Source organism: Mustela nivalis (genome assembly GCF_964662115.1).
Source record: "Mustela nivalis genome assembly, contig: HAP1_SCAFFOLD_712, whole genome shotgun sequence".
In the NCBI taxonomy this organism is placed as follows: domain Eukaryota; kingdom Metazoa; phylum Chordata; class Mammalia; order Carnivora; family Mustelidae; genus Mustela; species Mustela nivalis.
The window spans coordinates 307,150-379,238 of record NW_028135951.1 but is presented as its reverse complement, the minus strand read 5'-3'; the positions used below and the strand labels follow the sequence as shown (position 1 = coordinate 379,238).

The 72,089-nt window shown below is 38.8% G+C and overlaps 1 protein-coding gene across 1 annotated transcript; it reads right to left on the bottom strand.

Moving 5' to 3' along the window:
- Positions 1-33,895: 33,895 nt before the first annotated feature.
- On the bottom strand, positions 33,896-68,710 carry LOC309857440 (uncharacterized protein). The gene is made up of 11 exons (XM_082750144.1): positions 68,149-68,710; positions 65,541-65,646; positions 61,122-61,169; positions 48,144-48,197; positions 47,450-47,503; positions 44,973-45,026; positions 44,017-44,070; positions 38,206-38,259; positions 37,274-37,327; positions 34,928-34,981; positions 33,896-33,976 (listed from the first exon to the last, which is right to left on the bottom strand). The coding sequence occupies exons 2-11, from the start codon at positions 65,594-65,596 to the stop codon at positions 33,916-33,918; spliced, it is 543 nt and encodes a 180-aa protein (XP_082606270.1). The 5' UTR covers positions 65,597-65,646; positions 68,149-68,710; the 3' UTR covers positions 33,896-33,915.
- Positions 68,711-72,089: the final 3,379 nt, after the last annotated feature.

The following is a 72,089-nucleotide window of genomic DNA, read 5'->3' as shown; positions in this document are numbered from 1 at the left end:
AGGAGATGAGTATATACATAAATATATATGCAATATGTATTTATAAATAGAATATACTACATATAATTTACATGTAATTGTAAATTACATATAAATTACATACTACATAATATATGATACATATTTAAACATGTACTACTCTAAGAGGGAAATATATTATCCTATTATAGTAATATCAAATTATATATTTATGACTATTAGTTAATATATAATATATTATTGTACACTGTATATTTATGTATAATATACATTTATATCATTATAAATTATAAAATTATGTATAATATACATTTATATCATTATATACATGTTATTCCATGGGGAAAAATGTTTTATTTTTCTGTTTGTCTAAGAGATGAATAAAATCGATACTTTTTTTTCAATTGATAATCACTGAGTTCATCTCTCTCAAGGCAGTTTCTTTCTGACTACATATATTCCTTGACTTGTGATGGGGTTAGTTCCCAATAAACCCTTTTTGATTGAAGATATTAAAAGTAAAAAATACATTTAATACACGAAACCTACCCAACATCATAACTTAGCCTAGCCTACCTTTTCTTTTTTATGTTATGTTAGTCACCATACAGTACATCATTATTTTTTGATGTAGTGTTCTGTGGTTCATTGTTTGTGTATAACGCAGTGCTCGGTGCAATACATTCCCTCCTTAATACCCATCACCAGTCTAAGCCATTCCCCCACCCGCCCTCCCCTCTGAAACCCTCAGTTTGTTTCCTGGAGTCTAGACTCTCATGGTTCATCTCCCCCTCTGATTTCCCCCACTTCATTTTTCCCTTCCTTCTCCTAATGTCCTCCACACTATTCCTTATGTTCCATATATAAGTGAAACCATATGATAATTGTCTTTCTCTGCTTGACTTATTTCACTTAGTGTAATCCCCTCCAGTTTCAACCATGTTGATGCAAATGATGGGTATTCATCCTTTTTGATGGCCGAGTAATTTTACATTGTATATTTGAGCCACATCTTCTTTATCCACTCATCTGTTGAAGGGCATCTCAGCTCCTTATAGGTTGGCTATTGTGGACATTGCTGCTATGAACACTGGGGTGCATGTACCCATTCTTTTCACTACATCAGTATTTTTGGAGTAAATGCCCAGTAGTACAACTGCTGGGTCATAGGGTAGCTCTATTTTTAATAAAGGAACCTCCATACTGTTTTCCAATGTGGCTGTACCAACTTACATTCCGACCAACAGTGTTAGAGGGTTCCCCTTTCTCTGTTGTTGTTTCCTGCCTTGTCAATTTTTGCCATTCTATCTGGTGTAAGGAGGTATCTCAATGTGGTTTTAAGTTGAATTTCCTTGATGGCTAATGATATTGAACTTTTTTTCATGTGTCTGTTAGACATTCGTATGTCTTCTTTGGAGAAGCATCTGTTCATGTCTTCTGCCCATTTTTTGACTTAATTGGTTTTTTGGGGGTTGAGGTTAAGAAGTTCTTCATACATCTTGGATACCAGTCCTTTATCTATAATGTCATTTACAAATATCTTCTGACGTCAAACTCTCTCTCTTCATAGATGACATGAAAAACCCAAAAGTCTCTACTCCAAAATTACTAGAATTCATACAGAAATTCAGTAATATGGAAGGATACAAAATCAATGTGCAGAAATCCGTTGCTTTCTTCTACACTAACAATGAAAATATAGAAAGGGAAATAAGAGAATCAATTCCATTTACTATAGCACCAACAACCATATGATACCTGCGAATAAACCTAACCAAAGAGGTAAAGGATCTGTACTCAAGGAACTACAGAACACTCATGAAAGAAATTGAAGAAGACACAAAAGATGGAAAAACATTCCATGCTCATGGATTGGAAGAATAAACATTGTTAAAATATCTAGGCTGCCCAGAACAATCTATACCTCCAATGCCAAAATGCCAAAGGTATTTTTCAAAGTACTGGGACAAACAATCCTAAAATTTGTATGGAACCAGAGAAGATCTCGAACCACCAAGGAAATGTTGAAAAAGAAAAATGAAGCTAGGGGCATCACATAGCCTGATTTCAAGCTTTATTACAAAGCTGTGATCACCAACACAGCATGGGACTGGCACAAAAACAGACACATAGAACAACAGAACAGAGTAGAGAGCCCAGATATGGACCCTCAACTCTATGGTCAACTAATCTTCAACAAAGCAGGAAAAAATATCCGTGGAAAAAAAGACAGTCTCTTCAATAAATGGTGCTGGGAAACTTGGACAGCTATGTACAGAAGAATGAAACTTAACCATTGTCTTATACCATACACAAAGATAAACTCTAAATGGATGAAAGACTTCAACATGGGCAGGGATCCATCAAAATCCTAGAGAAGAATACAGGCAGTGTAACCCTCTTCGACATCATCCATAGCAACTTCTTTCAAGACACATCTCCAAAGTCAAGGGAAACAAAAGCAAAAATGAACTTTTGGGACTCATCAAGATAAAAGTCTCCTGCACAGCAAAGGAAACTGTCAACAAAACAAAGCAGCCTAGTCTACACCTTAATTGTGCTCAAAAACACATTATCCTATAGTTGGACAAAATCATCTGATCGGAAGTCTATTTTGTAGTAAAGTGTTGAATGTCTCATGTAATATATTGAATACTGCACTGAGTAGAAAAAACAAACATGGCTATACAGACACACAATTGTTGTCAGGGTATCAACTGTACACGCTCATGATCACATAGCTGCTGGGAACTGCAGCTGATGAAAATAATTGCACAGCAGATCATTAGCCTGGGAAAAGATCAAACTTCAAATTTCAAAGTGTGAGGTCTACTGAATGCTTATCACTTTCACACTGTTGTAAAGTCGAGCATTTTTTATTTTTATTTTTTATTTAAATTCAAGTTAGTTAACATATAGTGTAGTACTGGTTTCAGGAGTAGAATTCAGTGATTCATCACTTTTATTTATTTATTTAATTTAAGATTTTATTTTTTTTTAAGATTTTATTTATTTATTTGACAGAGAGAGATCACAAGTAGGCAGAGAGGCAGGCAGAGAGAGAGAGAGGAGGAAACAGGCTCCCTGCTGAGCAGATAGCCCGATGTGGAACTCGATTCCAGGACCCTGAGATCATGACCTGAGCCGAAGGCAGCGGCTTAACCCACTGAGTCACCCAGGCGCCCAGATTTTATTTATTTGACAGACAGAGATCACAAGTAGGCAGAGAAACAGGCAGAGAGGGAGGAGGAAGCAGGCTCCCTGCTGAGCAGAGAGCCTGATGCAGGGCTCGATCCCAGGACCCTGGGATCATGACCCAAGTTGAAGGCAGAGACTTTAACCCACTGAGCCACCCAGGCACTCCTATTACTTATATTTAACACCCCATGCTTATCCCCACAAGTGCCTTCTTTAATGCCCATCACCCATTTAACCCATCCCCTACTCCACATCCCCTCCAGCAACCCTGAGTTTGTTCTTTGAACCACAGAGTCTCTCATAGTTTACCTCCCCATTTTTTAAAAGATTTTATTTATTTATTTGACAGAGCGAGATCACAAGTAGGCAGAGAGAGAGAAGAGGAAACAGGCTCCCTGACAAGCAGAGAGTCCAACACAGGACTTGATCCCAGTACCCTGAGATCATGACCTGAGCTGAAAGCAGAGGCTTAACCCACTGAGCCACCCAGGCACCCCTGTTTTTTTTAATCTTATTTTTCCTCCCTTTCCTCTCTGTTCATGCTTTGTTTCTTAAATTCCACACAAAATTGAAATCATATATTTGTCTTTCTCTAACATTTCATTTAGCATAATACACTCTGGTTTCATCCACATTGTTGTAAATGGCAAGATTTCATCATTTTTGATGGCTGAGTAATATTCCATTATATATCTATAGCACACACCTTCTTTATCCATCATCAGTCAATGGTCAACAGCCAAATCATGGAAAAAGCCCAACAGCCAAAACTTTTTGATTGGAGTCTGTCTGTAATTCAAGATCTGGTCCTTCTGAAATCTTGGAAACTAAGCTAAAGTTCCAGGTTAAGCACAGTCCAAGAGATCTGTTCAAACTAAAATTCTTCTATCTCCTTTTGTGGTGCTTGATAAAAAGACTTCATGATTTTTGAGAAAATATTTTTTGTCTTGGCAATTATTCAAACATTAGCTTATTATTTTATAGAATGAATACTTATTAAGCTGACATGAGACCATCTCAGAAGCACTAGGCAGGTTCACTGCACTGCTTGTTTTTCAGAATATTTGTGAATATTACACATTTTTTTCTAAAATATTCTAGAGTATGCAATGGTCAATAGAATGAAATATGCCATTGTACTGGAAGAATTAATGTATCACTTTAGTGATATAATTGAACTAGATGACTAAAGGTTTAGGGGTGCATATAAACCACAATAATTTGTACAACATTTTGAAGTGCATTAAATATTTTTTAACATGATTCTTTAACAGCCAGTGTTCTTTTTTTATTTCAACACAAAGCATAATGACTACCCCAAATGCATGATTTTTAATTCACATATTTAAAAGTCATGTGACTTGTACAACTTCCCTATAAAAATTACTAGCCCCCAAATTTATACCTGTTTCTTCAGCTGTATCTTTTGATTTTTTAAAAATTTCTGTAAAGTAGATGTTATAGAATGTAACACCTTCACTGTCTTCATGAAGTGGTGTATAATTGTATGATCCCTGTATGTAAATAGAAAGCTTGTTTGTAAACAGGGCTTTTTAAAAAATAATAATAAATATTTTATTTACCTATTTGAGAGAGACAGAGAGAGAGGGAGAGCATGTAAGCATGAGCAGAGGGAGAAGAAGGCTCCCTACTGAACATGGAGCACAACACAGTGCTTGATCCCAGGACTCCAAGATCTTGACCTGAGCTGATAGCAGCTGCTTAACCAACAGAACCATCCAGGTACCCCTAAATACTAGGGCTTTTAATATAGAATTTTAGATAGCAGTAAATACTAAAGTTATCACAAGTAATAAATATGTAAATGTTGTTAAACTGATAAGAACAGATACAGACCTGTACCCCTGGGGATAAAAATATATGTTTATAAAAAATAAAAAATTTAAAAAAAATATGTAAATGTTGTAAGAACTGTACAACAATATTGAAGGAATCTCAGATTTGGGGAATTAAAATGTCAGTCAAAAAAGATGTATTATAGGGACGCCTGAGTGGCTCAGTTGGTTAAGCAGCTGCCTTCGGCTCAGGTCATGATCCCAGCGTCCTGGGATCGAGTCCCACATCGGGCTCCTTGCTCAGCAGGGAGCCTGCTTCTCCCTCTGCCTCTGCCTGCCATTCTGTCTGCCTGTGCTCGCTCTCTCCCCATCTCTCTCTCTGATAAATAAATAAAATCTTTAAAAAAAAAAAAGATGTATTATATGATTCCACTTATGTGAAATTCAAGAAAAAGTAGAACTAATTTTTACTTTTTACTAATTTTAATTTTTACTTTTACTAATAATTACCTCCAGTGTGTTGGGATATTGACTAAGAAAGAGCAAGAAATGTTCCATATATTGATAGGGATGTTGGTTAAATGCATATATAACCTATATATAATTTCATCAAGAGCCACTTAAGATTAGAGCAATTTATAGTATTTGTTATGCCCCAACAAAAGCATAATAATATATGCATGTTTATGTGTAGACTTATATGCAGACATATACATAATTATATCATATTGATATAATAATATAAATTATACTAATATATAGCATATGCAAACTTCTTAAATGATGGCTTTTAACTGGAATTTCATATTAAACATCATTTTATGTTTGAATTAATAATTTATTAGTTATGGTAAAAGAAATTAGATTTAGCCAGCTAGACTCAGTTTAGATGATCTCAATTTTGTCGGCAACATCCAAAGTATCACAGTCAGGAGCCCATGAAATACATGCCTTCTTCTATCAGGCTTGATAAGGGTGTTGACCTTGGCCACATCAATGTCCTAGAGCTTCTTCACAGCCTGTTTGATCTCGTGCTTGTTGGCTTTGACTCCACAGTGAACACAAGTGTGTTATTGTTTTCTATTTTCTTCATGGCTGACTCCATAATCAGGGGAAATTGATGATGGCACAGTGGTCAAGTTTGTTTCTCCTTGGGGGGGGGTGTTCTTTTTTTTTAAATTTTTTATTTTATATATTTTTTTTAATATAATTTTTTATTTTTTATAAACATATATTTTTATACCCAGGGGTACAGGTCTGTGAATCGCCAGGTTTACACACTTCACAGCTCTCACCATAACACATACCCTCCCCAATGTCCATAACCCCACCTTCTGGGGGTGTTCTTTTGAGGATATTTGGGCTGCCTTCAGATATACAACATCAGAATGTAGGTGATCTGCCGATTGTTTTTGATGACCGTGGATGACTTTCAAGAAAGCAGCACTTTCTTGATCTTCTAAGCCTTTGACTTGGCTTTGGGCTTAAAAGGGGCAGTGGCTTCCTCGTCTTTGTTGTCATCTTCATGGAAGGGTGAAATAACTTAATCCACAGAATCTAAGGCAGTATGCTTCCACTATAACTTAAAACCTAAGAACATTTATTTTATTTAAAGAATTCTCATCCTTTTCTCTTATGATAAGACTATAAAAATGACCATAATTTATTGCAATTCCTGCCATCAAGAGATGCAGTCTGTTCTACTCCTTGAGTCTGGACTGAATTGTAAATTTTCTTTGTACCACAGAATGACATAGAAGCCACATTATACTAGTTTGAACCTGGGCTGTCAAGGCCTCTGTATTCTTTTGCTTGCTGTTTGTGGGACCTTTGCCACTGCTACCACATGAACAAGCCTGAACTAGTCTGTTGGAGCATGAGACATCACATGGAGACATCCAACCATCCCATTTATTTATTTATTTATTGGTTTGTTTGTTTTTAAGATTTTACTTATTTATTTAAAGTACATGAGTGTGAGTGAGCAGGGAGAGGGGCAAAGGAAGAGGGAAAATAACCTCAAGCAGAATTTGTGCTGAGCGTGTGGAGCCCAACACTGGGCTCAATCTCATGACCCTAAGATCATGACTTGAACCAAAATCAAGAGTTGGATCCTTAAGTAACTGTGCCACCCAGGTACTTCTCCAACCACACCATTTTAGAATAGCCAATCCTCAGATGCCAAGTAGCTACCTGCAGATGTATGCATCAGCCTGGCTGTGATTAGTCAAATTTGTCCCTGATCAGCAGAACCACCCAGTCAAGCCCAACCTAAATTCAAAAGCCACATTATCATAAACGAAGTAAATGGTTGGTGTTATAAGCCCCTAATTTTTTGGGTGGTCCATTACACAGCAAAAACTAATTGTTCTCAGTCCATTATAATTCTTTACCGGAAAGAGTAAATTTTTGGAACACTGCCATCTCTGGGCCAATATTAAACTTATGACTCCACAGTCTATGTTTACTGAGAATTATGAGCACTTGTTAAATACACTTACCTCAATGGGATTCCTATAGAAAGACTCCTTTCCTGAAGATGGGAATGACATGCCAATGATACGCTCTGTAAGCCAAAATAGTCACTACTATGAATGTCATTATAAAGTGAAACAATATATGAGAACTTAACTTATATACAATTGGACTCCTTTTACATAAAAAAGAACTTTCTGGATTAAGAATGATGGAGAAAAAAGCTACTTCTCAGTATAATCAAGAAAACATATTAAATTATCTGCTATAATGACCGTTAAACTCACACAGTGTTCTTTTTATTTTTTTATTTAAATTTTTTTTTTTATTTGACAGAGAAAGATCACAAGTAGGCAGAGAGGCAGGCAGAGAGAGAGAGAGAGAGAGGAGGAAGCAGGCTCCCTGCTGAGCAGAGAGCCCGATGTGGGACTCGATCCCAGGACCCTGAGATCATGACCTGAGCCGAAGGCAGCGGCTTAACCCACTGAGCCACCCAGGCGCCCCCTCACACAGTGTTCTTAAGACTCAGCTGGTTCCCACCATATGGGACAGATTTGTGTTGACCAGTGGTGAGAATTTATTTCCTAAGTAGATAACAAAAAAAAAAAAAATGAGAAATCTGGGTTCCAGCAATGGTGGGAACTCTCAGGGTGCCTTCCAGAGTTCCTGACTCAGAAAACTGAGATCTCTTATTCTCCACAGTTTCTGGAATGGAACAGGTCTTTCTGAAATCCTTGTACCCCAGAAAAATACTAGAACTCAAATTCCAAACCAAACAAACGGAGCTAACTGGAAATCCATTCAATTTCCTGGAAGGTAACCAAGCAGCCCTGATTTGAGAGGACAATGCAGGTTTTCCATTGTCAGGGATAAACTACAAATATGTTGTGCCACCATAGTGGCTCATGTCTTCATGAATAAAGAATGCTTTGAAAGAACATGGCTCAGACAAAGCAAGAACAAGATGAACATATTTACTCACACACCAGAAATATTTGATGTTAATACAAGTAAATCAACAGTTAAACTTTACAAACCGGTAATATAAGTGAGGTCTAGGTCAAATCCATCCTTCCTGAACCACCGTTTGTTTCCTGAAACCTGAGAGTTGAAAACAATCATTAACTTATGAGATGAAAAATCATCATAAAAATAAAGATTATTATATAGTTATCTAAAACTCTTGTCAGTATTTCCTGAAGCAAACATATTCTGAATCATAAACATATTTTGTTTGCTTACCATCCTTCTGGCCAGCTGTTCAAGATGTCTCTTCTGATGAGCCAGATGAAAAACTCTTACAAGAATGACAAGTCGTAGAGGTCGAAAGAAAATAGTCAATCTAACAGTAAAGAGATTCATTTTTGCTTTAGAAATAGGATTTTGTCAATATGGATCAAGCCTAGAGCTGTAGTTCTTAACCAGGGGTGATTTTGCACACACACCCCCTAACCAAGTCTCCTAACCACCCCCCTATAGGATACTTGGCCATGTCTGGGGATATTTTTGGTTGTCACACTGTATGAGGGCATGCTACTTGTAGGTAGTGGGTAGAAGCCAGGAATGCTACTAAACACCAATGCACAGGACAGCCCTTATAACAAAAGAACTCTGGTCCAAAGTACCCGTAGTGCAGAGGTTGAGAAACTCTGGGGGAGAAAAATAGTTATATGATAGACTTAGAATTTGCGGATTGAACTTTTGTGATTTAAGATGAGTATTTCCCCATCATTTTCACATCAAAACTTTCTTCTGTCAAAATGGTTCTTGTTCACCTGTGTATTTCCCATCAGTAATGAGGCTCACTACAGCTGCTAACCCATTATCAGGCAGGCAGCAGATCAAGATATTTCCCAAGTGTGCTAGCTGGTGGCTCTCCTACCACCAGAAAAAAACATGATGGCAGAGAACTGGATGGTTTGAATATGTCTTCTTTAACTTGAGTGTGCATATGATTCAGTAGGTCTGGAGTAGGACCTGAGATGGTTTTCCTCTTGCATTTATAGCAAGTTCTTTGGTGATACTGAGGTTGCCAGTCAGAGGACCATACTGGATCTAGTTATTTTAAAACAACTCCAAAAGCCTATGATAGACATCACATTTTACTGGGACATGAATTGAATCCTAAGCTGTTGGGCTACAGAAAGGATCAAGATGTTGGGACTAATGAGTGAGCCACCCTACATCTATAGCTCAATATACATGTTCCTTTTCTTCATTTCTACTGTAGCAAGAGGAAAAGCAGGGGAGAGGGGGACATTTTCAGTCTCTCATACACATTTTAGTTCCCTGATACCTAAACAGTTCTAATGTTGCCTCGGCTTTCTTCATTTTAGCTTTACTGCAAAATTCCACTACCATGATTTTACCGATGTCACCTTGCTTTCTGTTCCATTTGTTCTTTCTGAGAGAAATCTTGGGAGTCACCCAAATTTTGGATATGTTCAAACTAGTGCTCTCTTGGTTACAGGAAAAACCCAGGGATTTCATGTGTAAGGAACTTGTAATTGAAGCTCAATGGGAATTCAGTGGGAATTTCTTTTTTAAATTTAAGTTCAACTAGCCAAGATATAATACATCATTAGTTTTTGATGCAATGTTCAAGGATTCATTAGTTGCCTAAAATACCCAGTGCTCATCACATCACATGCCCTCCTTAATGCCCATTGGGAGTATCACAATGCCTGGCTTCAAGCTGTATTACAAAGTTGTGATCATCAAGACAGCATGGTACTAACACAAAAATAGACACATAGATCAATGGAATAGAAAGCCCAAAAATGGACCCTTAAGGGCTCAGTGGGTTAAGCTGCTGCCTTTGGCTCAGGTCATGATCTCAGGGTCCTGGGACTGAGTCCCGCATCTGGCTCTCTGCTCAGCAGGGAGCCTGCTTCCTCCCCCCCCCTCTCTGCCTGCCACTCTGTCTACTTGTGATCTTTGTCTGTCAAATAAATAAATAAAATCTTTTTATTAATGGACCCTTAACTCTAGGATCAACCAATTTTTGAAAAAGCAGGAAAGAATCTCCAATGGGAAAGAAACATCTTTTTAATAAATGGTACTAGGAAAGTTGGACAGCCACATGCAGAATGAAACTGGATCATTTCCTTACACCATACACAAAGATAAACTCAAAATGGATGAAAGACATAAATGTGAGATAGGAATTCATCAAAATCCTAGAGGAGAACAAAGGCAATAACCTCTTAAACCTCAGTGGGAATTTCAAAATGTAGAGAAGCTCAAGTGAGTACAAGAGGCAAAGTCCCAACTTTCTTCTTTGGAGGCTCCATGTTCTTTATTCAGCTAAAGGTACTTAATCTGTATACCCTTCACTCTTCCCTAAATACAACTATCTTTTAGTGTCTAAGTATGTGGAAATTTGTCTAAATATTCACTTTTGGTAGCTTATTTGGTTCAGGATCAGCACATTCAGACTTCAAAAGATTATACAAAAGGAAAAATACAGAAAAAGACCCCAGCCCCCCAAAAAGAAAAGAAATTAAACTTTAAGAGAAATAAACATAAATATCTTACCTGGGGGTAGTTTGAAGAGACTTAAAGTCAAAAAACATATAAATAATATCAATCAATAGAGTCATTACAATAATGACAGCATCCAAAAAGTTAAGTGCATCAGAAAAATAGTATTTTATCCTGTAGTATAAAACAGAAAATATTAATGTGTGATGTCCCAAAGAAATAAAGATATTTTAAAAACAAATTATTTGACTTATTCCATTAACAATTCTAGTTTAATGGATTCTTTAAAATGCATACTAGACTAGATTAAGGAGGAAAACATCCAAATTGTATCTTATTTTATAAATACAAGTGACAAAAGCATTAATATGGCAACTTAAGTATGGTAAGAGATAGAACCAAACCATTGAATAAGAGGCAAGCAATACCTTCATGCATTGGGTGAGAAAGGTGGGCTGTTTGGCAATATTACTGAGCAACAGAAGCTAAATGTGTCACAGCCTTAGAGCAAGTGGGCTGTGAGGATTGTGCAGTCCAGTAATTTGGTTTGCAAACTCTGGCTTTGTGCCTACAGTAGAATCCCTGTAGGCTGGGATTTCCCCTGTAAAAGTTGAACTTCTAACCACTTTGCCTTTCTCCCCAACACTGGCTCCTTTAGCCAGGAGCACTGGTGCTCCAAGGAACTCTTCTTTGAATTCAGGGGTAGCTCCTCTAAGGCTCTGAATAACCTAGGGGTAAAAACTGTCCTTGGTTCTGAAGTAGGAGGATAGAAGTTCAGCAGAAAAGGAGACAAGTAGCCTTCTGAAATGCTCTACATGAAATGAGACTGGGGAATTAGTCCCTGACTCTCACTGTTGACATCTTCCAGGGCTTGGCCCGCTTCGTTCACCTTTTCATAAATCCAGCAAGCAAAGAAAATCAGCTGCTGCCTGACCACCAAGCTTTACTGATGGGATGAGCATGCCACAGATCTCTTAATGTACTTCAACATAAATATTCTTTCAACCCGAGGTAGGTGATTGTTCATGACCTATTATCTAGTATTGATACACTGTCAGATTTTATTTAGATTCAACTCTTGTTGAGATTTATATTCATAGCTCACACACATTTTCCTCTTAATAATGTGCACACAGAGACACAATAGTTGCCTGGACCCACTTTGCAATCTCTTTAATCTTTACCTGTTGAAGGATCTACAACATATTGTTGGAAACTAGAGTGCCAGCTGCAACAATAATACTAAAACCCAATCCAAAAGAAATTAGAATTTGGATTGTTTTCTTGTTGACCATTCCTCCAAGGGGAATAGTTTTTCTTTTATTTTTACATTTCTTTTTCTTAGTTATTGATCTAGTGTTCCATGGTTCATTATTTGCATATAACATCCAGTGTTCATTGCAATATATGCCCTCCTTAATACCCATCATCAGACTAAAACAACCCTAACCTCCTCCCTCTGAAACCCTCAGTTTGTTTCCCAGAGTCCATAGTCTTTCATTGCTTGTCTCCTGCTCTGATTCCACCCCCTTCATTTTTCCTTCCTTCTCCTAATGTCCTCCATGCTATTCCTTATGTTCCACATATAAGGAAAACTATATCATAATTGTCTTTCTCTGCTCGACTTATTTCACTTAGCATAATCCGTTCCAGTTCCATCCATGTCAATCCATGTATACAATGGAATATTACTCGGCCATAAGAAAGGATTAATACCCATCATTTGCATTGAGGAGAAATACTTTGATAAAGAGGGACACATTTGTTGGGTTTCCTTGGTAATTATTTTGGGATGTTGCTCATAGCAGTACAAAATAGCTTCACATGCTTTTAAACAATTAATCAAACTTACCCTTCTACATATGCTCAAAGAAGAACATCCATCAAAAAAAAATAAAGCAATAGCTAAAGAAATTGAATGATATTCCAAAGGAATATATGTTGTGCTATTAGCGACAATCAGGTCTGTAATGATGAGAGACAGATCCACAAAGACGAGCATAATTCCAAATATTCTACAACAGAGAAACAGAATAAAGATAAAGTGTTTTTTACTCTTAAACTTAGACTACATTTAGGCCAATGATATATACCAAAATGTCACTTGGGATTAAATTGTCCACTGGTACAGAATACTGTGTTGCCTTAGAATCTCAAAACAATTACTAAGTTTTTACCCAATGGAAGCAATTGTTAGAGAATTAAAATTCCCATACCAACATTTCATGTTATCATGCCCTTTTACAAAGGACACATCAGATTAATGCTTCAAGATAGCACAGGCAACCTGAATTAAAATTACATGTCTCAACGTGTAAAGTCAGCTTAAATGCGAAATTTTTTTAAGGGGCTTCTACCAATATCTCATAATAGATAGAATCTCATTTGTATTGCTAACTTTCACAAATTTAGCAATAAAAACCAAGTGAGAGCATGACTAACATGCCCTTAAAAGTCCACTTTGACTAGTAAGAGATTTTATCAGTGAGATTATATATTAATAGATGCTTCTAGCACAGTGCTGGGCACATGGGAAGGAATTCAGTTCCATAAATACATACATGATTGAACTCTAAAGTACTTCCTAAATCTTGCTTTCATATATTCTAAACACATTCTTCATAAGCTGATTACACTACTTGTATAATCTATGAAGATAAATGTATTAGTCCTCAAAATACTTTTTTATAATTCCAATGCAAATTGAAATATTATAAATTTTTAATAATTTTTGTACTATATGGTGACTAACTGAACATAATAAAAATTAAAAATAAATTTTAATTTTAAATACATTTAAAAGAAAGCAAGTATTTTGCGTGACTCTATATAGTGGCCGGAAATCTTACAGTCACATAGAGAAGTCCAAGTAGAATGTTTCCAGGATTAGGAGTACTTCTAGACAAATAAAGTGTTTAATACAAACACTTGGATTTTAAAAAGCATCCTTCATTAATTTACTTTTACAGGTAGAAAAAATATACTAATATGTTATTATCAGGCTTAAATACCATTTCTTTGCAATTCTTAATGTTCAGCTTAAACTAAAATTTCAAGACAAATTACATTAAATGAGGCACAAGGACTTTTTAGCAACATATTGACAGTGAAAATGTGCCCCCCTGAGGTACTTTATTATTAAAAATATTTAATGCTAAGTCAAGCAGAGAGAGTCAATTATCCTATGGTTTCACTTATTTGCGGAGCATAACAAATAACATGGAGGACATGGGGAGATGGAGAGGAGAAGGGAGTTGAGGGAAATTGGAAGGGGCGGTGAACCATGAGAGACTATGGACTCTGAAAAAGCAACCTGAGGGTTTTGAAGGGGCAGGGGGTGGGAGGTTGGGGGAGCCTGGTGGCAGGTATTAAGGAGGGCACGTATTGCATGGAGCACTGGGTGTGATGCAAAACAGTGAATATTGTTATGCTGAAAAGAAATTAAAAAACAAATTTAACGATATGTGTAATTATCTCCTTTTCTAGGGTTTCACATACCTGAACGTGAGTGATGATACCAGTGAGTACAAAATTCTACTAATAATGCTGCTGCAAAAAGAAGTAGAAATTAAATTCCAGAGTTTCAAGTATATCACAGATTTCTTCTAATACATAATATAAATTTACCCAATAACAAAGGACAATATAGTTTGAAAGTTCTTCCAAAGTTTCACAACAAAATGTTCTTTACCAAGATTTTCAATGTTCTGCTTCATGATTTTAAAACTTTCATATGTAGAATAAATGCAAATAAAACTCAAAACTATGTTTAGTAATATTTCCATTGCCTGTAAAGCCCCAGTCCCAAGTTTATGGTATTATTAAATTTGGGTTCATTAACTAAAGCAAGATAACATGGAGACAGAAAGGCAGGGTAGAAGAGATCAATGTTCCAACTCTCCCATTAATAAACTGTGGGATCCTGTGCAAGTCGTCAAACCTTGGCCAAACCTGTTTCCATAGCAGTAAAACAAAGCCCTTCAGTAAATGATACTCTTGTCTTATAACATTAATCTCTTGAAAAAAAGACACACAGGAACACAATACTTAATCATTAATGAGAAACACATTGGAGTGGCAAGTGCACTTTGGAGATACAGAACTTTAGGAAGATACATTTCTTTTTTCTTATTTTTTTAACAATTTTATTTTTTTTATTTACATGACAGAGAGAGGGAGATCACAAGTAGGCAGAGAGGCAGGCAGAGAGAGGGGGAAGCAGTTTCCCTGCTGAGCAGAGAGCCTGATGTGGGGCTCGATCCCAGGACCCTGAGATCATGACCTGAGCTGAAGGCAGAGGCTTAACACACTGATCCACTCAGGTGCCCCTGTAAGATACATTTTCAAGGAGAAACACCCTAGAGACTGGGATCCTTCCATTAACAGGAGGAGGAGAAGTCTGTTTGATGGAGCCTCCAGCTATGCCTGGAGACAAGGTGAGCAAGTTATTGCCCTGCTGAAGTCTACAACACAGGACCCAAATTTTACCCCAAGTAGTATTAATGTGAAAGCAGCTCTTACAGCCTGCACCCAAGATTAGACTGGCCAATGGAGTGAACAGATGAATAGAACTGGGTCCTGCTAAAATTCAGTACTGATGAATGCTATTAGGCTAACCTGAGATATAAGAGCTCCCCACTGCCTGAAAATTCTCCCTCCCCCCACTGCGGTCACCACCTCTGCCCAGGCTTAGGAAACTGAAGCTAATGTGGACACAAAACTGATTGGTCAAAAGAGGGTAATTGCCCTGAGGCTGCCATTTTCTTAAAACACACCCTTCTGATCACACACTGAGTGGATCTCTGGGTAGTGAGGAAATGTAACAATATTTCAGAATTTACTTGACAAAGTGACAATACAGAACCCATGCCTGACAGAATCACAAGGCATGAAAGGGAGGCTTTAATTTCCCTATTTTTTTCTGGGAAGGTGATGGAGTAAGAGGATCCTAAGTTTCCCTTGGACATTCCAATATAGTAGCCGTGTCAGTGTAACTAACCCAGAAAATGACCTGAAGACTGACAGAAGAGACCTTCCACAGGTCATCATAGAGAGGAGGCCACACTGAAAAGTGGAGGTGGGGTGGAGATACAGTGGGAAACAAAACTTCTGCTAAGACTAACTGCAAATAAGAGGGACCCCACAAACATGGAAAAGAGAGAAAAGGAGACTCCAGAGAAGTTACCCCAGACTTGGGGTACATGCAATGAGAATACAAGCCCCATAACATTTGGCTTTGAAAGCCAGTAGGCTTTAACTTTGTGAGTTTGTGCAACCAGCAGGACTTAATTCGGGGTACTTTAAAAATCAGTGGGCTTAGTTCTAAGAGAGCCAGAGGGCAATAGGAAACTGAGTCCCTGCCCTTAAGGAGCAAGAAAAACAAGCAATCCCACTGAGATAAGCATAGAAGCAGCAGTTTGAAAAGTATCTGGGGTATAGTGAAGGAGATTTATTTATTAATCTCAGAGTATGTGCTGGAGAGCAGTGATCTTTAGACTTCCCCAAGAACAAAAGAGCTGGTGGGGCCATTTGCCCCCTCCCTAGCCTAGATAGCCTGGCACTTATAGGAACCAGTGAAAATACTTTACAGCTACCCTGCCAACAGCATGTCCCCTACCCTTGTATTCTCCTGTGGATCTGCCACATCCAACATGCCCAACTTAGAGGGGCTGCCTTCAAAATGACACCTGCCCTAAGGATGGAAGGTAAAGGGAAGATAACTACACACACTAGTTCTACTGTAGGCCCAACAGCTGAACCTTATAATTGGCAGTGCAGGGTGCCCTGTCAATCAATGCGTGTGCCACCCAAACAGATAGATAAGGGCAGGCATCTGCTCAGATTGCCAGACCCATCTGTCAACAAGAACCTGCCAGGGGGCAGCACAGGGAGATAAAACAACAGTTTGGGGTCACTGTAGTTCTGGTAGATGGGTTGGAGGCTGATATCTCGTTAGTCTTCAGGTCTCACCTACCAACCAAAGCCTCTCAGCAGCACAGGGAGAGTGCCCTGAGTTCAGTGTGACTGCAGCCCCAGCAAATGAGTTAAGGGCAGGCATCTTGTCTGACTGCTGATACCACCCAACTGCAAGTCCATGGCAGTCCCAGACTGGCCCCTTGACAGCAGAGTGACCTAAGCCAGCCTACAACAGGCAAATTGTAGCCAACAGGCCATTGTAGCCAACTGGACTGAAGGAAAGTGAGGCTTAACCTACAGCAGTAGAGTACATGGAATCCACATAGGAGAAACCCCTGAAGCACCTGTTTCTGGTAAACAGGCACCACAGAACCTCTTCATAAGGTTCCTACTTTCAAAGTCAGGAGACATAACTGACTTTCCTAATACATAGAAACAAACACAGGAAGTTAGTTAAAGTGAGGAAACAGAAAAATGTGTCCTAAATGAAAGGACAGGAAAAAACAAGAGCAAAAGAGCTAAAATGAGACAGAGATAAGCAATATGCTTGATTTAAAAGAAAAAAAAACTCAAATTAATGGTCATAAAGATAATTTCTGAACTTAAAAAAAGAGTGGGGGACCTCAGGGAGACCTTCAAAAAAGAGCTATAAAATATAAGAAAGAACCAGAGGTAAAGAACTCAATAACCAAAATTAAAAATATGCTAGAGGGAATAAATAGAGCATAGGAGGCAGAAGAATCAATCAGCAAGATGGAACATAGAGTAACAGAAAGCAATCAAGCTAAACAACAATACAAAAGAATCAAAATATGAATAGGATAGGAACTCAGCAAAATCATCAAACATAATAACTTAACATTCACATTATAGAAATCCCAAAAGGGGAACAGAAAGAAAAGGGGGCAAAATTTGAAGAAATTGCAGATGAAAACTTCCCAAATTTGGGGATGGAAACAGACATCTAGATCCAGGAGACACAGAGAGCCCCCAATAAAGTCAATACATAGATGTCCACACCAAGATACATAACAATTAAAAAGGTAGAAGGTAGTGGTAAAGAGATTTTAACTTAAAGCAGCAAGTGAAAAATAAAGCAGTTACATAAAAGGGAAACCCCATAAGTCTATCAGCTGATTTTTCAGCTGAAACTCTGAGGCCAGAAGTGGCATAATATATTCAAAGTGCTGAGAAGAAAAAAACCTGCCCTTAAGAGCACTATACTCAGCAAGGCTCTCTTTCAGGATAGAAGGAGAAATGAATAGTTCTTCAAAAAAAAAAAAAGTGAAAGGAGTTCATTGCTACTATACCAGTCTTACAAGAAACATTAAAGGAAATTCTTTTTGTGGAAAGAAAAGGCCATTATCAAGACATTGGGGAGGGTATGTGCTTTGGTGAGTGCTGTGAAGTGTGTAAACCTGGTGATTCACAGACCTGTACCCCTGGGGATAAAAATATATGTTTATAAAAAATAAAAAATTAAAAAAAAAGAATTAGAAAATCATGAAAGGAAAATATTTCACATATAAATACAAACATAATAAGTAGTAAATTAGTTATAAAGCCAGTATAGAGGTAAAGCAAAATGCTGTAAAATCAATTGCACCTATAAAAATCAGTCAAGGGATTCATAAAATAAAAGGATATAAAGTCTGACATCACATACATAACATGTGGTGGGAGGTGTAAAAATATAGTGCTTTTAGAAAGGGTTCAAATTTAAGCTACCATCAATTTAATATAGACTGCCATATGCAAAAGATGTTAGACATGAACCTAATGATAACCACAAATCAAAAACCTGTAATTATGCAAAAAAATAAAGAGAAAGGAATCCAAGCATATCACTTTATGAACCATTAAGCCACAACTGAAGAAAACAAGAGAAGAGCTACAAAAATAACTACAAAGCAAGTAACAAAGGGGCACCTGGGTGTTTCAGTCAGTTAAGCATCTGCCTTCTGCTCGGGTCATGATCTCAGGGTCCTGAGATCAAGCCCCACATCTGGCTCTCTGCTCAGATGGGAGTCTGCTTATCCCTCTCCCCTGGCACTGCTCATGCTCTCTCTCACTTCCTCTCTCTCTCTCTCTCTCTCTCTCTCTCTCAAATAAATAAAATCTAAAAAAAAATAAAAAATAAAACAAGTAACAAAATGGCAGTAAGTACATGCCTATTTATAATTACTTAGAAGGCAAACGGACTACCTGCTCTAATAAAAAGACACAGGGTGACTGAATGGATAAGCACAAGACCTATCTGTAAATGGTGCCTACAAGAGACTCATTTCAGATCTAAAGACATGTAGATTAAAAGTGAGAGGATGGAAAAACATTTACTATGCAAATGGAAGCAAAAGTCCAGGATAGCAATACTTAGATCAGAAAAACAGATTTTAAACAAAGACTGTAACAAGAGACAGAGACATAAACATAAAGGGAACAAACCAACAAGAAGGCATAATTGTATGCATCCAAATATAACCAATTAGGTGCTCAACCTAGGAGCACCTAAATCCATAAAGCAACTATTAACAGACATAAAGTAAGAATTTGAGAGTAATAACATAATAGTAGGGGACTTTAACATCCCACTTACATCAATGGATAGATCATCCAGACAGAAAATTAACAAGGTAACAGTAGTTTTAAATCACACATTGGACTAGAGGGACCTAACACATAGATTCAGAACATTCCATCCTAGAACAGCAGCATACATATTATTTTTGGAACATTCGCCAGAATAGATCACCTGTTAGGCCAGAAATCAAATCTCAAAGGATTCAAAAGGATTGAAATCATATCATGCATCTTTTCCAACCACATAGTACAAAACCAGAAATCAATCACAAGAAAAAAATTTCTTTTAATTTTTTAATTTAAAACCCCAATGTTTATAGCAGCAATGGCCATGGATGCCAAACTGTGGAAAGAACCAAGATGCCCTTCAATGGACGAATGGATAAGGAAGATGTGGTCCATATACACTATGGAGTATTATGCCTCCATCAGAAAGGCTGAATACCCAACTTTTTGTAGCAACATGGATGGGACGCGAAGAGATTATGCTGAGTGAAATAAGTCAAGCAGAGAGAGTCAATTATCATATGGTTTCACTTATTTGTGGAGCATAACAAATAGCATGGAGGACATGGGGAGTTAGAGAGAAGAAGGGAGTTGGGGGAAATTGGAAGGGGAGGTGAACCATGAGAGACTATGGACTCTAAAAAACAATCTGAGGGGTTTGAATTGGCGGGTGGGTGAGAGGTTGGGGTACCAGGTGGTGGGTATTATAGAGGGCACGGATTGCATGGAGCACTAGGTGTGGTGAAAAAATAATGAATACCATTATGCCGAAAATAAATAAAAAATATGCTGAGTGAAATAAGTCAAGCAGAGAGAGTCAATTATCATATGGTTTCACTTATTTGTGGAGCATAACAAATATCATGGAGGACAAGGGGTGTTAGGAGAAGGGAGTTGGGGTAAATTGGAAGGGGAGGTGAATCACGAGAGACTATGGACTCTGAAAAACAATCTGAGGGGTTTGAAGTGGCGGGGGGGGGGGTGGGAGGTTAGGGTACCAGGTGGTGGGTATTATAGAGGGCATGGATTGCATGGAGCACTGGGTGTGGTGAAAAAATAATGAATACTGTTTTTCTGAAAATAAATAAATTGAAAAAAATTTTTAAAAAGTAAATTAAAAATTAAAAAAAAATTTAATCAAATTTTAAAATTTAAAACTAAATAACTTCCTACTAAACAATGAATGAGTCAACCAAGAAATCAAAGAGGAATTAAAAAATACATGAAGACAAATGAAAATGAAACACAATGGTCCAAAATATTTGGGATGCATCAAAAGCTGTTCTAAGATGAAAGATTTTATCAATACAGGCCTACCTCAATTAGCAAGAAATACCTCAGATAAACAACCTAACCTTACACCTAAAGGAGCTGGACAAAGGACAAAACCAAAGCCAGCAGAAGGAAGGAAACAATAAAGGTTAGAGTAGAAATAAGTGAAATGGAGACTTAAAAACAATAGAACAGATTAATGAAACCAGGAGCTTGTTCTTTGAAAGGATCAAGAAGATTGATGAGCCTTTAGCCAAACTCAAAAAGAAAGAGCTAGAGTGAGAGTGAAAGAGGACATGGCAGTGAGTACACACAAATAAATACATTCAGAAATGAAGGAAGGGAGATACAACTCCACAAAATTACAAATGTTTATAAGAAAATCTCATGAAAAATGATATGTGAACAAATTGGACAACGTAGAAGAAATGGATAAATCCTAGAAATAGAACCTCCCAAAACTGAATCAGGAAGACATAGAAAATTTGAACAGGCCAATTACTAGCATGAAATTGATTAAGTCATTGAAAATACTCCTGATAAAACTCCAGGACCAGGTGGATTCACAGATGAATTCCATTAAACATTTAAAGAACAGTTAATAACTATTCTTCCCAAGTTATTCCAAAAATAGAAGAGGAAGAAAAGCTTCCAAATTCCTTCTATGCAGCCACCATTACCCTGATACCAAAACCAGATAGACACTACAAAAAAGAATTACTGGCCAATATCACTGAAGACCATAGATCCAAAATCCTCAATATGCTAACAGACCAAATCCAACAATAGATTAAAAAGAACTTGCCATCAAAACCAAGCAGGCTTTATTTCAAGGATGCAAGAGTGATTCAATATTTCAAGTCAATCAGTGTGATACAACACATCAACCAGGGAAAGGATGATACATATATGATCATTTCAATCAATGCAGAAAAGACACTCGACAAATATAGCATCCATTCATGATAAAAACTCAACAAAACAGGTTTAGATGAAATATCCCTCCATATAATAAAGGCCATATATGCAAACCCACAACTAATACTATATTTAATGGTGAAAGACTGGGAGAATGTCCCCTGTCAGGAACAAGAAAAGGATGTCTATTCTCACCACTTTTATTCACCATAGTGCTCAAAGTCCTAGCCATAGCAATCAGACAAGAAAAAGAAATAAAAGCCATCTAAATTGGTAAGGAGAAAGTTAGTCTCTATTTGCAGGTAATCCAATATTATATATAGAAAGCCTTAAAGACTATACCAAAAACTCCTAGAACTGATAAATGAAGTCATTAAAGTCCCAGAATACCAAATTAACATATAGAAATTTGTTGCATGTCTAAGCACTAATAAAGTAGCAGGAAAGTTAAGAAAACAATCCCATTTACAACTGCACCAAAAGGAGTAAAATACCTAGGAATAAGCTTAACCAAGGAGAAGGAAGAATATACTCTGAAAACTTTCAAACATTGATTAAAGTAGTTGAAGATGACACAAACAAAGGGAAAGATATTCCATGCTTGTGGTTTGGGAAAACAAATATTATTAAAATAGACATACTACCCAAAGCAATCTATACATTTAATGCAATCCCTATCAAAATATCAAAAGCATTTTTCATAGAATTAGAACAAAGCATCCTAAACTGTTGTATGGAACCACAAGAGAACTCAAATGACTTAAGCAATCTTGCAAAGAACAGCAAAGTGGAACATATTACAATCCCAGATTTCAAGATATACTACAAAGTTATAGTAATCACAACAGTATAGTACTGGCACAAAAACAGAGATATAGACAAAAGGAACATATTAGAGAGCCCAGAAATAAACCCAGGCTTTTGTGGTCAACTAATCTACAGCAAAGGAGACTAGAATATACAATGGGGAAAAAGATTGTCTCTTTAACAAATGATGTTGGGAAAACTGGACAGCTACATGAAAAGGAGGGAAACTGGGTCACTTTCTTACACCATACACACAAATAAACTTGCAGTAGATTAAAGACGTAAATGTGAGACCTCAACCATAAAAGCTATAGAAGAAAATATAGGCAGTAATTTCTTTGCCCTCAACCATAGCAACATTTTCCAGGATATATCTCCTAAGGTAAGGGAAACAAAAGCAAAATTAAATTATTGGGACGATAACAGAATAAAAAGCTTTTGCAAAATGAAGGAAGTAAACAAACAAAAAGACAATCTGCTAACTGTGAGAGGTTATTTGCAAATGACATATCTGTTAAAGGATTATCCAAAATATGTAAAAACAAATACAACTCAACATTAAAAACCAAAAAAACATCCAATTTGAAAATGAGCAGATGAACAGACATTTCTCCAAAAAAGACCTACAGATGGCCAACAGACACAGGAAAATATCCTCAACATCAGACATTATTAGGGAAATGTAAATCAAAACTACAATGGGATATCTTCTCACATCTGTCAGAATTGCTAAAATCAACAACACAAGAAATGACAGTTGTTAGCGAGGGTGGGGAGAAAAAGGAACCCTGAACACGATCGGTGACAATACCAACTGGTACAGTCGCTGTGGAAAACAGATGGAAGTTCTTCAAAAAATTAAAAATAGAATTACCATATGTACCAGTAATTTCACAACTGGGTATTTGAAAAACATGAATTCCAATGATATATGCATTGCTATGTTCATTAAAGCATTATTCGCAGTAGCCAATTTATGAAAGCAGCCCAAGTGTTCATTGATAAATGGATGGCTAAAGAAGAGGTGGTATATATACATACAATGGAATATTATTCAGACATAAAAAATGAAATTTTGCCATTTGCAACAACATATACAGATCTAGAGAATATAATGTTGAGTAAAATAAGTCAGAGAAAGACAAATACTGTATGAGATCATTCATTTGTGGATGTTAAGAAGCAAAACAAACAGATAAGGAAATAAAAAGACAAAAATCAGACTCTTAGATATAGAAAACTAATTGACGGTTACCATAGGAGAAGTAGGTGGGCATAGGTAAAATAGGTGAAGAGGATTAAAGAGTACATTTAACATAATAAGCTCTGAGTAATGTATAAAATTGCTGAATCACTGTATTGTACACCTGAAACTATTAAACACTGCACGTTAATTATACTAGAATTTTTTTAAAAGAAGTTGTTCCTATAGCAGTTATTGATAAGATACAAGGATATCCACATCTCACCACACCATAACAGCTGCAAACTTTCCTAGGTTCCTTAAGCTCTTGGTATCCATTTATCCTTTGCATGGCTCAAGAGCTTCAGCACCTTTATAGATTTGTAAGAACAGAAGCCCATTGGGATTGGTCTTCAAAGGAAAGAGAAGCATTTGAAGAAGCCAAGGTGGCTGTCACACAGATCCAAGACTTAAGCGTTCATGTACAGGGGCAGCCACTTGACTGGATGGAGTCAGTTACCCAGAAGGGTTTTGATGGAATTTATGGCAATGGCAAGGGCACAAATGCATACTGTAAGGCTTCTGGTCACTGTTATGGAAAGGAACTGAAGCAAGATAATGCATTTTAGAACAACTGTGGGCTAATTACCATGCCTTACGGCAAGTAGAAGACATGACTAACAGGATCCCAGTGACCATTTGCACTCAGCATCCTATAGCAGCATGGCTAAAGGATACATTCCAAGAGCCCAAGTCAGATATTGCCCAAATCCAGACTGCAGCTAAATGGCATGTCTACTTGCAACAACACAGTACCTTGACAAATAGCCCTCTTAGTGTGGAGCCACACTCCATTCTTGGCCTGTTGACTCATGTCACCTCTGAAGGAAAGCCATTAACTGAGGTTGCAAAGCCACCACAGTTGCCATTCTTTACAGTTACCAATCCCTGATCATGCCTGTAGAGTCAGCAAGGGTCAGCAAGGTGTGACCTCTGCACCTGGACAGCTACTGCCATCCAACCCTCAACTGAAACTATCTAATGGACTCTGGTGCCAGACATAGAAGTCAATGGGCTGAACTGCAAACAACATAAGCGCTTCATGAGCCCAATTCCATTGTTCTATGCACAGAATCTGGGAAATCTATAAGGGACCAACCATATGATTTCTTCAATGGAAGGCACAGGACTAGATGGTGACAGGGCACCCATGCTGGGGAATCAACATGTGGAACTCCAGTGCATACAAGGTATGAACACTACTGTTTACCATGTAGATGCACACACTGCACACACCCCACCTGGTAATCAACAGAACGATGAGTTGGGCCACATCTGCCTCCTAGAAGACTTGCCAAAAGAAGACAATGCCACCTAGCTATACAACATGGGAAATTGAGGACAACAGACCTTGTGGGCAGTTGTTAAGAACTGGGACTTACCACTGCATTACCAAGACACTGTAACCATCTACCGACAAAGCCCAACCTGTGCCCAGGTACAACCATGACCTTTGTCAAGAGACACAGACAGGTAGTGGGGAAGAAAACAGAGCACTCCATTCAGAGATAGCAGATTGACTGGTCCCCTGCCACTCTCTGATGGCTGACATTATGCTTTGACATGAATGACACTTATTCAGGACTCCTGCAAGCCAACCCCACCAAGTATGCCACACAGAAGGCCACCATCTGTGGCCTGGAACAGCTGTGTGTTACATACAGGGTGCCCACTGATACTGACAGCAACCAAGGCTCCCATTTCACAGGACATAAAGTGCAAAGGGGTCCAAAGCTCAAGATGTCCATTGGCATCCTCATCTACCATGTAATCCCAGTATAGCTCAGTTGGCCTTTTGGAAACACCACCTGTCAACAGTTATACAGACATTAAATAAATATATACATTCCAATAGTGCCTATACTCTACTTGCTCAAGGACCCCTGATGTCACCCTTAGAATACAAGTAGACAGCATGCAGGAAGATGCTCTTTGCTGCATGTAGGGACACAAGATAACCTTTTACTGCCCTTGCCACAAGATCTATCTATAGCAGAACATGTAACTATGTAGCCCTGGAAATGACAAACAAGTGTACAGTGTTTTGGGTTTTCAGTCCTGTAGGATAGGGATAGAATAAGACCCAACCATCCCCCCCATTTCTTTACCCCATTCCACTGAAAACAAAGAAGCGCATGCACCCCAATAGGCCTCTCATGAAAAGGGATACTATCATAATGGCCCTACAGAGAATTATTATAACCCCACTATCCTTTCCAAGTTTGTCCTGCCATGTAGCAGAAAAGGAGCTAACAATTTGGTACAGTCAGTTTGGAGCTAGACTGAGGCCAGGGGTGGGGTTATCCAGGAACACCCACCCCTCCTGATTCTATAGGTCAGTTGTCACTAGCCTTTTCTGGTGCCTACTCAGCATCTTACTTTTTGCCCTTAGATTCTGCACAGGAAACCCATTTACCTAATGGACCCTGACCACAACTTCTTATAGAAAAGGATCAACTACTGGGTGTGTAGTGAACTCCCCCTATCAGCGACCATGGGCCTCCTTTGACAAATTCAAGCTGCCCTCCAAAGCACTTGGGAATGCTTTTATACGTGGTATAACACTTTCTTTCCCCTACTTGGATGGACCCATATTCACTAGGTATCCAGGCTCCCTGCCCAGGAAGACACAAAGAGCAAAATTTTTCCCTTGATATGGGAACAGTTAAATAATATTCTACGTATAGAATAGGTATGGGATGGCTTTTGGGATAATTAAATGGGATGATTAAATGGGTTTTTGGGGGTGATTAAATGCAACATTGGTTCAAATCATGGGAATAGCCCCATTGGCATAGAGAGGCACAACAGGACCACAGATGCTACAGGTCATAATGGAGGATGGATCCCCACACAACAATGCAGTTACACTTTACTCATCATTGCTGGTACCTGACTATGGAAACAAGCATCCATTCCTGTTGGTGCCTTCCCCTCTCTGTGGGGATGGCTTTGGGCATGTGGTACTCATGGCAGGCCCTACTTACCCTATAACTAGACTAAGTGCTGAATCTGGGGTGCCCCTACCTGCCAGGCCACATACTCACCCACTTATAGGAGAAGCCTACCAACTGGGAGGTGGTCAGGGCCTGACATAGAACCAACAGAACATCTTGGTGGTTCCAACCCCTGTCCATTCTCTCCCCTTCTGTGGCTGACCACTGACGTAGAATGCAGGTATAAGCTTTAGCCAAACACATGACTACCACCTTTAATTCCACCCATAAGGCAGTCACCCTCCTCACTGGAGAGTTTCCAAATGAGACAAGCAGTTCTGCAAAATAGAATCGCCCCTGGCATGTGCTGTCATCAAGATGGACTGCTGCATGCATGTACCAGTCACTTCAAGAAACTTTAATTATGGGTCTCATTTTGGACTTAGTCAAGGGAAGATGGGAAACCTGAGGTTTATTTAGGTACTCACTAGACTTAACTTTAAAGAGGCAGGTTTGATAGTTTCAGGAGAGGAGGAATGGGGATAGATTAGGAGGAAAATGCAAGTTCTATAGAGAGAATAGAGGAAAGTGACACCAGAGTTGGGGCCTGAGCACAAGGTGACTTCTACTGTCTGCAACCAAGGGGTGAGTGGCCCAGGGAATGGGGTGAGGCCTCAGAAGCCATTTTGACCCCTTTCAATTGCTTGTTTGCCTCAATTAATTTAGAGATATTATACACAAGTAATGAATCATTGAACACTACAACAAAAACTTATGATGTACTATATGTTGGCTAAGTGAATATAATGAAATTTTTTGAAAAATAAAGAAATAGTATTTCACAAAGAGGCAAAACAGAATCCTGAAAACATCTGAAAGCCTCAAGGTACCATTTAAAGGAGGTATCTCATTCAGTTTTTTGTTTGTTTGTTTGTTTTGGAGCCATGACTTTCTAACTTAATTTTGAGTAAAACAAGTTTGGGGATATTAAAATTTCTTATAAGGCCACTTAAGTTATAAATTATTTTTGGTCAGGTCAGTACACTTAGTGATAAATTACATGTGAAGGGACCATAGTTTGAAAATATAAAACCAACAGAGTGCCCATAGTGGTGAAGGAGGAAAAGAGGAGGCAGCCCTCAGAGCGTTTTGATGACCGGCATCCCATTTCTTAGAGGTTTTTCTTTAGAGCAAAGAGATAAACTCGTAAACAGCAGTGTCAGTAGGAGCAGCGTGGTTCTAGAAGGAATCCGGCCAAAAGCCAGCAAAGTTCCAGTAATAAAATGTGGTTCCGAAAAGGAGTCAGACCAAAGGATAGCACAGTTCAGTAGGAGCAATCTGATCCCAAACAGGAGTCAGACTAAAGCCTTGTGTAATTCCAACAGGCACAGTTCCTCATGGCATGGTCCAGTCCCCAAATGGGGTCAGACCAAAGGCCAACACAGTTCAAATACACAGTTCCAACAGGGAGAGTCTGGTTCTGAAAAAGAGTTGGACCAAAGGCCAAATGAGTACTTTCAAATAAAAAAAACACAAATACAAAACACAAGACCTTGAAACAGATCCTGAATAAAGTCTGAAGAGCTTGAACACAAAGTGTAAAGCTCAAAATCCAGGAGAAAACTTACCCTCAAACCCCAGGGTGGGCAAGAAAGCAGTGAGCACAATTGGCTCTGTGGGTACCAGCACCTCTTTGCTCACCAGCCTCAGAGCTGTTGGGGGTCTTCTCTGAATCCCATTTCTGATCACCAAGTAATGTTAACCTTAAAAATAGAACTGCCATCAGGGAAATACAAATCAAAATCACAATGAGATACCACCTCACACCAGTCACAATGGCTAAAATTAACAACTCAGGAAACAACAGATGTTAGCAAAGATGTGGAGAAAGGGAAACCCTCTTATGCTGGTGGTGGGAATGGAAACTGGTGCAGCCACTCTGGAAAAGAGTATGGATGTTCCCCCAAAAGTTAAAAATACAACTACCCTATGACCCAATAATTGCACTATTAGGTATCTAACCAAAAGATGCAAATACAGTGATTCAAAGAAGCACATGCACCCCAATGATTATAGCAGCAATGTCCACAATAGCTAAACTATGGAAAGGGTCCACATATCCATCAACAGATGAATGGATAATGAAGATGTGGTGTATATATACAATGGAATAATATTCAGCCATCAAAAAGAATGAAATATTGCTATTGCAATGACGTGGATGGAACTAGAGGGTATTATGCTAGGCAAAATAAGTCAGAGAAAGGCAAATATAGGAGTTCACTCATATGTGGAATTTAAGAAACAAAACAGATGAACATAGGGGAAGGGAAGGAAAAGTCAGATGAAAACAGAGGGGGTGACAAACCATAAGAAACTCACAACTCTAGGAAACAAACTCAGGGTTACTGGAGGGTTGGTGTGGGGCAATGGGGTAAGTGGGTGATGGTCATGAAGGAGGGCCCTTGATGGAATGAGCACTTGATGTTATACGAAACTGATGAATCACTGAACTCTACCTCTGAAACTAATAATACAGTATATGTTAATTAAATTGAATTCAAATGTAAAAATATTTTAAAAAATAAAAATAATAAAACTGCCAGTTATTTTACCAGCAAAAATGAGTTTATTCAGGAATTGGCTCTGTGGGTACTGGCACTGTTTGTTTGCTCACCAGCTTCAGAGCTGTTGGGGGTCTTCTCTGGATCCCAATTTTTTTTTTTGGATCCCATTTTTGATCACTAAGTAAAAATAAACTTAAATTTAAAAATATTTTAAAAGAAAAAATATAAAATTACCAGTTATTTTACCAGAAAAAAATGGATTCATTTGGGAAGAGCAGAGAATTGCAATCCAGGACAAGCAAGCTATGGCAAAACCACAAAGGAGAGAAACACTCTTTTATAGAGGAAAGGGGGAAGTTGGAAGGGGTTGTTATAAACTAAAAGTAAACAATAAACTGGTCAGTTGTAAACAGTAAAAGTAAGAGAGTAAATTGGGAGGCTTAAGTATAGTGGTTCTTCATTGGTTGAGTTGTGACAATTTCTCTTGGCTGGGCTGTGTTAGTATTGATTTGCAGTCTCTTTCTGTTGGATGTGCAACTGACTGCAAGTATTAGGGTATGAGAGCTCCCCTTGCCAAACTTCACAAGTCTGTATTAGTGAGATTTCCTTTATTAATTTTCACAATGTAAAAAATGTTATTTTTTTAAGGCAGCTGCCTTCTGCTCGGGTCATGGTCCCAGGGTCCTGGGATCGAGTCCCACATCGGGCTCCTTGCTCGGAGGGAAGCCTGCTTCTCCCTCTGCCTCTGGCCATTCTGTCTGCCTATGCTCGCTCTCTCCTCCTCTCTCTCTGATAAATAAATAAAATCTTTAAAAAAAAAAAACTTTCAGTGAACTGCAGAATTGCAAATAGAAGAAACTTCCTTAACATGACAAGCACCATTTACAAAAAGCCATAGCCATTGCTACAGTTAATGGCAATCTTGATGGTGAAAGACTGACTTTTTTCTCCAGTGATTAGGAATTTAGGCTGTCAGTTCACACTTTCTTCTATTCAAAGTTGTATTGGAGGCCCTAGACAGTGCAATAAGGCAAGGAAAGGAAGTAACAGAAATAAAGATTAGAAAGAAAGAAATAACACTCCCCCTATTTGCTGATGATATGCTTGTTCTACCAAGAATATCCCAAGGAATCTGCATAAAAGTTAATGGAACTAAAATGTAAATTTAAAAAAGTTACCAAGTAAAGGCCAATATATAAAATTCAATTATATTTCTATAGATGAGCAATAAAACATTGAAAAATAGAAATGTAAGCAACTGTACCATTTATATTAGCACCAAAGCCCATGAAATACTTTGGTATAAATTAACAAAATATATGCAAGATGTGCATGCTGAAAATTATAAAACATGATGAAAGAAAAGAAAACATGGTCCAAATAAGAAATGTATCATGTTCATAGATTAGAAATTTCAATATCGATGTTAATTTTCCACATACCAATTTATACATTCAACAAAATCTTTTTAAAAATCACAGCATTATTTTTTATAGATATTGACAACCTGATTCTAAAATTTGAATGGAAAGGCAGAGTAATGCCACTACGTGATTTGAGCATTTACTCTAAAGTTAAATAGGACAATGTGGTATTAAGGAAAGAACAGACACACAGAAGAGTAGAACAAAAGAGAGATCAGAAATAGACCCCTATAGATATATATGGGCAACTGATTTCAACAAAAATGCAAAGGCAATTCTATGGACAAAAGAGAATCTTACAAGAAACCATAGTGGAGTTACTGGACATACATTTTCACAAAGAATGCTCTTCAACCTGTATCACAAAACGTACACAAAAATTAACTCAAAATGGATCCATATAGCTAAATGTAAAACCTGAAACTGTGAAACTTCTAGAGGAAAGCAGAAAATATTTGTCACCTTGGATTATGAAAAGATTTCTTAGATTGAACACCAAAGCCCTACCATGAGAAAAAATTAGATTTCCTCAAAATTTAAAATTTCTACTGTGCAAAAGACACTATTAAAAAAATGAAAAGACAAACTACAGATTGGGAGAAAATACTTGTAAAAGATTCATCTGATAAAAAAAAACTTGTATAGGAAGATGTGGTCCATATACACTATGGAGTATTATGCCTCCATCAGAAAGGATGAATACCCAACTTTTGTAGCAACACGAACAGGACTGGAAGAGATTATGCTGAGTGAAATAAGTCAAGCAGAGAGAGTCAATTATCATATGGTTTCACTTATTTGTGGAGCATAACGAATATCATGGAGGACAAGGGGTGTTAGAGAGGAGAAGGGAGTTGGGGTAAATTGGAAGGGGAGGTGAATCATGAGAGACTATGGACTCTGAAAAACAATCTGAGGGGTTTGAAGTTGCAGGGGTTGGGAGGTTGGGGTACCAGGTGGTGGGTATTATAGAGGGCATGGATTGCATGGAGCACTGGGTGTGGTGAAAAAAATAATGAATACTGTTTTTCTGAAAATAAATAAATTGAAAAAATTTAAAAAAAAACTTGTATTCAGCATGTATCAAGATCTCTCAAAACTCAACAATAAGGGAAAAAAATTTAAAAACAGGCAAGATGAGACTGATGGGGCACAATCAGGGTGGTATTACTTAAAAATAAAATCTAAAAAAGAAAAAGCATTTCCAAGATCAAATTTTGTGAATCTCTCTAGCGTTCTCTCCCCCACCTCCCTCCTTCTATTCTCCCTCCTCCCACCCTTCTCCCTTCTCTATTTTTCCTCCCCGCCCCCACACCCTCAGTCTAACTCCTATCTTAGTCTTCTGCCTGTCTTCCTCTGTGTCCCTCTTTCTTCGGCTCTCTCTCTATGTAGAGAGATCAATGTATATATAGCACTGACCCAAATAAATGACATCAGTAGTCTTTCATGCACCATCATTGAAAGTTGAAATATATTAAAGTGTAGTCAAATACTTCTGGTGTCACTTTATTCAGGTCAGTATGAAGAATTAAAACTGTACATGGAACCAAGTGACTTCAGAGACTTACTTTTTTTTAGGTTGAAATTAGATACATTTGCTCTACAATATATAAACTGACTGAACTCTTAAAAATATGTCAATTAGTGATTTAGAACCTCAGTCCCTCTACCACCTTCTACTCTTCAAATATCATGGATATCTTTTCCCTGGATAGGATTTAAATAACTTTTGGAGACAAGGACTTCATAACTAATTAGATCTCAAAAACTTTAGTATCCCCCTTCCTCTCCCTTTACATATTTATATTTCACCTTTCGTTGGTGGCTACTTTTTTCAACACACTAAAATCAGAGCTATGGGATTAAAAATACACATAGGAAGACTCCATGTCTTTCTACAGTGATTTTTAAACACAAATTAGTTACAATTACCCTACAATTTATAATGTAGTTGACCCCAAAAAATTACATCTTCATCAACTCACTGAAGCCTAGTATTATATAATTTTTCCTTGGAAATGAATGTTGTTTGTAATGAAAACCTTAGTTCTGTGGAAAAAATTAATAAATCAGGTTTATGTACACTTCTTTTAATTACCAATACCATTTTGTGATTAAATTTGCTTCAAATTCAGCTGAGTTTGTAGATACTCACCTTGCTTGCCCTTGTAATTTTCTGCCTTCTCAAGTCCCTAAACCACCTATTAACCCATCCTAAAAGCCTTTCCTGCACCTCAGAAATGGTCAGGTAACTGCCAACCTGCCTTCAGTGTGATGGTAAGTTTAGAGCACCAGACTCACATGTTGTCAGCACTCTGGGAGGTCAGAGATACATCCAGCCTCTGCTAGCTCCATTTTTTTTTCTGCTGAGGGGTCCTATGCTCCCTATCCACCACTAAGTCCTCCTTGCTCCAAATTCAATTCTGTCTTCTCTTGGCCCACATACTTAGGGAGTACATTGAATCTCATACTTGGGCAATCTGGTACTTTCCTAAGTGTTTTGGATGCTACTAAAGGTAACAGACTATTTCCTTTTATGATCTGTTCTTTTTCCCCCAGAAAAAATGCAAAAGAGAAAGAAAGTTACATACTGAAAGTTGCAAAGACTTTAGATAAAGTACCAAAGAAACTCATTGCCATGAATACTTTCCTTAATTCCACAAATCTCAGTATCTCCCTTCCTCTATCTCCATATGTTTATATCTCACCTTTCATCAAAGGGGCAACACAAATTAGCTTTTTCACCTGAATATGGTCATTGTTAAAGAATTAAAAATGCATATTCTAAGACTTTTCATGCCTCTCTAGACTTGTTTATAGATGAAAATTATCTATACTATGCTACAATTTGCAGTCTAGTTGACCTAAAAGTTAACCTAACTGGTCATTTGAAACTTGGCATTTAATATCTCCCTACAAATAAGGCTTTCTATGCTTATAATTAGAATCCTAGTCCTGTGGGAAAAACCTTAATGAATCAAGTTTGTGTACATTTCTTTACTCCTGAACCTTCTCCCTGCTCCAAAATAGCTTTTTCTGCTCTCTTGTTCCATTATAGTAGAGCCTTACACATGGAGCATTAGGATAGTTTCCTAGGAGGTTTGGTGGCCACTAACTGAGGGGGAGAAAAAGACAAGGAATAAGATGCATCCCTCTTTTGGCCTGTTCCTCTTTTATTAAATTCCACTCAAACTGGATAGAAAGTTACAAATGGTGTCCAAGACTCTAAAGTTCATGGATCCTCCTGCAAATCAATCTCCCAAATCTCAATCTGCCCCATACTTGTATTTACATGTGGATAGTTTTGTTCATATCTCACATTTCCTTGGAGATTCCATCAGAAGTTCCCGATGTAAATTCACTCATGGTAGTAGTACTAATGGATGAAAAAGGGACACAGTCAGACTACATGATTTTCTAAATTAAATATTTTGGTTCAAATTTTAACATTACTCTCTAACTTGCAAAATAATTGACTCTTTACAAATTTACACATCAATGAGTTATATGAAACTTGATATGTCATTTCCCCCAGAAATGAGACTTTATATGTTCATAATGAATACATCATCCTTGTCAAGAAAAAAAAACTAATGGCTAAGAGTTTAAATATAGTTCTATACTACTGGATCTGACCTAGTGTACAACATCCTCTCATGGTGGGACTTATTCATTTACCTCAGTGTAAATATACATTTCTATTGATGAACCTAAATACCTGAAGGCCCTCTAGTCCATCTGTGCTCTTTAGGAACTATGAATGTCTTTCCTAACCTTCAGATGGTATCTTAGTCAATGATTCTATCCAATGTAATGATAGGTCCAGTCTTGGGGAACCAGTTGCACATGCTGGCAAACACAAACAGATCTGGTCTATTAATTCAAATCTTTTCTGCTAAAGAATTCTCTTCATTCTGCCAACTCAAACCATTTACTGCTTATACTTTAATATTACCCTCCTTCCCAAAAAGAAATTTTTCTTCCCTAACCCACTCCAGTACAGCAAGAGAAACAGTCAATTTTAGTTTCCTATCAGTTTCGCTGTTAGTATTAAGGGTGAAGCCTAGAAGAAAGTAAATGATTGTATGACCTGTTCATCCTTTTTTACAGATCCCTTCAAAATAAAAGGAATATTATGTATAGTGGCTTACCATAAGAAGATGTTACAAAGAGTATCACAGGATCTCTGTATTCCTATGTGTGAGCCTGAGACCAAACATCCCAAATCTCAGTGTGTTTGTGTGTGTCTGTGTGCGTGTGCAGATGCGTGTGTGTGTATTTCTGTGTGTAGAGATACATATTTATGTATGTATTCAAAATAGTTCACATCACTTCAGAGAGTCCTTCGGTAGACGGGGCTGTCCATTCACTCTGGCCAGGACTAAAGAATTAAAAACAGACACGGTAAGACATCACATGACTTCTAGACATACTTTCTTAGTTGAACTTATAAACTACTGACACTTAGAAAGTTCACGTGAAAATCAATTATTTGAAACCTAATATCTCATTGCCCTAGAAATGAAGATTTACATGTTTGTAATAAGTATTATGGACCTGCTAGGTCCATAAAATACAGATGACACAAGGATCAAGTACAGATCTTAGCTACTGAGTCTAGCCAGTGTGGAACAGCCTATTATGGTGGAACTGATCTCAAATTCACCCTCAATTTGCAGGTATACATTATTTCCCATCTAATTTCCTGCTTCTCCAGGCCCTCCTTTCACCTCCCTAGCTTTCTTTCCCTGCCCTCAGATGGTGTCAAGAAACTGGCAGGTCAGGAACAGGGGCTCCCTCCACGTGACTGTGGCTTTGGGACAGTGGCTTCACATGGTGGCAAAGCTCTGGAGGGTGAAGGATCCAGGTTTCATTAGCTCCTTTCTTTCTGCGAGGGCTCCTCTGCCCCCTGCCTACTGCTACCTCCTCCTGTCTTTAATAGCAATCTGTCCCTTCTTCACCCAATCAACTAAGTCACATACACAGGCATTCTGGAAATCTCTGAAAGGTTTTGCTTGGTAGTCACCAGGCAGAAGAAGGATCCTCCTAGGACCTGTTCTTCTTTAACGCAACCGGAGCCAAAAAGGATACTACATTGAATGTAGTATTCATTGGTGCTACATTGAAAAGATTCAGAAAGAGTCAAAGACACTGTATTTCTGCAGATGTTCTTAAGAATAACCATGAGAGACTGTAGACTCTGAGAAACAAACTGAGGGTTTTGGAGGGGAGCGGGATGGGGGGCTAGGTGAGACTGGTGCTGGGTATTAGGAGAGCACGTAATGCAAGGAACACTGGGTGTGGTGCATAAACAATGAATCTTGGAACACTGAAAAGAAACAAGATGAAATGGGGAAAAAAAGAATATATTAGAAAACTTCATCTATTTCTTTTTTTTATTTACATTCAATTTAATTAACATATACTGTATTTTTAGTTTCAGAGGAAGAATTCAGTGATTCATCAGTTGCATACAACACCCAGTCCTCATGACTTTGAGTGCCTTTCTTAATGCCCATCACCCAGTTACCCCATCCCCCACCGACCTCCCCTTCAGCTAACCAGTTTGTTCCCTATAGTTGAGAGTCTCCTATGGTTTGTCTCACTGTTTTCCTCTTTTCCTTCCCTTCCCCCATGCTCATCTGTTTTGTTTCTTCAATTCCACATGAGTGAAATCAGATGGTATTTGTCCTTCTCTGACTGACTTATTTCACTGGGTAAAATATCTGTTAAGTTCCATCCACGTCATGGCAAATGGCAGAATTTCATTCTTTTTGATGGTTGAGTATATATACGCTACATCTTCTTTACTCATTCATCTGTTCATAGACGTCTCGGGTGTTTCCATAGTTTGGCTATTGTGGACACATTGCTGCTAGGAACATAAGGGTGCATGTATCCCTTCATATCACTATGTTTGTATTCCTTGAATGTATATCTACTAGTGCAATTGCTGGGTTATAGGGTAGCTCTATGCTTTTTAACTTTCTGAGGAACCTCCCTACTCTTTTCTAGAGGGGCTGACCGGTTTGCATTATTCCACCAACAACATTCGAGGGTTCCCCTACTCTACCACCTCACCAACATCTGTTGTTCCCTGAGTTGTTAAATTGTAGCCCTTGACACTGGTATGAAATGGTCTGCCCTTGTGGTTTTGATTTGCATTTCTCTGAGGCTGAGTGATGTTCAGCATTTTTTCCATGTGTCTACTGGCCATCCGTATGTCTTCTCTGGAGAAATGTCTGTTCATGGCTTCTGCGCATTTCTTGACATCATGTTTTGGGTTTTGGGGTGATAAGTTTGGTAAGTTCTTCATAGATTTTGGGAACTAGACCTTTATCTGATAAAGTATTTGCAAGTATCTTCTCCCATTCTGTAGGTCGCCCTTTAGCTTTTTTGATGGTTTCCTTTGTTGTACAAAAGCCTTTTATCTTGGTGAAGCCCCAACAGTTCTTTTTTGCCTTTGTTTCCCTGCCTTTGGGATGTGTCTAGCAAGAAGTTGCTGTGGCCAAAGTCAAAGAGGTTGCTGCCTCTCTTGTCCTCTAGGATTTTGATGAATTCCTATTGCTTGTATATGTGACTTTGTGAGTCTGTGTTGATACAAGTATATAAGTACATATGTGCATATATGTCCATATAAATATATATTTATCTTTATTCACTTATAGCTCACAATTTGCTGGTGATTTCCTCATCCATGTCCTGTTTCAATTCAGTCACGGAAGTGCTAAAGAAATAAAGAGGCACATAGTCAGACACCACATGTCAGGCTAGATGGACTTTTTCCCACATTTAAATAGCTGCAACTGCTCTCTAAGTATGAACTGGTCAATCTTTAAAAATTCATGCATATATCATCTAATTTAACCTGGTAGGTCACTTTTTATTAGAAATGAAGCTATATTTTAGAGGCTAAGGACTATTTGGGCCTACAGATAAACAATGTATCAATCTGTAAGAAGTTCTATACTGTCACCCTAATCCCAGTGTGTAACAGCCTTTTCTGGTAGAATTTATTTCAAATTCAGCTGCAGTTGAAAGGTACAGATCTCTTTGACCCCAACTCGTTTCATGACCCTAAATTCCCTTCATTGCCTGCTTACTCTTCATGCTTCCTGGTTGCCTTTCTTACCCCTCAGGCAGGGTCAGTGGCTAAAGACCGGAGGCAGAGGTTCCTTCCAGTTTGGTGGTAGGTTTAGAGCACCAGCCTCACATGGGGGGCCACGCTCTGGAGGGTGAGGGACAAATCCAGGATCCATTAGCTGCATCCTTTCTGCTGACTCCTCATTCCTCCAAGTAAATTTTCCTCCTCCCTTTCCTACTCTAGTAGACTCTTATCCACAATCGTCAAGGGTGGACAAATATGAACAAACCCAGGAATCAAAATACTCTCTCTAGAGCCTGTTTATCCTTTTTCCACCTACCTTCAAAAGACAAAGAATATTACATATAGTGCCTTTCCATGAGAAGACGTTACAAAGAGTATCACAGGAACTCTGTATTCCTATGTGTGAGCCTGACACCAAACATCCCAAATCTCAGTGTGGGTGTGTATATTTGTGTGTGTAGAGATACTTATTTATGTATGTATTCATCATAGCTCACATCACTTTGGAGAGTCCTTCTGTAGATGGGGCTGTCTGTTCACTCTGGCCAGGGCTAAAGGATTAAAAACAGACTCGGTAAGACATCACATGACTTCCAGACTTACTTAGTTGAACTTATAAACTCACTGACACTTAGAAAGTTCACGAAAAATTCAATTATTTGAAATCTAATATCTCGTTTGCCCTAGAAATGAAGACTTATGTGTTTGTAATAAGTATTATGGACCTAGCAAAAACACAGATGACTCCAGGATCAAGTACAGATCTTAACTACTGAGTCTGGCCAGTGTGGAACAGCCTATTATGGTGGAACTGATCTCAAATTCACCCTCAATTTGCAGGTATACCTCCTTCTTTCCCATCTAATTTCCTGCTTCTCCAGTCCCTCCTTCACCACCTTTCACCTCTCAAGCTTGCCTTCCCTGCTCTCAGATGGTGTCAAGAAACTGGCAGGTCTGGAACAGGGGCTCCCTCCACGTGACTGTGGCTTTGGGACAGTAGCTTCACATGGTGGCAAAGCTCTGGAGGGTGAAGGATTCAGGTTTCATTAGCTCCTTTCTTTCTGTGAGGGCTCCTCTGCCCCCTGCCTACTGCTACCTTCTCCTGTCTTTAATAGCATTCTGTCCCTTCTTCACCCAATCAAGTAAGTCTCATACACAGGCATTCTGGAAATCTCTGAATGGTTTTGATTGGTAGTCACCAGGGGGAAGAAGGATCCTCCGAGGACCTGTTCTTCTTTAATGCAACTGGAGCCAAAAAGAATAAACAGTTGCCTCTTGGTGCTACATTGAAAAGATTCAAAAAAAGTCAAACACACTGTATTGTTGCAGATGTTCTTAAGAATAACCATGAGATTTTTAATGACTGTTTCAATCTCCTTACTGGTTATGGGTCTGTTCAGGCTTTCTATTTCTTCCTTGTTCAGTTGTGGTAGTTTATATGTTTCTAGAAATGCATCCATTTCTTCCAGATTGTCAAATTTGTTGGCGTAGAGTTGCTCATAGTATGTTCTTTTAATAGTTTGTATTTCTTTGGTGTTAGTTGTGATCTCTCCTCTTTCATGCATGATTTTATTTATTTGGGTCCTTTCTCTTTTCTTTTTGATAAGTCGGGCCAGGGGTTTATCAATTTTATTAATTCTTTCAAAGAACCAGCTCCTAGTTTCGATGATTTGTTCTATTGTTTTTTTGGTTTCTATTTTATTGATTTCTGCACTGATCTTTATGATTTCTCTTCTCCTGCTGTGCTTAGGGTTTCTTTCTTGTTCTTTCTCCAGCTCCTTTAGGTGTAGGGTTAGGTTTTGTACCTGAGACTTTTCTTGTTTCTTGAGAAAGGCTTGTACCACTATATATTTTCCTCTAAGGACTGCCTTTTTTGTGTCACACAGATTTTGAACTGTTGTATTTTCATTATCATTTGTTTCCATGATTTTTAAAAATTCTTCTTTAATTTCCCGGTTGACCCATTCATTCTTTAGAAGGATGCTGTTTTCACCATGTATTTGGGTTCTTTCCAAACTTCCTTTTGTGGTTGAGTTCTAGCTTTAGAGCATTGTGGTCTGAAAATATGCAGGGAATGATCCCAATGTTTTGGTACCGGTTGAGTCCTGATTTAGGACCGAGGATGTGATCTATTCTGCAGAATGTCCCATGTGCACTAGAGAAGAATGTGTATTCTGTTGCTTTGGGATGAAATGTTCTGAATATATCTGTGATGTCCAGGGCCAGATGGCTTCGTGGGGGGAATTCTACCAAACATTTAAAGAAGAACTAATTCCTATTCTCCTGAAACTGTTCCAAAAAATAGAAATGGAAGGAAAACTTCCAAACTCATTTTATGAGGCCAGCATCACCTTGAACCCCAAACCAGACAAGGATCCCATCAAAAAAGAGAGTTATAGACCAATATCCTTGATGAACACAGATGCAAAAATTCTCACCAAAATACTAGCCAATAGGATTCAAAAGTACATTAAAAGGATTATTCACCACGACCAAGTGGGATTTGTTCCAGGGCTGCAAGTTTGGTTCAACATCCGCAAATCAGTCAATGTGATACAACACATCAATAAAAGAAAGAAGAAGAACCATATGACACTCTCAATAGATGCTGAAAAAGCATTTGGCAAAGTACAGCAACCCATCCTGATCAAAACTCTTCAAGGTGTAGGGATAGAGGGCACATACCTCAATATCATCAAAGCCATCTATGAAAAACACACTGCAAATATCATTCTCAATGGAGAAAAACTGAAAGCTTTTCTGCTAAGGTCAGGAACACGGCAGGGATGTGCATTATCACCACTGCTATTCAACATAGTACTAGAGGTCCTAGCCTCAGCCATCAGACAACAAAAGGAAATTAAAGGCATCCAAATCGGCAAAGAAGAAGTCAAATTATCACTCTTCGCAGATTATATGAAACTATATGTGGAAAACCCAAAAGACTCCACTCCAAAACTGCTAGAACTTGTACAGGAATTCAGTAAAGTGTCAGGATATAAAATCAATGCACAGAAATCAGTTGCATTTCTCTACACCAAAACAAGACAGAAGAAAGAGAAATTAAGGAGTCAATCCCATTTACAATTGCACCCAAAACCATAAGATACCTAGGAATAAATCTAACCAAAGAGGCACAGAATCTAAACTCAGAAAACTATAAAGTACTCATGAAAGTAATTGGGGAAGACACAGAGAAATGGAAAAATGTTCCATGCTCCTTGATTGGAAGAATAAATATTGTGAAAATGTCTATGCTACCTAAAGCAATCTACACATTTAATGCAATTCCTATCAAAGTACCATCCATCTTTTTCAAAGAAATGGAGCAAATAATTCTAAAATTTATATGGACCCAGAAAAGACCTCGAATAGTCAAAGGGATATTGAAAAAGAAAGCCAACGTTGGTGGCATCACAATTCCGGACTTCAAGCTCTATTACAAAGCTGTCATCATCAAGACAGCATAGATCAATGGAACAGAATAGAGAGCCCAGAAATAGACCCTCAACTCTACAGTCAACTAATCTTCGACAAAGCAGGAAAGAATGTCCAATAGAAAAAAGACAGCCTCTTCAATAAATGGTGCTGGGAAAATTGGACAGCCACATGCAGAAAAATGAAATTGGACCATTTCCTTACACCACACATGAAAATAGACTCAAAATGGATGAAGGACTTCAACGTGTGAAAGAAATCCATCAAAATCCTTGAGGAGAACACAGGCAACAACCTCTTTGACCTCAGCCACAGCAACATCTTCCTAGGAACATTGCCAAAGGCAAGGGAAGTAAGGGCAAAAGTGAACTATTGGGATTTCATCAAGATCAAAAGCTTTTGCACAGCAAAGGAAACAGTTAACAAAATCAAAAGACAACTGACAGAATGGGACAAAATATTTGCAAATGATATATAAGATAAAGGACCAGTGTCCAAAATCTATAAAGAACTTAGCAAACTCAACACCCAAAGAACAAATAATCCAATCAAGAAATGGGCAGAGGACATGAACAGACATTTCTGCAAAGAAGACATCCAGAGGGCCAACAGACACATGACAAAGTGCTCCATATCACTTGGCATCAGGGATATACAAATAAAAACCACAATGAGAGATCACCTCACACCAGTCAGAATGGCTAAAATGAACAAGTCAAGAAATGATAGATGCTGGAGAGGATGCGGAGAAAGGGGAAGCCTCCTACACTGTTGGTGGGAATGCAAGCTGGTGCAGCCACTCTGGAAAACAGCATGGAGGTTCCTCAAAATGTTGAAAATAGAACTGCCCTATGACCCAGCAATTGCACTACTGGGTATTTACCCTAAAGATACAAACGTAGTGATCCAAAGGGGCACGTGCACCCGAATGATTATAGCAGCAATGTCCACAATAGCCAAAATATGGAAAGAACCTAGATGTCCATCAACAGATGAATGAATCAAGAAGATGTGGTATATATAAACAATGGAATACTAGGCAGCCATCAAAAGAAATGAAATCTTGCCATTTGCAACAACATGGATGGAACTAGAGTGTATCATGCTTAGCGAAATAAGTCAAGCAGAGAAAGACAACTATCATATGATCTCCCTGATATGAGGAAGTGGTGATGCAACATGGGGGCTTAAGTGGGTAGGAGAAGAATCAATGAAACAAGGTGGGATTGGGAGGGAGACAAACCAAAAGTGACTCTTAATCTCACAAAACAAACTGAGGGTTGCTGGGGGGAGGGGGTTTGGGAGAAGGGGGTGGGATTATGGACATTGGGGAGGGTATGTGCTTGGGTGAGTGCTGTGAAGTGTGTAAACCTGTTGCAGATATTTTTAAGAATAACCATGAGAGTCTGTAGACTTTGAGAAACAAACTGATGGTTTTACAGGGGAGCAGGGTCGGGGGCTAGGTGAGCCAGGAGGTGGGTATTAGGAGGGCATGTATTGTAAGGAACACTGGGTGTGGTGCATAAACAATGAATCTTGGAACACTGAAAAGAAACAAGATGAAATGGGGGAAAAAAGAATATATTAAGAAACTTCATCTATTTCTTTTTTAATTTACATTCTATTTATTTAACATATACTGTATTTTTAGATACAGAGGAAGAATTCAGTGATTCTTCCAGTCCTCATTACCTTGAGTGCCTTTCTTAATGCCCATCACCCAGTTGCCCTATCCCCCAGAAACCTCCCCCTTCAGCAACCCAGTTTGTTCCCCTAGTTGAGAGTCTCCTATGGTTTGTCTCACTGTCTTCCTCTTTTCCTTCCCTTCCCCCATGCTCATCTGTTTTGTTTCTTCAATTCCACATGAGTGAAACCGGATGGTATTTGTCCTTCTCTGACTGACTTATTTCACTGGGTAAAATATCCCGTAAGTTCCATCCACGTCATTGCAAATGGCAGGATTTCATTCCTTTTGATGGTTGAGTATACATACCCCACATCTTCTTTACTCATTCATCTGTTCATAGACGTCTCGGGTCTTTCCATAGTATGGCTATTGTGGACACATTGCTGCTAGGAACATTAGGGTGCCTGTATCCCTTCAAATCACTATGTTTGTATTCTTTGAATGAATATCTACTAGTGCAATTGCTGGGTTATAGGGTAGCTCTATGCTTTGTAACTTTCTGAGGAACCTCCCTACTCTTTTCCAGAGGGGCTGACCGGTTTGCATTATTCCACCAACAGCATTCGAGGGTTCCCCTTCTCTACCACCTCACCAACATATATTGTTCCCTGAGTTGTTAAATTGTAGCCCTTGACACTGGTATGAAATGGTCTCTCCTTGTGGTTTTGATTTGCATTTCTCTGAGGTTGAGTGATGTGCAGCACTTTTTCCATGTGTCTATTGGCCATCCGTATGTCTTCTCTGGAGAAATGTCTGTTCACACCTTCTGCCCATTTCTTGACAACATGTTTTGGGTTTGGGGGTGTTAAGTTTAAGTTCTTCATAGATTTTGGATACTAGCCCTTTATCTGATAAGGTATTTGCAAGTATCTTCTCCCTTTCTGTAGGTTGCCATTTAGCTTTGTTGATGGTTTCCTCTGTTGTACAAAAGACTTTTATCTTGGTGAAGCCCCAACAGTTGATTTTCTCCTATGTTTCCCTGGCTTTTGGGGATGTGTCTAGCAAGAAGTTGCTGTGGCCAAGGTCAAAAAGGTTGCTGCCTCTCTTGTCCTCTAGGATTTTGATGAATTCCTATTGCTTGTGTATGTGTCTTTGTGAGTCTGTGTTGATACAAGTATATAAGTACATATGTGCATATATGTCCATATAAATATATATTTATCTTTATTCACTTATAGCTCACAATTTGCTGGTGATTTCCTCATCCATGTCCAGTTTCATTTCAGTCACGGAAGTGCTAAAGCAATAAAGAGGCACATAGTCAGACACCACATGTCATGCTAGACTGACTTTTTCCCCCCATTTAAATAGCTGCAACTGCTCTCTACGTATGAACTGGTCAATCTCTAAAAATTCATGCATATATCATCTAATTTAACCTGGTAGGTTACTTTTTATTAGAAATGAGGCTATATTTAAGAGGCTAAGGACTATGTTAGGCCTACAGATAAACAATGTATCAATCTGTAAGGGGTTCTATACTGTCACCCTAATCCCAGTGTGTAACAGCCTTTTCTGGTAGAATTTATTTCAAATTCAGCTGCAGTTGAGAGGTACAGATCTCTTTGACTCCAACTTGTATCATGACCCTCAATTCCCTTCATCGCCTGCTTACTCTTCATGCTTCCTGGTTGCCTTTCCTACCCCTCAGGCAGGGTCAGTGGCTAAAGACCCCAGGCAGAGGTTCCTTCCAGTTTGTTGGTAAGTTTAGAGCACCAGCCTCACATGGGGGCTGAGCTCTGGAGGGTGATGGACAGATCCAGGATCCATTAGCTGCATCCTCTCTGCTGACTCTTCCTTCCTCCAAATAAATTTTCCTCCTCCCTTGCCCACTGTAGTAGACTCTCATCCACAATTGTCAAGGGTGGACAAATATGAACAAAACCAGGAATCGAAATGACTCTCTCTAGAGCCTGTTCATCCTTTTCCACCTTCCTTCAAAAGACAAAGAATATTACATATAGTGCCTTACCAAGAGAAGACATTACAAAGAGTATCACAGGATCTCTGTATTCCTATGTGTGAGCCTGAGAGCAAACATCCCAAATCTCAGTGTACGTTGTGTGTGTGTATGTGTTTGTGTGTGTGTATTTGTGTGTGTAGAGATACTTATTTATGTATGTATTCATCATAGCTCACATCACTTCGCAGAGTTCTTCGGTAGACGGGGCTGTCCATTCACTCTGGCCAGGGCTAAAGGATTAAAAACAGACACGGTAAGACATCACATGACTTCCAGACTTACTTTCTTAGTTGAACCTATAAACTCACTAACACTTAGAAAGTTCACGTGCAAATCAATTATTTGAAACCTAATATCTTGTTTGCTCTAGAAATGAAGATTTACATGTTTTTAATAAGTATTATGGACCTTCCAAAAACACAGATGATTCCAGGATCAAATACAGATCTTAACTACTCAGCCTGGCCCATGTGGAACAGCCTGTTATGGTCGAACTGATCTCAAATTCACCCTCAATTTGCAGGTATACCTCCTTCTTTCCCATATAATTTTCTGCTTCTCCAGTCCCTCCTTCACCACCTTTCACCTCTCAAGCTTGCCTTCCCTGCTCTCAGATGGTGTCAAGAAACTGGCAGGTCTGGAACAGGGGCTCCCTCCACGTGACTGTGGCTTTGGGACAGTGGCTTCACATGGTGGCAAAGCTCTGGAGGGTGAAGGATCCAGGATTCATTAGCTCCTTTCTTTATGCTGAGGGCTCCTCTGCCCCCTGCCTACTGCTACCTCCTCCTGTCTTTAATAGCATTCTTTCCCTTCTTCACCCAATCAACTAAGTCTCATACACAGGCATTCTGGAAATCTATGAAAGGTTTTGCTTGGTAGTCCCCAGCGGAAGAGGGATCCTCCTAGGACCTGTTCTTCTTTAACGCAACTGGAGCCAAAAAGGATAAACAGTTGTGTATAGGTGCTACATTGAAAAGATTCAGAAAGAGTCAAAGAAATTGTATTGTCATGGTTGTTCATGTGAAGGTTGACATTTACTTCCCTTTCTCTCAGAGCCTATGTTTGTGTGTGTCTGTTTTAATATATAAATATTTTCATATGAGTGCATAGGGATATATATTTATCTTTATCCATTTATAGCTCACAAATTACTGGTGACTTCATAGCCATCTGATTTCACTTCTCTCAGGGCATTTCTAAAGAATAAAGAGGCACATAGTCAGACAGCACATGTAATTCTAGACTGACTTTTTTTCTATATGAATAGCTACAACTGCTGAATACATATGATCTGGTCAACCTTTAAAAATTCATGTATATAGGGGCGCCTGGGTGGCTCAGTTGGTTAAGCTGCTGCCTTCGGCTCAGGTCATGATCTCAGGGTCCTGGGATCAAGTCCCACATCGGGCTCTCTGCTCAGTGGGGAGCCTGCTTCCCTCTCTCTCTCTCTTTCTCTCTGCCTGCCTCTCTGTCTACTTGTGATTTCTGTCAAATAAATAAATAAAATCTTTCAAAAAAAATTCATGTATATAGCACCTAAATGAACCAGGTATGTCACTTTTTATTAGACATGGGGCTTTTTTTAAAGATGGTAATGATAGAGCTACGCTATCACCCTGCAAATTGCACTACTGTGTATCTACCCCAAGGGTACACATGTAATGAAAAGAAGAGCCATAAGTACCCCAATGTTCATAGCAACCATGGCCACAATTGCCAAACTGTGGAAAGAGCCAAGACACCCTTCAACAGATGAATCAATAAAGAAGATATGATCCATATATAGAATGGAGTATTATGCCTCCATCAGAAAGGATGAATACCCAACCTTTGTATCAACATGGATGGGACTGGAGGAGAATATATTGAGTGAAATAAGTCAAGCAGAGAGAGTCAATTATCATATGTTTTCACTTAGTTGTGGAACATAAGGAATAACATGGAGGACATTAGGAGAAGGAAAGGAAAAGTGAATTGGGGGAAATAGGAGGGGGAGACAAAGCATGTGACACTGTGGACTCTGAGAAACAGAAGGTTTTAGAGGGGAGGGGAGTGAAGGGCTAGGTGATCCTGGTGGTGGACATTAAGGAGATCATGTATTGCATGGAGCACTGGGTGTGGTGTATAAACAATGAATCTTGGAACACAAAAAATAAAATAAAAAGATGCTAATGACTTTGTTAGGCCTACAAATAAATAATACATCAATCCATAAAAAGTTCTATACAATCCATAAGAAGTTCTATACTATAATGTGTAACAGTCTTTTTTGTAGAAATTATTTCAAATTCAATTTCATTTTGGAGGCACCCATCCCTCTTATTTATTTAAATTCCTAGTTCTCATGGCTTTCTCTCTTCCTACTTTCATTAAGGGTTTGGTTGCTACTAAGGGAGACAAATGTACTCAAGCAAAGAAGCATCCCTCTTATGGCTTCCACTCTTATGCAACTAAATCTTAAAAAGAAGAAGAAAAAGATAGAAAGTTACCTACATACACTACAGTAAGAACTTAGAAGCAGTATTAAAGATACTATATTGCCATGGATGCCCAAGAGTGACTATTACAAATCTCAGTCTCTCTCTCTACTGTTCCATGAATGTATGTGTTGAGATTATACATAGCATTTTAAATTTATGCATGCATAGCTCACATTCCAGTAGTGAAATCCTCATAGTTTTCCGATGTCCGTTCACTCTGGACAGGGCTAAAGAATTAGAAAGGCACATAGACACCACATGTAATGTCAGACTGACTTTTTTTCCATTTAAATACCTACAATTGCTCTATACTTATGAACAGTCAATCTTTAAAAATCATTTACTTATCACCTAAATGAACCAAGTAGTTCATTCTTTATTAGAAATTAGGCTTTATATAAAAGATGCCAATGACTTAGGCTTATTAATAATGTATCAATTTATAGGAAGTTCTATACTGTCACCCTATTCACAGTGTGTAATAGCCTTTTCTGGTAGAATCTATTTCAAATTCAGTTTCAGTTTGGAGGCACCCATCCCTCTTATCCATTTAAATTCCTGGTTCTCAGGGCTTTCTCTCTTCTCCTTACTTTCATCTGAGGGTTTGGCTGCTACCAAAGGAGACAAACCTACTTAGGGAAAAAGCATTTGTCTTATGAATTCTTTTATTCAACTAAATCTAAAAAAACAAAGACAGTTACATATATACACTACAGAGAAGACTCAGAAACAGTTTTGAAGACTCTCTACTGCCACAGATACTCCTGAGAGTGACTTTTACAAATCTCAGTCTCTCTCTTTATTCTTTCATGCATGTATATGTTGAGATTATATATATCATTTTAAATTTATATATGAATATCTCACATTTCACTGGTGGATTCCTCATAGGTTTCCAAAGTCCACTCACTCTGGGCAGGGCTAAAGAATCAAAAAGGTACATTGTCAGACATCAGGTAATTCTAGATATACTTTTTCCATTCAAATAGTTACAACAGTCTAGGATATGAACCAGCTGATTTTTGGAAATCCAAGTGCAAATCAGTAACCTGGAACTTGGTGTGTCAGTTTATTATTATCAATGAGGTTTATATGTGTTGGAGGGGATTTGGATAAAGGGGAACCCTCTTCCACCGTTGGTGGGAATGCAAGTTGGTGCAGCCACTTTGGAGAACAGTGTGGAGATTCCTTAAGAAATTAAAAATAGAGCTCCCTATGACAACTGCACTTGCAAATGCAATTGCACTCCTGGGTATTTCCCCCAAAGATACAGATGTAGTGAAAAGAAGGACCATCTGTATCCCAATGTTTATAGCAGCAGTGGCCACGGTCATCAGACTATGGAAAGAACCAAGATGCCCTTCAATGGATGAATGGGTAAGGAAGATGTGGTCCATATACACTAAGGAGTATTATGCCTTCATCAGAAAGGATAAATATCCAACATTTGTAGCAACATGGACAGGACTGGAAGAGATTATGCTGAGTGAAATAAGTCAAGCAGAGAGAGTCAATCATCATATGGTTTCACTTATTTGTGGAGCATAAACAAATAGCATGGAGGACAAGGGGAGATGGAAAGGAAAAGGAGTTGAGGGAAATTGGAAGAGGATAGGAACCATGAGAGACTATGGACTCTGAAAAAGAATCTGAGGGTTCTGAATGGGCAGGGGGTGGAAGGTTGGGGGAACCAGGTGGTGGGTATTAGAGAAGGCACGTATTGCATGGAGCACTGGGTGTGGTGCAAAAAGCAATGAATACTGTTATACTGAAAAGAAAAAAAAATTAAAAAGGAAGAAAAAAAAAAGTAAACATTCCCATTTGCAATAGCACCAAAAAAGTAATTAGAAATACTTAACTAAGGTGACAGAAGACCTATATTCTGGAAACTATAAGCCACTGGTAAAAGAAATGGAAGATTACACAAATGGAAAAATATTCCATGCTCAGGATTTGGGAGAATACTGTTAAAATAATACCCAAAGCAACCTACAGACTCAATGCAATTCCTATGAAATTACCAGTGTTTTTAATCAGCGTTTTTAATAGAACTAGAACAAAGAATCCTAAAATTCATGTGGACCACAAAATATCCACATATAGCCAAAGCAACCTTGAAAAAGAATAAAACTGGAGGTATCACAATCCTGGATTTGGAGATAAACCACAAAGCTTTGGTAATCAAGAGAGTCAGTACTGGCATAAAAACAGACACATAGATCATAGAGGCCAGATATAAGCTCATGATTATATAGTCAAATCAATCTTCAACAAGGAGGCAAGAATATGGAAGGGAAAAAGAATAGTCTCATCAAGAAATGGTGTTTGGAAAACTTAGCTGCAAAAGAATGAAACTGGATTGATTTCTTACTCCATACACAAAAATAAACTCAAAATGGATAAAGGACCTAAATGTGAGATCTAAAATCATAAAAAGGGTACAGGCACTAATTTCTGACATTAGCTATAGCAAAATCTTTCTAGATATGTTCTCTTGAGGCCAGGGAAACAAAAGCAAAAATAAATTGTTGGGTCTACATCAAAATAAAAAGTTTCTGCACAGCAAAGAAAACAACCAAAACTAAAAGACAACCACTGAATGGGAGAAAATATTTGCAAGTGACATATCCAATAAAGCATTAGTATCCAAAATGTATAAAGAACTTCTACAACCCAACACCAAAAATCAAATAATCCAATTTAACAATGGGCAGAAGTCATGACCAGACATTTCTCCAAAGAAGATATCTAGAGGGCCAACAGGCATATGAAAAGACGCTCAACAACACTCATCATCAGGGAAATGCAAATCAAAACTACAATGAGGTATCACCTGACACTTCTCAGAATGGCTAAAACTGAACTGTCCATTGATAGATGAATGGATAAAGAAGATGTGGTATGCATGCATATATGTAAACACATATATACACACACTCACAAATGAATATTAGTCATAGAAAATAGTGAAATTTTGCCATTTGCAGCATGGATGGATCTAGAAAGTATAACGTTAAGTGAAATAAGTCAGAGAAAGAAAAATACCATATAATATTTCACTCATATGTAGAACTGAAAAAAAACAAATCAAAGAGCAAAGAAACAAAAAACCCAGACTTTTTATTTTTTAAATTTCATTATGTTATGTAAGTCACCATACAGTTCACCATGGGTTTTTGATGTAGTGTTCCATGATTCATTGTTTGTGTATAATATCCAGTGCTCCATGCAATACATGACCTCCTTAATACAACCCAAACTTTTAAAAAAAATTCTATTTAAATTCAGTTGACAGTAGGTAGAGTTCAGTGGCTAATCAGTTGCATGTAACACTCGGTGCTCTTTATATCACGTGCCCTTTATAATGCCCATCACTCAGTTATCCCATCCCCTCACCCACATCCCCTCCAGTAGCCCTCAGTTTGTTCCCTATAGTTAAGAGTTTCTTATGGTCTGTCTCCCTCTCTGATTTCATCTTATTTTTCCCTCCCTTCACCTATGATCTGTTTTGTTTCTTAAATTCCACATATGCATGAAATCACCATTGTCTTTCTCTGATTGACTTACTTTGCTCATCATAATACCCTCTAGTCCCATCAATGTCATTGCAAATGGTAAGATTTCATTTGTTGATGGCTGGGTAATATTCCACTGTATATATCTACTACATCTTCTTTATCCATTCCTTTGCAGATGGACATGAAAACAGTACTCAACATCACTGGGCATCAGGGAAATAAAAATCATAACCACAATGAGATACCACCTCACACCAGTCAGAATGGCTAAAATTAACAAGTCAGAAAACAACAAACATTGGCAAGGATGTGGAGAAATGCATCCATTTCTTTCATCAGTGTTTTATAGTTTTTCCACAAGGATGTAGAGACATTCTCACTGTTGGTGAGAATGCAAGCTTGTACAGCCACTCTGGAAGATAGTATGGAGGTTCCTCAAAAAGTCAGAAATACAAGACTCTTTACTAGGTTACCCAGCATAGGGATGTTGGGTGAAACAGATGAAAGAGGCCTAAGAGCACACATATGGTGACAAGCACTGAGCAATGTATAAAATTGTTGAATCCCCATTGTACACCTGAAACTAATATAATACTGTCTGTTACTTATACTGGAATTAAAATTTTTTTAAAGGAATAAGATATCATATGGCAGTGACTGGTATCTTAGAATTGTGAAAATAGTAAGCATCAAGGTTTAAGTAATTTAAGTTCTTTTTTTTTTCTTTTTTGTTTTTTTTATTTTTCTCTTTTTATGTAATTTAAGTTCTATACCTGTCCCTAATCCCCAATTATATAAGCTTTTTGTGGTGGCATTTATTTCATCTCAACTTCAGTTTATAGTGTACACATCCCTCTTACTCCATTTAAATTCCTGATTTGCAAGTCCTTCCATCACCTTCTTACTTTGACCCATCATGGTCATCTTTCCTGCCTCTTAGACAGGGTCAAGCAATGCAGGTCTGAGGCAGTGGCTCTATCCACCATGATAGTGGATTTGAGCTTCAGGCCTATCTCACATAAGCTCTGGAGGCTATGGGGTAGACCCAGTGTCTGTTAGTTCCATTATTCCCTACTAAGGCCTCTTCTGTTCCCAGTCTACTGCCATTATTCTTCTGGCTCTAAATAGGACTCTCTCCTCACTTGTCAAATATTATAAGTTGAATATTGTCCCACCTAAAATGGATATGTTGTAATCTTATCCCTTGTAACTCAGCATGTGACCTTATTGGAAATAGGGTTGCTGTAGGTGTAATTAAGACACAGTCATACTGGTTTAGGGTGGGCTCCTAATCCAGTATGATTCGTGTCCTAAGACAAAGGAAAAATGTAGACACAAACACACATACTTCACCTGTGTAGAGATTAAGGTAGAGATTTGAGCAATGATTCTACATACCGTGGAACAGCAAAGATTGACAGCAATCACCAGAAGCTAGGAGAGGGGCATGGAATAGATTCTTGCTCACAGCCCTCAGAAGAAAACAACCCTACTGACACCCTGATATCAACTTCTAGCGTCTAAGACTGAGACAATGAATTTCTGTTGTTTTAAATGATTCAGTTTTGTGATATTTTGTTACAGCAGCCCTAGATAACTAATACAGCCCATTCTAGTAGAATCTCATACAACAATCTGATAGTTTTCTAAGAGTTTTGGCTGCTGGTTACTCAGATAGGAAGACCTGAGTTTCTATCAGATCTAACTAGATCTACCTGATCTAGTTTCTACCAAACTAGATAAAAAATATGTTACATAAAGAAGTGGAGACTTCCAACGTTTTAGAGTGTCCAAGAAACTCTGTGTTGAATATCTCTGGTTTATCGTTACATATGTTTATTTCACCTTTTATTGGTGACCTCCTTATCAGTTGCTGAGGTCAATTCATTCCGATCAGAACTAAAGGATAAAATGTATCTGATCAAACATCTTACATACTTTTTTCATTCAAATAAGCTTCACTTTATCTACAAATCATAATGTGGTTGAACACTAAAAAAATCTCATGTAATTTGGCTATTTGGAAAGAAGTATTTCATTTTCCCCTAGAAATGCAGCTTTATATGGTAGAAAAAAAATTCTTAGACCTGTAGAGAACCCTTAATGGATCAAGAGTGATTTTAAAACTTTTCTTGACTACTGAGCCCAACTCCAATATGCATCTGCTTTTGCACTTCCATCTATTTCAAATTCAGCTATAGTTTGTAGGTACCTAAATGTGTGTGTGTGTGTGTGTGTGTGTATGTATGTGTGTGTGACCAAGAGTTGGTTTTTTGAAAAGATCAACAAAACTGACAAGCCTTAATCAGATTCATTAAGGTAAAAAAGACCTAAGTAAATAAAATCAAACAGATGAAGAAAAGAGACACCACTGAAAAATTAAGAATTATAAGAAAATACTATGAGAGGGGTGCCTGGGTGGCTCAGTGGGTCAAGCCTTTGCCTTCGGCTCAGGTCATGATCTTAGAGTCCTGGGATTGAGCCCCACATCGGGATCTCTGCTCATCTGAGAGCCTGCTTCCCCCAACCCCCTCTGCCAGCTTCTCTGCCTACTTGTGATCTCTGTCTGTCAAATAAATAAATAAAATCTTAAAAAAGAAAAAGGAAATACTATGAGAAATATATGCCAACAAATTAGGTGACCCAGAAGAAATGGATAAATTTCTAGAAACATACAATTTTCCAAAACTGAATTGGAAAGAAATAGAAATCTGAATAGGCAATTACTAGGAATGAAATTGAATCTATAATAAAAAAATTCCTCCCAAATGTAAATGCAGACCATCATGGATTTGCTGGTGTAGTCTACCAAACATTTAAAGGAGAATGAATACCTATTCTCACCTCATTCCAAAAATAAGGAGGAGGGAAAACTACCAAATTCATAATATGAGGTGAGCATTACCCTGATACCAAAAGCAAAGACACCACAAACAAAGAAAACTATAGGTCAATGTCACTGATGAACACAGATGCAAAAATTCTAAACAAAATATTAGAAAAATCACATTCAACAATATATTAAAAGGATCATTCACCATATTCAAGTGAAATTTATACCAGGGATTCAGTGATGATTTAATATTCACAAATCAATGTGATATACCAAGTCAATAAAATGGAGGATAAAAATTATATGATCATCTAATTAGATGCAGAAAAAGCATTTGACAAATTTCAACATCCATTCATGATAAAAACTCTCAACAAAGTTGGTTTAGGGGGAATATACCTTTATACAATAAAGGCCATATATGAAAAACCCACAACTGACATTATAGTTAATGATGAAAAACAAAGCATTTCCTCTGAGATCAGGAACAAGTCAAGCATGTCCACTCTCACCGCTTTTATTCAACATAGTAGTGGAAGTCCTAGCCACAGCAATCAGATGAAAGAAAGAAAACAAAGAAATGAGTCATCTATATTGGCAAGGAAGAATTTAAACTCACTATTTCCTATTATTATTCATAGAACCCCTACAGACGCCACACACACACACACACACACACACACACACACAAAAACAACAACAACAACAACAACAAAAACTATTAGAATAAATGAAGGGCACCTGGGTGGCTCAGTGGGTTAAGCCACTGCCTTTGGCTCAGGACATGATCTCATAGTCCTAGGATTGAGTCCTGCATCGGGCTCTCTGCTTGGCGGGGAGCCTTCTTCCCCTGCCCCCGCCCCCGCCTGCCTCTCTGCCTACTTATGATCTCTCTCTCTGTCAAATAAATAAATAAATAAAATCTTTAAAAAAATAAAAGAATACGTTCTAGTTCCATCCATGTTGTCGCAAATGGCAAGATTTCATTTCTTTTGATGGCTGCATAGTATCCCATTGTGTATATATACCACATCTTCTTGATCCATTCATGGATTGGGAGGGAGACAAACCATAAGTGACTCTTAATCTCACAAAACAAACTGAGGGTTGCTGGGGGGAGGGGGTTTGGGAGAAGGGGGTGGGATTATGGACATTGGGGAGGGTATGTGCTTTGGTGAGTGCTGTGAAGTGTGTAAGCCTGGTGATTCACAGACCTGTACCCCTGGGGATAAAAATATATGTTTATAAAAAATAAAAAGTTAAAAATAAATAAATAAATAAATAAAAGAATAAATGAAGTCAGCAAAAATGCAGGATACAATACCCAGAAATCAGTAGATTTTCTACAGACTAATAAAGGAGTAGCAGAAAAAGAAATTTAGAAAAGAGTTCCATTTACAATTGCACCAAAATAAAAATACCTAGTAACAAACTTAACCAAGGAGATGGAAGACCTGTACTCTGAAACTATACAACATTGATAAGAGAAACTGAAGACAACATAAACAAATACAAAGGTATTCTGTACTCATGGATTAGATAAATTAATCTTGTTAAAATGTCTATACTACCCAAAACAATTAATAGATTCAATTCAATTCCTGTTCAAAATATAAACTGTATTTTTCCAGAACTAGAACAATCCTAAAATTTGTATGGAACCACAAAAGACACTGAACAGTCAGAGCAATCTTCATTTTTTTTTTTTTAAGATTTTATTTATTTATTTGACAGACAGAGTTCACAAGTAGGCAGAGCAGCAGGCAGAGAGAGAGGGATAAGCAGGCTCCCCGCTGAGCAGAGAGCCCAGTGAGAGGCTCGATCCCAGAACCCTGGGATCATGACTTGAGCTGAAAGCAGAGGCTTTAACCCACTGAGCCACCCAGGTGCCTGAAGCCAGAGCAATCTTGAGAAAGTACAACAAAACTGCATATAATAATCCAAGGTTTCAAGATATACTATAAAGCTGTAGTAATCAAGACAGTATTGTGTTAGCACAAAACAGACACATAAATCAATGTAACAGAATAGAGAGCCCAGAAATAAACATGCACTTATAGAGTCAAATTAAACTACAACTAAGGAACCAAGAATATACAATGAGAAAAAGCCAGTCTCCTCAACTGGTGCTGGGGAAACTGGACAGCGACATGCAAAATAGGTCCAATGAAACTAGACCACTTTCTACAGTTCACAAAAATAAACTCACAAGTGTGGGATTAGCACTGGGTGCTATAAGCAACTAATGAATCATTAAACATTACACCAAAAACTAATGATGAATATGTTGGCTAATTGATTTTAAATTTAAAAAAGCAAATACTATGTTTAATTAATTAATTAAGTAAGTAAGTAATTTGAGACCGGAAACTACAAAAATCCTAGAAGAAAATAAAGACAATAATTTCTGTTGACACTGGCCATAGCAACATTTTTCTAAATATCCGTCCTGAGGCAAGAGAAACAAAAGCAAAAATAAACTATTAAAAATAAATAATCTAATTAAAAATGGGCAAAAATCCTGACTAGACATCTTTCTGAAGAAGACAAATGGGCAACAAACACTTGAAAAGATGCTCAACATCACTTATCATCAGGAAAATGCAAATCAAAACTACAATGAGATACTACTACCTCACACCTGTCAAAATGAATGGCTAAAATCAAGAAACAAGAAATGTTGGCAAGAATGTGGAGAAAAATGTAATCCTCATGCACTATTGATGGGAATATAAACTGGAACAGCCACTGTGGAAAACAGTATGGAGGTTCCTCAAAAAATTAAAAATAGTGGGGTTCCTGGGTGGCTCAGTGGGTTAAAGCCTCTGCCTTCAGCTCAGATCATGATCCCAGGACCCTCGGATCAAGCCCCTCATCAGGCTCTCTGCTCAGCAGGGAGCCTGCTTCCCTTCCCCTCTCTCTCTGCCTGCCTCTCTGCCTACTTGTGATCTCTGTCAAATAAATGAATATTTTTTTTTTAAATCCACTTTCTTTAAAAAATATTAAAAATAGAACTGCCATATGATCCAATAATTCCAACACTGGGTATTTACCCAAAGAATATGAAAACACTAATTCAATAAGATATGCAACCCCTATGCTTTTTGCAGCATTATTTACAATAACCAAAGTATGGAAACAACCCGAGTGTCCATCCATAGATGAATGGATAAAGAAGAGAGAGGATATACCCAACAGAAAATGGAATATTATTCAGTTATAGAAAAGAATGAAATCTTGCCATTTGCAACAACATGGATGGATCTAGAGGGCATAATGCTAGGTGAAGTCAGTCAGAGAAAGATAAATGTACTATGATTAAACTTACATGTGGAATTTAAGATGCAAAACAAACAAACAAAGTAAAAAAGATACAAAGCAAAAAAGAGATCCTTAAATAGAGAATAAACTGATGGTTACCTGGGGGCAGGTGAGAGGGATCAGATGAAATAGGGGAAGAGGATTAAAGAATACATTTATCATGATGAACACTGAGTAATGTATAGAATTGCTGAATCACTATAATGTACACATGAAACTATTAACATTATTTTCTAATTATACTGGAATTTTAAAAAAATTTAAGAGAAAATTACAGGTAATTTGAAGAAGTATTTGTAGTTATTAATTGGCCCTATATCTTCCACATAATCTTTGTCTAGACAGCAAATGAATTCCACCAGTGACCAGCTGATTTCTTCTTCAGCACTGATCATTCTCCAACACTGACATTAAATAGCTGAATAACTGGCCAGGAGAGAAGCAGAAAAGTCCCATGACTATTTCTTTTCAGATATCTGTGATTTTTAAAATGTATTCTTTCCTTGGCTTGAGTAAAAATGCCTTCAGCTCAGAGCAATAGCAAGTACCCTTAGTCAGGTTACTTAGATACAAGTCAAATGAACTCCAATGAGTAAAAATTTAATCAGCAAAACGTGTTCACATTCTGTTAGTCACTACTCGGACAAAACCAACAAAATGGGGAATCAGAATACATCCAGCAAAAAAATGAGAAAGGAACACAATTGAAGATTAAGTAGTATTCTACATTTCTCTATTTTAAAAGACTGATAAAATTACTCTCTAAGATCTAGTCACATTTTCAACCTAGATCATTTAAGTGTGATAAACAGAAAAATTTTTCTTTAAAATATGGTACTTTTCTGAAAATTAAAAAAGATTATATACCCTCCCTGTCCACACTGACATCTTTCCATAGCTTTCCATTTTATTCCTGCTTCAGAATAAACTTTCCCTCCGCCAAAATAAGAGATCCATCTGTAGCTTCCTCCCCCCAGACTGCAACACGATTTACTCACATGAATTAGGAAAAAATCAAGGTTTTCATAACTATCACTGTGGCTAAAGAGTTGGTCTAGCTTATTATAAACACCAACAAATGGAAAAACTTATCAGAGATTTCCTACATGGACCCGTGATGTGACCAATTTATTTGATCAACAAGAATTTATTAAATCTCAAAGTTACAGTAAACATGATTTGCTAGCTAAACATGATTTGTTAGCTCACAGAAAATCCTAACTTTTTAGAATAAAATTTAGATACTTGTCTAGAAGATTCTATACTGTCATGGATACTCTGGACTGAATTTCTCTACCCCCTTCAATACACCTTATCCTGCATTGGTGACTTCATTAGAGATTCCAGATATGAATTCATTTAGATTATTTCTAAAGAATTAAAAACATCTATGATCAGACCCCAATGACTTCAAAGCCAAACTTTTTTTAAACTTTATTTTTTCAGTGTTCCAAGATTCATTGTTTATGCACCACACCCAGTGCTCCATGCAATATGTGCCCTCCTTAATACCCACCACCAGGCTCACCTAGCCCTCCCCTCCCCTCCCCTCCAAAACCCTCAGTTTGTTTCTCAGAGTCCACAGTCTCTCATGCTTCGTGTCCCCCTCTGATTTCCCCCAATTCACTTTTCCTTTCCTTCTCCTAATGTCCTCCATGTTATTCCTTATGTTCTACAAGTGAAACCATAGGATAATTGACCCTCTCTGCTTGACTTATTTCACTCAGCATAATCTCTTCCAGTCCCATCCATGTTGATACAAACACCCCAATATTCATAGCAGCAAGGGCCACAACCACCAAACTGTGGAAAGAGCCAAGATGCCCTTCAACGGACTTAATGGATAAAGAAGACGTGGTCCATATGTACAATGAAGTATTAGGTATCCATCAGAAAGGATGAATACCCAACTTTTGTATCAAAGCCAAACTTTTCTGACTTAGTTAGAAGTTGTCTTCAGGGGCGCCTGAGTGGCTCAGTGGATTAAAGCCTCTGCCTTCAGCTCGGGTCATGATCCCAAAGTCCTGGGATTGAGCCCCACATCCAGCTCTCTGCTCAGTGGGGAGCCTGCTTCCTCCTCTCTCTCTCTCTGCCTGCCTCTCTGCCTACTTGTGATCTCTGTCTGTCAAATAAATAAATAAAAATCTTTAAAAAAAAAAAAAAGAAGAAGAAGAAGTTGTCTTCAATTGGTAAACTGTTTGAATTCTAAAAACAAAACAAAACAACAACAACAACAAAAAAAACCTTTGTAAATTAGCTATTTGGAAACCAATATTTCAATTTTCTTTAGAAATGCAGTTTTATGTTCATTATCACTAGCCATTAGGGAGATTCAAGTTAAAACCACATTGAGATACCACCTTTTACCAGTTAGAATGGCCAAAATTAGCAAGACAGGAAACAACATGTTTTGGAGAGGATGTGGAGAAAGGGGAACCCTCTTACACTATTGGTGGGAATGCAAGTTGGTGCAGCCACTTTAGAAAACAGTCTGGAGATTCCTCAAGAAAATAAAAATAGAGCTTCCCTATGACCCTGCAATTGCACTACTGGGTATTTACCCCAAAGATACAGATGTAGGGAAAAGAAGGGCCATCTGTACCCCAATGTTCATAGCAGTAGTGGCCCCAGTCACCAAACTGTGGAAAGAACCAAGACACCCTTCAATGGACGAATGCATAAGGAAGATGTGGTCCATATACACTATGGAGTATTATGCCTCCATCAGAAAGGATGAATACCCAACTTTTATAGCAACATGGACGGGACTGAAAGAGATTATGCTGAGTGAAATAAGTCAAGCAGAGAGAGTCAATAATCATATGGTTTCACTTATTGGTGGAGCATCGCAAATAACTGGAGGACATGGGGAGATGGAGAGGAGAAGGGAGTTGAGGGAAATTGGAGGGGGAGGTGAACCATGAGAGACGATGGACTCTGAAAAACAACCTGAGGGTATTGAAGGGGCAGGGGGTGGGAGGTTAGGTGAGCCCGGTGGTGGGTATTAAGGAGGGCACGGATTGCATGAAGCACTGGGTGTGGTGCAAAAACAATGAATACTGTTACGCTGAAAAGAATTTTTTTAAAAAATGAACATCAGACCTTAAAAAAAAAAGAAATGGGGTTTTATATAATTTTATTAAAAATTTCAGTTCTGTCAGAAAAGCCTAACATATCAAGATAAGTGCAATTCTTTACTGCTAAACTCAACTTTCCTAAGGAACTGCACTGACTTGAATTTACTTCAAAATACAATCTTGGCTTGTAGGTAAATAGCCTTTCGGGTTATTTCCTGATTATCAAGTTCCTTCACTATATCCTTATTCTTCATGTGTCATGTAAGTATTTTCTGTTCCTCAGTTTGGTTCAGAAAACTGCACACTTGAGGCAGGGCCTTCCTCCAATACGATGGTGGGTTTACGTTTGGGACACCAGTTTTATTTTATTTATTCTAGGATTATTTATTTATTTATTTCACAGAGAAACACGCAGAGAGAGGGAACACAAGCAGGGAGAGGTAGGAGAGGGATAAGCAGGCTTTCTGCCGAGCAGGGAACCTGATATGGGCCTCGATCCCAGGACCCTGGGGTCATGACTTAAGCCAAAGGCAGATGCTTAATGACTGAGCCTCCCAGGCACCCAAGACACCAGTTTTAGATCGTTGCAAATCTCTGGGGAGTAAAGGGGACAGATCAAGGTCTATTATCTCCATTCTTTTTTCTTTTATTTTTTAAGATTTTATTTATTTATTTCTCAGAGAGAGCATAAGTGGGACAATGTGGAGTAAGGGAGAGAGGCAGAGGAGCAGAGGAGGCAATACTTAACTGATTAAGCCACCCAGGGTCTCAGCTCCATTCTTTTATGTGGAGAGATCCACTGCACCCTGTCCACTGCCACCTCTTCTTGCTCAAATAACAGGATCCTCTCTTCACCTGGCCCACTTTAGCAGTATCTCACCGCAGACATTATGAGAGTTTCCTAAGAGCTTTGATTACTCAGGGTCCCAAACAAACTTTAAGTAGAAAGTCTTGCTCTTATGACTTTTTTTTTTCTACTTAGACCCCAAAAGAAAGACAGTTACCTATAGAAGCTTACAATCTTTTATGGAAACCTCTTGCTGCTACCAATGCTCTCTATTACCTTTTGGTACTCAGATCAGTCAAGTCAACTTACCTCTTGGCATCGCTGCCATCAGAGGATACTAAGAAAGAATCCACAACTCTGTTAAAAAGTAAAAAACATATAAAAATTAAAATCAGACATTTTGGAAAGCAATCAGGTTCCTTTTCCTGACAGAATTTTAGGACATGACAAATAAAATCCTGGGGAAACATGACAGAAACAACAGGAAGTTTCAGGGTACAGCAATGGAACCTCTGAGACAGACTCTCAGCTCTTTGTTTGTTCAGTGGGAAGAGAAGGAATTAAGGGAGGTGTGGTTTTTGTGATTATACCACCTTTCTACTCCATTTGGTCAACCATTCATACATTCTGGAATCAAGTTGAGATATATGAATGATCTGACCATGGGCACAGGGAGGTGGATCCAGGTAACAGGTAGCAAAGGACACAGAAATAAAGGAACTGCCAAAACAATTAATATTCCAGTGCCAAGGGCTAGTCTCTGGCCATCATTTGGTATAGAAGAAATAAACAAGAATGTTTAAAGGATTTTTCAGAAGTGGAAACAGAACAAGTGTTCAGAATGATTTTTCTCTCAGATCATCACAAAGAGGTATCTGGATAAGTTATCCAAAGTCAAGACTTCCTGCCACCAAACCACTGGGTTGGATAACGTAATCTCTCTACAGTTTAACTTCGTCACCTGTAAAATAAGACACACTGAAAATGCACTTTGCATGTGTCTACTTCATAAACTCATGCTGAAGTTCATCATCTCACAAACATTACAAGTTTTTAGGCCGCCTGCCCTCCTCACCAAATGTTGTATCAAAAATACCAATGTGACAAATATAAAAAAAAAAATCAGTGACAACAACATAAACAGATAATATTTAAGTTTCAAAAACACTTCAAGATTTCCAAAGCACTACATTCCCATAATTTCCTGGGAAATTTTGGATTCCTATCCATAGGATACTCTTCCTCCAAAACTACAGAAATTAAACTAAAGTATAGATTTAAAAAACTAACAATACCACAAACCCTATGAGTCTCCAAGGAGATACAGCTGTCCCTTAACTAGCAGACAGGAAAAGACTGCTATGGGCAGTCATGAGTGGCTGAGTGGAAGGGAAAATTTTAAGTTCTGTTCTTGCCTTTCCCCAGAGATAGTCACTACCATTCTTAGTAGCAACTACCCAGAAGTAATTAGAATAAAATTTGGGTAACTTTAGGTTAGTTAATAAAAGCAGGGAAAGGCTGAAGAGCAATCCTTGGGCTTTTACCTCTCTCCTACCTCCAAGGCCAAGGTGAACAACCTAGAACATTACCTTCTCCAATGCTGCCTTTGTCCAGGACCTTTTCTGGCTACAGAAATTACCTGGGTCACAGTGTTTCACTGTTCTGCAGACTCTCTGTCCCCCGGCTATTGCCCTCATGTTAAATATACTGAGAAAGATAAACCTTAGGCCCCAGCTTTGAACAAGGATGACTTGTATTACCTCATCCAACAGAGGATACTTCTGAAAGTGGAACAGACATGCTATTAATAATTATGCTTTAAGAATAGCTACAGACTAAAATTGTCCCAAGCCAATCATTAGCCCTTCCCTAATACAAGTTACCAGACAAGGGGTCAATGGCCACAAGGAATGTAAGATCACAAATCAAAATAATTAGATACCTAAGGAGTATAATCACTGAAAACAAAATACAACAAACTGAACAACACATACCATCTGAAACAGAACCATTGGACCATACGGACCAACATTTTAAGTATGCATTAAAATACCGTTAAAGGGTACCTGGGTGGCTCAGTGGGTTAAGCCTCTGCCTTCAGCTCAGGTCATGATCCCAGGGTCCTGGGATCGAGCCCCACACATCGGGCTCTCTGCTTGGCAGGGAGCCTGCTTCCCCCTCTCTCTCTGCCTGTCTCTCTGCCTACTTGTGATCTCTCTCTGTCAAATAAATAAATAAAATCTTTTAAAAAAATGAAAAGAAATACCCTTTTAAAGGTACAAGGGAAGAGGATAGTAAGTGAAATGAGAATAAGAAATCTTAAGGAAAAACCTAAGCAAAATAAGTCAGTCAGAGAAAGACAAATACCATATGATTTCACTCACATGTGGAATTTAAGAAACAAAGTAGGGGGAAGGGAAGGAAAAATAAGATGAAAATTGAGAGGGAAGCAAACCTTAAGAGATGCTGAGCTCGAATAAATAAACTGAGGGTTTTGGGAAGGGAGGTGGGTGGAGGGAAGGGAAAATTGCAGGATGGGCATCAAGGAAGGCACTTGATGCAATGAGCACTGGGTGTTAAAACCTGATAAATCATGAAATTCTACTTCTGAAACTAAAAATAAACAAAAACAAAAACAAAAGACTGAGACCAGGAAAGGTCTAGTTAAACACCTGCAGGCATACAGCAAATGACATTTTTTTACTGTAAGGCCAGGATTCTACCCTCTGCTTATACGCTCATTAAAAGGAACTTCTACACACACACACACACACACAAAAGAGGGTATCTTAAACTTAAAAGTCCAATTGTTGAAATAAAGAATCATTTCATGGGATACATAGTATTCATACATACATATGAAAAGCAAATTAAGCAAATTAATCTGGAGTTGGAAGACAAGGTTGAGACACTCTCCAAGAAAATAGTAGGAAAAAAATAGAACATACAAAAGAAAAGCCAGTTGATACAAAGGATAGAAACAGATCAACACTTGGATTATAGATATCTAAGAAAAAAACCTGAAAAATAAATTTCTTAAAATTAAAGATTTTAAGTGATATTTCATCTCATAAACATTTAAGTGGTATTTATAAAGTGCCAGGCATTGTCCTGATGTTTCACAGATATTTCAATTGGTCCTCATTACAACTCTTGCAAAGGTAACTATTACTATTTGTTTTAACCAATTCACAGATCTTGAGTAGTCATAGGTCTCTAACATCTATCATGCTGATTTGCAAGCCACTCCTCACTAATAAAAATCTGTGACCTTCCCTAGGGTAAATAACAGTGTTTCACATATTGATTGAGACAGGACAACTAAAGCCCTTGTAGTGGCCATCTCAAATGGTCACCTCCCCAGAAAGGACAGAGCAGCCCTAATAGGGCACCCAGGTGTCTCAGAGAAGCTAAAAGTGGCTGTGACTCAGCAAAGAAAACCGTCAACAAAACTAAAAGCAACCTCCAGAATGGGAGAAGATATTTGCAAATGTCTTATCAGTTAAGGGCTAGTATCCAAAATCTACAAAGAACTTATCAACCTCAACACCAAAAAAACAAAAACAAAAAACAAAAAATCTGGTCAAGGAATGGGCAGAAGACATGAACAGACATTTCTCCAAAGAAGACATACAAATGGAGAACAGACACATGAAAAAATGCAGAACGCCGCCCAGCATCAGGAAAATGCAAATCAAACCAGAATGAGATACCACCTTACACCAGTCAGACTGGCTAAAATTAGCAACTCTGGAAAGAATAGAAGTTGGCGAAGATGCAGAGAAAAGGGAACCCTCTTATACTGGTGGTGGAAATGCAAACTGGTGCAGGCACTCTGGAAAACAGTATGGAGGATCCTCAAAATGTTTAAAATAGAACTACCCTATGACCCAGCCATTGCACTAGTAGGTATTTACCCAAGGATACAAACATAATGACTGGAAGGAGTATGTGCACCCCAGTGTTTATAGCACCTAAGTCCACAGTAGCCCAACTATGGAAAGATCCCAGATGTCCAACAACAAATGGATAAAGAAGAGGTGGTGTATATGTATACAATGGAATATTACTCAGCCACTAAAAGGAATGGAATCTTGCTGTTTGCAATGACATGGATGGAACTGGAGGGTATTATGCTAAGTAAAATAAGTCTACCCCCCCCCAAAAAAAATTATCATATGATTTCACTCCTATGTGGAAATTAAGAAACAAAACAGATGAACATAGGGGAAGGGAAGGAAAAAATTAGATGAAATCAGAGAGGGACACCAATCATAAGAGACTCTTAACTCTAGGAAACAAACTGAGGGTTGCTGGATGGGAGGTAGGTCAAGGGATAAGGTAGACAGGGGGATGGGGTAGCTGGGAGATGGGCATTAATGACGGAAGTCAATGGAATGAACACTAGATGTTATTTTGAAACTGATGAATCACTAAATTCTACCTCTGAAACCAATACTATACTGTATGTTAATTAAATTGAATTTAAATTTTAGAGAAGGTGACTGTGGCTACCACATACATATTATCACTGGCATCCTGCCTAAGCTGTAGTATTTTAAATCAATTATAAGCATAAAACAAGATCTTTAAATTGTGAGTTTGCCAAATTTCATTTATATGCAGTTTACATTAATCATGAAAGAAAGTATACATGTATTCCCTATTCTATTAACCAAGGCTGAGAATTATCCTTAACATTTAGTAAATTTAAGGCTTATCACTTACTTATTTTTTGGATTCTTCAATGAGATATGTAAATGGTTGTTCTTTAATCTCTGCATGTCTGGGATTAATCTTCCTAATTCCAATTAGGGGTTAAACTACAAACACTCTAAAAAAAAGGAAAGGCACATATTAAATTCAGTATTTTTAAAACACATATTTGCCCAATTAGAAAGTCATACACAGAACTTATTAGAAATGGACCAGCATTTCTAAAGTCTTGAATCCACACACTTATAAAATCTACAATCCTGTACAATTTTATCAATCCATGAAATGTGCATTTTGTATTTTCCCCTCAGTATTTTATTCTGGGTTGAGAAATAGAAGAAAAGTTTTTTGAATGTACAGTAAATTTAATTCAAAGACAGGACACTTTAAAGATTGTTCTCTTGCTACATAGGACCCAGTAAGGGAAACAAACTCATTTCAAACCAATTTTATATTATCATAGGGATTTGTGATCTTTCCATCCTAAAATATTCTGTAGCATAAATCAAAGAGTGGGAAAGCAAAGATGCATCCTTCAACATTGCACAGAACAATCTGTGTCATGCAAGGAAACTAGAAGTCACTGGAGAATAAGATATTGCCAAATTATCGTGGCAATCCAAGTTATCAAGGAGGCAGCCTGAAATGTGCCACAAGGCCTAAATTCTGGACAAGGAGAAAAAAATGAAAACGAATGAAAAATATTTTCATAAATAGGTCAATTTGGGCATAAATGTTGATGATGAGTTTAGGTGTGAGGGCCAACCACCTGTAATTCCGTACCTGCAAGAGATAGCACCTCATGGGCAGTGAGAGTAGGAATCCCAAAGCTCTGAGGTTGCTCCATTCTGTTCCAGAGGTGGCCAGGAAGGGGTGGACCAAGGCAGAGCCGCATATTTAAGGATACTCCTACCCTGCAAAGCTCGGATCTGCTTACCCGCAGGCAGGGCTGCTTTCCAGGGGCCACCACTCAAAGGGTGGTAGACACAGAAAGACTAGGATCTTGTCACTTGACAACAAATTTTCCTAAACAGGAGCAAACATTACTAGAGATACTAATAGCAGGGGTCTTTCTTCCTGCCTTCCAGGATGATGCCTTTAACTTCTTTTCCTTTTTTATTTCCCCAAACCAAGCCCATTAAGTCAAATCTTGTCCCAATTCCTGGCCAGCAACGAGGTTACTGCTATTTGGTCCTATACTGACCTAGTGCACCCCATAACCCCATCCATACACCCTCACCCCACAGTCCCTCCACCTCTGGTTCCCTGAGAGTGAGAAGGCCGTGGCTGGGGGTGGCAAGGCCGCTCGGGTCGGTGAGGCTGCTGGCGGCTAGCGGGTTCCTGAGGCGCCGCAGCCGACAGCCGCCAATCCCGGCTGCGAGGCCCCTCCCGGCAAGGCCTTGGTTCCCAGCAGCAAGGCCCCTCGAGGCGGGGCCGAGGCTGGGGAGGCGGGGCCTGGGAGGCGGGGCCCCGGCTCGGGTCGGCGAGGCGGCTCGGGTCGGCGAGGCGGCTCGGGTCGGCGAGGCGGCTCGGGTCCGCGAGGCGGCTCGGGTCGGCGAGGCGGCTCGGGTCGGCGAGGCGGCTCGGGTCGGCGAGGCGGCTCGGGTCGGCGAGGCGGCTCGGGTCGGCGAGGCGGCTCGGGTCCGCGAGGCGGCTCGGGTCCGCGAGGCGGCTCGGGTCGGCGAGGCCGCGGCCGCTCGCCTAGGCCGCTCCGGTGGGCGAGGCCGCTCGGGTCGGCAAGGCCGCTCCGGACTGCGAGGCCACTCCGGACGGCGAGGCTGCTGGAGGCTAGGCCATTCGCCGCGGTGCTACAGCCAAGGGCCGCGGCTCGGGACGGCGAGGCCCCTCGCTGCGGGGCTGCGGTTCCGGGCGGCTGCTGGGAAGGCGGGGCTGAGGCTAGGGACGGCGAGGGCACTCCGGACGGCGAGGCTGCTGGAGGCTAGGCCGTTCGCCGCGATGCTGCACCGACGGCCGCGGCTCGGGACGGCGAGGCCCCTTGCGGCGGGGCCGCGGTTCAAGACAGCGAGGCCCCTCGCGTTGGGGCCGCAGCTCGGTGGTGGCAAGGCTGTTCGCCGTGGCGCTGCTTCCCAGAGCCGCGGCTCTGAGCGGCGAAACCGTGCAGGGCGGTAGGGGCGGCGCGGTTCCCATCAACTCTCACTACCGGAGCTATCCTGACGGCTCTCCCATCTACCGGCTCTAGGGGCTCTCCCTAACAGCTCTTCTAACTCCTCCTAGTACTCCTACTATGCCACCGCCCAGCCTCACAGACTAACCTTTATAGTAGCGAGGTGGCCAATGGGATTTCAACCCACCGCAGTAAATATATGCATGCCCCACTGATTGGATGTCTCCATCCACCCTGGCCCGCCCCTATATCTGGGGTTTACAAGTAAGTTCCTATGGCTAACCAGGCCCTTACACCCACAGCTGAGCACAAGGCAAAACTTCCTGTCTGTGGCCACAAAGACCCCCTTCCTGTACCCTCCCCCATCCTCCAGCCCTCCCTCTAGAATAGTATATTCTTTTTACTCTCAGTGAGGATGAAGGACAAGGTTAGTCAACATAGAAAGTAGAGTATAGAATACGCTTGTCTGGAGAGCCCTCCACCCCAGCTCTTTACCTGCTGCTTGGAACAAGCCAGTAGCAGAATAAGAGTTCCGTGTCCATGGCAACCCCAAACAACACATTCCGGATAGTTCTGAGATAGAAGTAGAGTGGGGAATACAATGGACTTCGTTCCACACTGATTCCAGTTGGTCCTGAGTTTGTAGTAGTAGAGTGGGGTATACCGTGAAGTTGGTTCCAGGCTATAGGGTCTTAAAAATAGAATCAGTTCTCCTTAAAGATGGGAAATGGGGGAATACCAAGATCAAAGATCTGAGGATAATAATCTCACAGAAGATTGTCTCATACCTTTTATTTTGCAAGAAAGAGAATGAATCAGAGGGCTGAATGTTTTCTGGATAACCCTAAATTTGACTAAAATAGGCAAGGTTGATATAGGACTCGGCAAAAATTATTTATGCAAGCATCATTTCATGGGATTGAGAGGAAGCAATCAAATATTAATTTTAGGGACACCTGGGTGGCTCAGTGGGTTAAAGCCTCTGCCTTCGGCTCAGGTCATGATCCCAAGGTCCTGGGATGGAGCCCCGCATCAGGCTCCCTGCTCTGCAGGGAGCCTGCTTCCTCCTCTCTCTCTGCCTGCCTCTCTGCCTACTTGTGATCTCTGTCTGTCAAATAAATAAATAAATCTTTAAAAAAATATATTAATTTTAAATCTAAAATATTCCCATTTTCCTGGTAGAGCAAACCTGAGGTGGATACAAGTGCCAAAGAAAGGAAAACAAGTATGGAAAAAAAATTTAAAAAATACAGATGAAACATCAGAAATTTCTGTATGAAAATTATAAGAATTACCACAAGAAGGAATAAAAAACACCTGTTTGACATACCGTGTTGGTACATGTTCTGATGCCTAATAAATGGTCACAGCTGAAGTTACAGAAAAGAAAATAAGGTCATACTTATTAAAAATCTCTGCAAGTTCTTGGCAAGATACAAAAATGAATAAAACATGGTCACTGACTTCAGTATCATGTTGATGATCCCAAGACTAGATCATTTTGAAATATGCCCAGAGCATTCTGTTCTCTGTGAGAAAGAACTGCTCTAAACAGAAATTATTTTACCAGAGCCTTGTGTTCCCTAAGGGAAAGGCAAGAAGACAACCTTAGCCCTTCTAAACTCCCTGTGTCCCATAAGAGGATCATAAAAAGACTAAGAAACTCTTTCGAAGGTCCCAATATTTGTTTCTTCTCAGGTCCTAATATTTTATTGAAAACTGGACTTTTAAAATAACGGCAAATCACTGATTTTTCCCTTTCCCAGGGTTCATTGTTGTTCGTGTCGTGACTTTTCTGAATTCTGACTAGAAACTTCTAATTCAAAATTCTGTAAAGTCTCTATTCTTTATAAAGTGTGGCCACTGAAGTCAGCTTGATTAGCATAATGGTCAGCTAATAAATGTACAGATTCCCTCAGATGCCTGGGAAGCACTAAGTCTCTCCATAGACACAAGAAGTTTCATGTACTGTTTGAGCATGCTTTCCACACAGCCAGGCAGGTTACAGATCCACCATAACCTACACCTGTGCAGGGCACAAGAACCTTGGCCAGGGATAAGAAAGACCTGAAAAGACCTAAAGGTTTCAAGTAGGCAAAGTCCTGGACACGTGTACAGCCTTAGAGGTGCAGGTGGCCTTCTAGAGTCCCAGAAATATGCTGCAGCTTTACAAACTCTCTACGGATATCTCATTACACAACTTTTTCTTTTGCCTCAACTATTATATATACCTTAGGCAATCATGATGTTCAACAGTGGTCTCTGATTCACTGATTTCAACAAATGTCCCCAGAGCAAAGGCTGGGTAAGCTCCAAGTCAGGCCACATAAAGACAATCTTGTGAGTGGGCTCTTGCAGGGACCCACTAGATAGGTCAAATAATGACATTTCTCTGGGAACAGACCTTTGAATAGCTCTAACCCTCTTCTGTCCCTTCCATCGGCACCCAGAAGACTGGTTTTCACCATGATTGAAAGACGCTGGTCTTCAAGGCTACCATGGAGCTGGGGAGAGTGTAATTCGAATGGCTCAAGATAAAACACCACAAAGTTCTCTGTTCTCATCAAAATCCAGAGTATATTCTTCAATAAATGCTCCCCCAAATTGCTGCAAGCCTTTGGTTAATTTCCAGAGTTCTGGAAAAGAGGATTCTGACCATTTTCACCAACATTCTTGCTATTTTGTAAAGGAAAGAATTTTTAGAGATCCCTGCTTTGCCATTTTCACTGGCATTACTTCTAAAAATACCTCTTTAAAAAAGATTTTATTTCTTTATTTGACAGAGAGAGAGGGAGAGATCATAAGTTGGCAGAGAGGCAAGCAGAGAGAGAAAAGGAATCAGACTCCCTGCTGATGCTGAGCAGAGCGCTGGATGCGGGAGCTGGAATCCAGGACCGGGACCATGGCCTGAGCCAAGGCAGAGGCTTAACCCACTGAGCCACCCAGGCACCCCCTAAAAATACTTTTAAATACATTGCTAAATTTAAAAAAGAAGGGAAGTATGAAATTATCACAGGCACATAAACCCACACATACATACATGCATACATACATACATACATACACACGCTGGTACTGAAACTAAAGTGGTAAATGACTCAGAAGCCTGGAATGCTTTGGCAGTATGTCAAGCCAAAAAATCCAGAGTTTTGTTAGTTAACATTGTGGCTGCCTGAAGTGCTAAACAGGAAGTGGGGCAAACAATAGGCTAATCAAAATGCTAGGAAGGGAAGAAGGAGGGAAGAAGGGAGGGAGGGAGGGAGGAAAATTGTGCAATGAGATGTCAAGAAAGGACTTTGAAAAGTTCTAACATATTCCTGGGAATCTAGAGTTTTGTTGGTTACCCATGTAATAGGATTGGAATTTGACAAAATGGTGAGCTAAATCTTTATGTTTAATTGCAATTAAAAAAAAAAAAAACTTAAAAAAAAAACCTATATGCTAACAGAATGACCAACAAGCAAATCAGTGTCTCTGTTGGCATTGGGTTTAAAAATATTAATAATTTTAATAGTCTCACTAATGTTTTGTAATCAGCTTTATGCTCTTTCTGGGATTTGAATTGATGCTATGCTCACAGTTCAAGAAACCTCAGTCCAATCAATTAAACTGAAGTGGTTCCTGATTGGTAGTGACCCTAGCACCCAGCAGAAACCAAAGAAAATCATCTCAATTTAGATCCCTCAGGATTCCCAAAACTAAGGAACATCCAAATATGAGCTCTTAACACCATCCAGCAACACATGAGGAATCATACCCTCATGAACAGAAATCAACAAAAATTATTAAAAAAAAAAAACATGGAAAGACTACAGAAATTAAAGTAAGAAACTTTATGTTCAGGAAATACATTTAAATTATGGCATACACAACTATGAATCATTGAACATTATGTCAAAAACTAATGATGTACTAGATGTTCCTAACTGAATTTAAGTACAAAAAAATAAATAAAAGTATGTTTGAAGTGAATAATAGAGATAAACACTGCCTGGAACAGAACAAAAGGCCATTGGCTTGCTTTGGAACTTCGATTTTTTGAAGGGGATGATTCTAGAGCTTGGACTTGAAGGACAGTAAATAAAAAGGCAGGAAGAAAAATGTGGTGAGGAAATTCCAGACAGAAAAATCATAAAAAAACAATTACACAGAAGCCCTGAACATCATGGGGAATTTGGGGGAAACTAAACAGTATCTATTACTCCCATAAATAACATGCAGAGCAGGGAGTAGCAGAAGTTGCAAATATAGCCCTGTACAGCATATTAAGTAGTACAGACTTTATATGCCAGCAAATTGGACAATCTGGAAGAACTGGATAAATTCCTAGACACATACAATCTTCCAAAACTGAATCAGGGAGTAATTGGTCTGTTCAGATTTTGTATTTCTAGCAATGAAATTGAATCAGTAATCCGAAAATTTCCAAACAGAAG

What these genes read in the sequence shown, in the direction of transcription:
- LOC309857440 (XM_082750144.1), bottom strand. Translation starts at nt 65,596, where the DNA reads ATGCAGAGATTAAAGAACAACCATTTACATATCTCATTGAAGAATCCA. An exon ending in GAGGATTTCACTACTGGAAT is followed by an intron (nt 45,027 to 47,449) that starts GTGAGCTATGCA and finishes TTAATCCTTTAG; the next exon opens with CCCTGGCCAGAGTGAATGGA. An exon ending in GAGGAAATCACCAGCAAATT is followed by an intron (nt 38,260 to 44,016) that starts GTGAGCTATAAG and finishes TTAATCCTTTAG; the next exon opens with CCCTGGCCAGAGTGAACAGA.